Source organism: Bubalus bubalis, chromosome 1 (genome assembly GCF_019923935.1).
Source record: "Bubalus bubalis isolate 160015118507 breed Murrah chromosome 1, NDDB_SH_1, whole genome shotgun sequence".
Classification (NCBI taxonomy): Eukaryota; Metazoa; Chordata; class Mammalia; order Artiodactyla; family Bovidae; genus Bubalus; species Bubalus bubalis.
The window spans coordinates 66822823-66894911 of NC_059157.1; positions in this window are offsets into that span (position 1 = coordinate 66822823).

The window sequence follows — 72089 nt, forward strand, 5'->3', positions numbered from 1 at the left end:
GTTTATTGAGATATAATTCATAAAATTCACCCTTTTAAAGCATGTAGTCTTAAAAATCTTGATGAATGTATATGCTGTGCAACCACTGCTTCCATCGTGATATAGACAATTTCAGTGCTCGCTGTACTCTTTTGTAATCAGTCTTCGTCCTCTACACCCAGCCCAGTAATCAGTACTCTGATTTTATGTCCCTCTAATTTTGCTCCTTCCAGATATTCATAAAAAAGGAAACACACAGCAAAGAAACCTTTTTTGGTCTAACTTCTTTCAGTTAGCATAATGCTTTTGATAGTCACCCATGTTGTATTAATAGTTCATCTAGTTTTAGTACTGAGCAGTGTTTCATTTTATGAAGCCACTATAATTTGTTTATGAATTCACCAGCTAATGGATATTTGGGTTGTTTTTAGTTGGGAGTGCTTATGAATTAAAGAATCCATCGACGTTTATATACAGGTCTTTGTGTGAATATGTTTTGTTACTTTTTAGATAAATATTTGGAAGAGATATTGCCTGATAATAAGGTATGTTCATTATTCAAAACAATGTTTCAAAATTATTCCATTTTGCATTGCCACTAGTGACATGTATGAGTTCCAGATTTCACATCCTCACCGTACTTTGTATTATCAGTTTTAACAACTTTATCTACTGTATTATGTGTATGGTAATATCTTAATTTTTAATTGGCTTTTCCTTAATGAATAATGGTGATGAACATCTTTCCAGGTACTTACCATTTAAACTCTTCCTTGGTGAGTTGTTTATTCAAATCCTTTGCTCATTTTTCATGTGGTTCTCTGTCTTCTTCTTCAGTTAGAGTAGTCTAGATTTCCTAGAGGATATATTCTATACACAAATCCCTTATCAACTATATCTTTATGGCATCATATTTTTAATCAGATATATTCAGTTTGAAAGGGTGTTCTGAAGGATGAGATAAAATATTCCTCATTCTTTTCTCAGATTGACTCTCTAACCTTGCCCCTCTGAGAAAAAATAAGGAGTATTTTGTCCCTCTGCCTTTCTGGAGCTATGGGGAGAACAGTGGATAGAGGCAGTGTTCATGGCCTCAGGTTTTCTTGTGTACTAATGGTGTGATTTCTTCATCTCCTTTTTCTTCTCTGCCACTTTGAGGCAGCATCCAGTCATATGCCCCAAATCTCTCAAGACTTTGTCCCAGGCCACAGTGTCTTTAATTCTGATTTGATAGGCACTATTTTGTACGACTGTATGATTTTAAGATTTTAGCATTTCCTCCCACTATGACGTCTTACATTATTCTCAGCTTAATAAAATTATATTTACTCATGATGGATCCTTGTGTGTGTGTGTTGGGGTGGGGGGGGGAACCTAAGTAAATAGAAAAGAAATCGTTTGTTCTGCTGGAAGTTTATCCTGGAATATTAATTTACATTGGTTATTTTCCTTAGTGTCAGAGAAGTTCATCACTAAAATGACTTAAAATAACGAGAAAGCAGAGTCATTCATGTTTATTTTTCTTTCTCAAAGATACTTTGTAAATTCATTCTGAAAATTTTAGTAACCTTATTTTCTACATTAGTTTTTATTTTTTTCACAGATTTTTTTCTATGTTTGAAACTTATTACCTCTTTCAGGTAAGTAACTTATTAACAAAGATCTGACTAATACTAACATCATAATTTTTCATATAACATATGTATTTTTGCTCATTATCTTTTGGGTTAGGAAAAACTCCACTAGAGAAGTTCATTTTAATATGTCATTGATAATATTTGCAAAGTACTATTACCTAGCATTTCTTATTTATTAGATGGCTTCTCTGGTAGCTCAGGAATCAAGAATCTGCCTGCAATGCAGGGTTTGATCCCCGGGTCAGGAAGATCCCCTGGAGAAGGGAATGGCAACCCAATCCACTATTCTTGCCTGGCGAGTCCCATGGACAGAGGAGCCTGGCAGGTCACAGTTCATGACGTTGAAAAAGAGTCAGACACGACTGAAGTAACTTAGCATGCATATACAGTGTGCTCAAGAATATAAAAGGAAAAGTATTCATCGTATAGAATTTGAATATCATCAATCCTTCAGTGGAAACCTGCTTCCATGAGGGAGCACTACATTCTTTTCACCTTGCTTGATTCATATCACATGAAATAATCCATTTCCCCTTTCTATTATTCATACTATGATTTTTAAGTTCTTTATTCTGTGCCAACAAAATTCATTTCCATGTAATGTCAATATGATTTAATATAGAATGAAAGTAAATAGTTGTTGAAATAGAACTTGTAAAATGCAAAAGGAAGTTATGATCCCCAAAGCCAATAAAGACAAACCAAGAGATGAAAAGTAAGGCTTGCAGAAAATCTCTGGGGTTCAAGTGTTTTATTTTTTAACAGAGTAGAGGAAATTATAAGCAGCTTCTTTGGTTTAGAACACTTGAGTCTTTAAGGACTTGGGTCAAAAATCAGATGAAAGAGGACATAAGAGAAGTAAAGCAGTAGCAGTTTTACTGCTTTATAGCAGTAGTAGTCACCATTTATTGAACATTTACTACATGTTAACCCTCATTCTTTGTGCTTTACACATATTAACTACAGGTGGTTGCTGACTTATGATGGTTCAACTTAGAATATTTCAACTTTATGGTGGTTCAGTAGTGATATGTATTTGGTAGAAATCATATTTTGGATTTTTCTCAGGCTAGTCTATATGGTCAGAGAAGGCAATGGCACCCCACTCCAGTACTCTTGCCTGGAAAGTCCCATGGATGGAGGAGCCTGGTAGGCTGCAGTCCATGGGGTCGCTAAGAGTCGGACACGACTGAGCGACTTCACTTTCACTTTTCACTTTCATGCATTGGAGAAGGAAATGGCAACCCACTCCAGTGTTCTTGCCTGGAGAATCCCAGGGACCGGGGAGCCTGGTGGGCTTCCGTCTATGGGGTCGCACAGAGTCAGACACGACTGAAGCGACTTAGCAGCAGCAGCAGCAGCAGCAGTCTGTATGGTAGAGTATTCTCTTGTGATGCTGGGCGGTGGCAGCGAGCTACAGCTCCCACTCTGCCATGAGATCTCCGAGGATAAACAACCATTACAATCACTTTATGCCAGTGTAACCATTCTGTTTTTCACTTTCAATGCAGTAGTCAGTGAATCATAGTAGGCTTTGTGTTAGGTGATTTTGCCAAACTTTAAGCTAATGTAGGTGTTCTGAGTACAATTAGCAGACTAGGGTGTTTTGTAAGTTAGTTGTGTTGACCTAAAACAAGTAGACTGCCCAGAATTTTTCCTGGCAGCAAAGATGGGTTTACTCAGGATCAGCAGAGAATTGCCACTTGGAATCTTCAGGTATAATGAGCCATGTGCAAGTACCTGCACACTAAGGGAATTAGGAAACTTTTATCAGGTGTTATGGTTTTAGCTGCTTTTTCTCACTCAATGTCAGGAAGGATGTTTCCTGGGCGTACTGTCTCATTTTGGAGGAAAAGTACACAGGTTGGAAACCTATTGAGGTCTTATTCAAGTAAAAATAAAAGTTTTGAGGGAGAATTCTTAGGCAATTTTTATCTAAAAATATGTTTTAAAGTGTCTATCTATGTGTTAGGATCATAGACATTGGAGATCATCTGAAGCATTATGTCATCATCGAAAGTTTGGTGACAAACTCCTAATGGGCCTCATCTGGATATCTTGGGAAAGTTGTCTCTTAATACATCACCTGCTTCAATTCCAGAAAATCTCTACTTTTGGGTTACCAAATGATCCAGTTCAAGTGCCCCAACTAGCAGATCCAGGTGGGGTTCAACTGTTTTCTTTAGATATATCACTTAGATAAATCCAAAGGTCTAATCTTTGGAGTTTGATGGCACAAAGGTTTGTTAACAGTACCCATTATGGGTCTCTCAGTGAGGCCGAAGTGAGTTCATGTGGAGGTGTTTTTCTCAATAGATGAAACCTCTAGGTTATAAGGTGTGATGCTTAAGATCTTCATCTCCCGAGAATGCACTGTGAAAAGATTGCTCTACCAAATCATGATATATTTTTTTCATGATTTATTTTAATAGAATTATTTAATTTATTTTTATTTTAATTAGTGTTCTATTTAATTAGCCCTTTTCAATATAACAGCGTCTCTCCTTTTATCGGTTGTGGGTCAAAGAAGGAGCCAAGTGCATTGGGTGTCCTATGATTAAATCAAAGGATGAGAGTTTATGAATTCCAAAAGGAGTGGATCTGAGATTAAGAAGAACTAACAACATTTTTAGCCAAAGTATTTGGAGGACCTTTACAAATTTGTCAGTTGAGTCCTAATAATGCAATTAGTGTATGCCACAAAACCAGAGAATGGAGCGTGGTAAGCACAATGAAAAAATTGTAAAACCTGCCAAAGCGCACAGACTTGAAGCAACTGGCCAGTAAACTCGGTTCTTCAATTACTTTGAAGTTCTAGAGGAGTTCCCTGGCGATACTCAATATTTTCCAAAAGAACTTTAGCCACAAAAGAGGTAGTACCCTATCTGCAAGGGAAGACTTTAACCCACTATGAATACCTTTTAGGCTATGACCAAAGCATATTTATATCCATTAGATATAAGAATTTGCATGAAATCCATTTGCCAGTCCTTGAATGATCCACTGTGTGCTCAGTCACTCAGTCATGTCTGACTCTTTGCAACCCTATGGACTATAACTTGCCAGGCTCCTCTGTCTGTGGGATTCTCTAGGCAAGAATGCTGGAGTGGATTGCCATTTCCTCCTCCAGGAGATCTTCCTGACCCAGGGATTGAGCCAGCATCTCCTACATCTCCTTCACTGGCAGGCAGATTCTTTACCACTGTGCCACCTGGGAAGCCCTGAGTAATCTATTAGATAGTTTAAAATGCTTTGTGTGCAGTATGAACAGACTTCCTTGGGTTATACTTCAGACAAATCAGACAAGTGTGGTAGTCATTTTCTGCAGCCTTGTTAATGTTTTTTTCACCAATATTCACACATGAAAGCTATCATTTTGCCATTAGTTCAATGAGTTAAAGCATGTTTTGTGGTGTGGAGTTGGAATTTTAGTCTTTGGTAGCATAAGGTTGTTATTTGGTCCAAACCAGAACTTTCTCGTTTTATTAACTCAACAATTGTTGATTTTCCAATCTTGTTTTTCCTTTTCTGTTGAGTTTCTATAGTCAGCTTTTCTAAATTATTATTTGGGGAAATATCCCTCTACACCATGAGTGAGGTTTGGCTGCTGTTGGTCACTTTAAAGGCAGCACTCCTTATGGAAATATCAGCAAGGGGGTTTTCCTTAGCTTCCAAAGAGCCAAGTGTAGAATGCCCTGGAATCTTAATAGATAAACAGCAGGTAAAATATTGCATCTAATAATTTCTGAACATAGAGGCCATCTTTCATTTTATTTCCCCTGGAAGTAAGTAAGGAACATTGCTTTCACAGCATTCTAAAATCATGAGCTACTCTGAAAGTATATCTACTATCAGTATAAATATTGGAAGTTTTGCCCTTGGCTAAAGCACAAGCCTATGTAAGAGTGTATATTTCAGCCTGTAGGGCCAAAGTAGTCATCGCCTTGATAATATTAAAAGGAGGTATGAGCATACCCAGCACAATATCTGCCGTTGTCACTTTTTAACGAAGAACCATTCATGAACCATGAGAAGTCAGTGTTATTCAGGAAAATTTTCTATAGGCCATCATGAGGAGTCAAGAAGTGTTCTATCAGCATTAAGCAGCCACGAGAGACTTTGCTGATGACAGAGGGGAGAAGAGTATCAGGGCTAAGATTATTACAGTGTAAAAGAATTATGTGAAGAACGGTTAATAAAAGGACTTCATAGGAGATGAGGCAGCTGACTGAGAAATGTTGAATGTGGTGAGAATTCAGGAGAGCTTTTACTCAATGAGGTACAAAAGTGGTATAAGGAGATTCCACAGCAATTTTCTCAGTGGTATTACCAAAAAGAGTGCTGTACTAGCTCTATGGCAAGGGGGTAGCCCCACACCACCATATCAAGTTATTGGCTATAACATCCTATGAGTTGATGTTGGTGGTCCCCACGTTTTGGGCTTCCCTGGTGGCTCAGATGGTAAAAAATCTGCCTGCAGTGCTTGCTGGAGATCAGGGCTTAATCCATGGGTCAGGAAGATCCCCCGGAGAAGGGATTGACAACTCACTCCAGTATTCTTGCCTGGAGAATCCCATGGACAGAGGAGCCTGGTGGGCTACAGTCCATGTGGTTGTATGAGTTGGACATGACTCATGTTTTGAGATGAGTAGGCCAATGGCATTCCCTTTCCTTTCATATACAAAAAGGAGAAAGGGAATCTAATAATTGGGATGCCTGAGAGCAAATGGGTTCATTAAACTCTCCTTAAGACCTTGTGGGCGACTTGGGTTTGAACCCTGGGTCGGGAAGATTCCCTGGAGAAAGAAATGGCAACCCACTCCAGTACTCTTGCCTGGAAAATCCCACGGATGGATGAGCCTGGTAGGCTACAGTCCATAGGTTGGCAAAGAGTCGGACACAACTGAATGCCTTCTCTTTACGACCTTGATAACTAGGTTGTCTTTTTTTTCCCCTACAGAATTGGGTCTGAGTTGCTATTTTTTAGTAAAACTTACATACATTTGACTGTAAGAGAGAAATTTGGAAACAAATTTCATCAGTAACCAAGTAGCCTGAGAAAACTTCGAGTTGGAACTTACTTTTGGGTTTGGGGAAACTTAGGACACCATGAAGTCTATCCAAATATAATTAGCCCTTCTAGTATCAGATGGCCTAAATATCAAACCTGGGTTTGGGCAAATTGCCATTTTTCCTTGGTGAGTTTATATTCCTATGAGGCTAAAAGTTTTAGCAATTGGATGCTCTCTTCTCACAAAGAGGCTTGAGAAGGAGAGAAAAGAAGCAAATCATCCACATATGGCAACAGAGTAGAACCTCCAGGGAACTTTAAAGCATCTAGATCAGCCTTTAGGATTTGGGAGAAATACGAGGACTATAAGTAAAACCCTGAGGCATTACTGTTCAAGTAAATTGTTTTTCTTCCCAAAGGAAGACAAAGAAGTATTGGCTGGCTTCATCAACTGGAATACTGAAGAATGCACTGCATAAATCAATTATAGTAAAGAATTTCCTTCCTTTGGGAATGGGTGTTATTGACATGTGAGGGTTAATAACAACAAGGACAAACCTCCATCCTCAGCCCTTAGGTTTTCTTCCTGGTAAAATGGGAATTTTACAGGGGTAATAGTACCCTGTAGTACAAGGGGTAATAGGGCCTTGAGTCCTATAATCTTCTATCATGGGCTTTATGCCTTGAAGGGCTTCTTTACTTACAGAGCATTGATTAATTCTGAGAAGAGGTTTTGAGAAATCTATCTGAATCTTGAGGGGAGGGGAGATGTGAATTTTACTAATACAAGTGGAGATTTTGCTCATAATGGGGGTGATAGTTGATTCAGTAGGGGCAAATGATCAGTATTTCCAGAATGTCAGAGACAGAACAAATAAAAGATGTCAGAGGATCTTTCAATTTACTTGGTGGGTTGCTTTGATGACTACTTCCAATTCTACAATTATTTTCCCATTTTGCAAGAAAGATTTCATCATGATACTTATAAATCTTGGCCTAATAAGTGGCTAATCACTGTTGTTTATGCTATTCAATGTAAAACAGATAATTTCTGTAATTTAACTTCATTTATGGATATCACATACATTTCTCTGTCAAACTCTGTTACAAAGCAACTCAATTTCTCCTTTCTGATTGAAAAACAGACAAACTCCTGCCTATTCTTGAATAACAGAGAGATAATTGAAAAGCACATTCTGAGCTGTATTCTATCTTGTTACCTGGTCTGGTAGTTTGGGCGGGGCCATCTAAAACTGTGTATACTCTAGGAAAGTGTTCCATTTATTCATTATTCTAAAACTGAAAGAAAACATTTTAAAATGATATTTTCAGGGCACAAGAGTTAGCCAAAGAAATAAAAGATATGTTTAGATAAAATTTAGTGTTTCTATATAATTTCTGAGTCCCATCTAGTTTAATGTGGACCAGTGGTCCTCAACTAAAAACAGTGCCTTGACCATGAGGACATGTAGCAATGTCTAGAGACCTGTTTTACTGTCATAACTGAGGGAAGTGCTACTGCATCTAGAGAGTAAAGACCAGGAGTGTTGCTAACACTCCTACAATAAATAGGCTATCCAGTCCAAAATGTCAATAGTGCCAAGGCTAAGAAATCTTGGAGTACATGAACTGCTAATGAGGATAATAATAGGATGTTAACATGATTATACGAGTACATAAACACAAAATTAAGGTAAGTAGATAATTATTAAAATAAGTTTTTAAGCATACCAAATGTTGCATCACAGATTGTTTACCTCTTCAACATTTAAGATTCATTTAGGACACAGAGAGGATGAGTAGTTCTAAGTCATCTACTGTAGTGAGTTGGACAGTGGTCCCCCAAATGATACATCTACCTGGATCATGTTGATGTGACATTATTTAGAAAAAGAATCTTTGTAGATGTAATTAAGTCAAAAAGTCCTAAAATGAGAGCATCTTGAATTAGTTTGTCCCTAAATTCAATGATAGCTGTCCTAATAACACACAGAAGAGGTCAAAAGACAGGGGAGAAATCTGATAAGGGCAGATAACTAGATAAGGGCAGAAACTGAAAGTATACAGCCACAAGTCAAGGAAGGCCAGGAGTCACCAAAAGTTGAAAGAGACAGAGAAGTTTTCTCCTCTAGAGTCTTCTAAAGGAACACAGCCCTGCTGACACCTTGGATTTCAGACTTTGGCCTCCAGAACTGTGAAAGAAAAAAAAAAGAGAGACTACTTCGTGGACACAGGAGGTCTGGGATAGTTGAAAAGATCAGAGTGGACCTATCAGAGCTCATTAGCCCTGCCAATAGAATGGGCCAAAAGACAACTAAGCCAAATCAGTCTCCCTGGGAGCCCTCTACTGGACATTATGTTCAGCCAGACTAAACTGGCCATGAGAGATGAGCTCTATATAGACGCTTGTCCAAAAGCCAAGACCAGAACCAAAATACACTTAAAAGGTCAAGGCCAGCAAGGTGAAGTTTGTTAGAACATTTACCCAATGGACTGTATTTCATCTTGAATGTGAAGAACATAGCATAGTTTGTAGCACATCCAGACAAAAATAAGCCCTATTGCAAGAGAAGTCTTTGAGGATTACCTCTGATCTGTTTTCCTCTTTTTAGAACACCAGAATTATGACTCTAACCATGGAACACCTAAGTCCAGGATTCATTTATTCAGCAAATACTCATTGAGCCTATTGTTCTAGATATCTGTCCATAATGCAGGACTTTATGAAGTGGACAAATGGATTTGCTAATAGTGACTGACTTGAAGATCAATAGTAAGAACTATATTGAGTTGATCAGGCCTCCTTAGACACGAGAAACTTTATAAAAATGTCAAATATGGGCATTGGAGTTTGGCAGTCTATTTCCTGTGGGATGAGAAGTTGGTGATAAATTTTAAGAGCATGGTTAAACAAATAGTATTTTTTTCTATTACCCTTTGCCTCACAAAGTCAGTCTTGAGATTTGTGTATCTTTATTTAAAGATCTTATTATTAATCTAAATTATGCTTCTTACACCCTTATTCCAAATACAGTTTTTAAGCATGTATCTCTGGCTTCAACGTGGCGCTAGTGGTAAAGAACCCGACTGCCAAGGCAGGAGATGTAACAGTCGCATGGCAACCCACTGCAGTATTCTGGAGATCCCATGGACAGAGGAGCCTGGAAGGCTACAGTTCATAGGGTTGCAAAGAGTCAGACACAACTGAAGTGACTTAGCAAGCGTGCACTTGATTTTTACTGAGAATTTTTTTTTCTTCAGTACTTCTTAGGGACTTCTGGTTGGGGCTAAGATGAATACTCTGTGCTACACATACTTTATTTGGCAGCTGTAAGATTAGTATTCTTATCTCTGGAGTGGTACGAAAAGGGTGCTTGAAATCTTCTTTTGTGGGAAAGTTACTCCTTGCTCAGAAAGTGATTACCAAACAGATTCACTGTTGGTTAAAATGTTGGGTGCCATGATACTTCCTGTTAAACAAAATTAACTTTCCCCTTAGCATTAGCTTATCAGGATGATAGTTCAATGATGATTTGGGCAGAAGCAGTACCAGCTTAGTCAGTTCATAGCTCACAGTTTTTGTGTGAGATAAACAAGCATCATTATGTCTTTGGGAGTGACACAAAGGGTTGTGTTTTAGGAAATCTTCACTAACTCGATTGAAATATTGGGAATATATTCCATAATTTTAACTTTTAAAAAACTCATTGGTCCACATATTTAAAAAGTCTAAACAGTCTTTCAGGATAGTTACATATCCTTACAACCTTACCAGCTCTTATAGTGAAGTATCTTAGGTTTGTTGCCCATGGAGTATTTTTCTTTCATTAGCTGAAAGTAGCCCCTTATTGCTGTTGTTTAGTTGGTAAGTCCAGAGAAGGCAATGGCACCCCACTCCAGTACTCTTGCCTGGAAAATCCCATGGACGGGGGAGCCTGGCAGGCTGCAGTCCATGGGGTTGCGAAGAGTCGGACACGACTGAGCGACTTCACTTTCACTTTTCACCTTCATGCATTGGAGAAGGAAATGGCAACCCACTCCAGTGTTCTTGCCTGGAGAATCCCAGGGATGGGGGAGCCTGGTGGGCTGCCATCTCTGGGGTCGCATAGAGTCGGACATGACTGAAGTGACTTAGCAGCAGTTGGTAAGTCATGTCCAACTCTTTGGCGACCCCAGGGACTATAGCCCATCAAGCTCCTCTGTCCATGGGCTTTCCCAGGCAATAATACTGGAATTGGGTGCCATTTCCTCCTCCAGGGGATCTTCCTGACCCTGGAACTGAACTGTGTCTCCTGCATTGGCAGGCAGATTCTTTACCACTGAGCCACCAGGGGGATCAATTATTTATACACCACCATTTTCCTCTTCCTTGTCTTGCCTGCTTTGGACTTAACTTTCTGTTTTTTCATCACTACCTTCAAGGAATGGAAAGAGAATAAAGCTGAAAGACAAAGCAGGTAAATTTACCACTGAATTTTAACTTGAAAGATGTGGAGACAGAATCAAATTTAATAGCTAAAATAGAAAGCTATCTCTGGCTTGATTTACCCATGCTGGCCCTGTCGCTCATTAGTGCTGACACTCAAGTTGATTGTAGTGAAAAATGCCCTAATGTGCAGTTTAGTTTTGAATCACTGCCTCCTGGGGTTAAGGCACCCTGCTGGCAAGCCCTGGGTGCATTTGTAGACAAACTCGGAAAACTGCTTCCCGAATATGCCATGGTAGGAAAGCAACACTGTTGAGTCATTTTGAGAATTCCTTCCAGGTCATTAAAATGTGCTTTGAAAGCATTTGCAAAACAAAAAATAATACATGCAAATCATACTATTTTTGTCAGATATCTCTGACACAAAATCCAGCATGCAGTGCCTCATAAATTTCTTTCTGGTTAAAGAGCCATAGTTCTAATATGAACAAAGATGAATCCAACTCTTTAAGAGAGAAATAATTGGATTTCATTTACAAATGCTAATTAGAAAAGAATAGAGTATTAAGGGGCTTCTCAGGTGACGTTAGTGGTAAAGAACCTGCCACCAATGCAGGAGACTTAGAGTGTGGGTTTGATCCTTGGGTTAGGAAGATCCCCTGGAGGAGGGCATGGCAACCCATTCTAGTACTCTTGCCTGGGGAATTCCATGGGCAGAGGAGCCTGGAAGGTTACAGTCCATGGAATCACAAAGAGTCAGACACGACTGAAGTGACTTAGCATGCATGCACACAGAGTATTAAAATCTTATTCAATATTCTATGTTGTATTGAGGAATCTTTAAAAGAATAGGTTACAAAGAAATCTGAGCTTTGGCATGTACCAGTTTCACTAGTTTGTAAAGAATTATGTACAATATAGCTGCCACATAATGTATCCCATGTAGAGATCCACCATTTCTTCTGCTGCTGCTCATAGATCACAGTGAGACTGAGAAGCAGTGTGCTATCTTCCTAGCCCATGCCCTTAATGAACAAAAATAGCCAGGCCTCAGAGTAAATGAAAGGTTCCATTTAAGAGAATTTTCAAAATGATTGAGATTTATTGCTTTAAGCTAAAACTTTAAAAGACGTTAGCCATTTCACTAGAAATTTTGCAGAAATAAATGATAATCCACAGTGTTTTCTGCAACAATAATTCTAACTGCAGTGGACGTGTAGTAAACATTTTAATAATCAGTGATTAAAGCAGGCTATAGTGTGGCCCTGCCCTGGGAGCACTGAGGTGTGAAGAATAGCATTTCTGACACCCACAGATTGGACTTCCCTGATGGTCCAGTAGCTACGAGTCTCTCTGCTGATGTAGGGGACACAGGTTCAATCCTTGGTTCAGGAACTAAAATCCCACATGCCTTGAGGCAGCTAAGCCTGAATATTGCAACTATTGAAGCCTGAGTGCTCTAGAGCCCGTGCTCTGCCATAAGAGAAGCCATGACAATGAGAGCTCATGCACCACAACTAGGAAGGCCTGCACGCTGAAATGAAGAACAAGCAAAACCAAAAATAAACATAAGTTAATTAATTAAATACCCACAGAAAGTGAAAGTGGCTCAGTCAAGTCTGACTCTTTGCAACCCCGTGGACTATACACTCCATGGAATTTTCCCGGCCAGAATACTGGAGTGGGTAGCCTTTCCCTTCTCCAGGGGATCTTCCCAACCCAGGGATTGAACCTAGGAGGGTTCTTTACCAGCTGAGCCACAAAGGAAGCCCAAGAAGACTGGGTGGGTAGCTTATACCTTCTCCAGTGGATCTTCCTGACCCAGGAATTGAACCGGGGTCTCCTGCATTGCAGGCAGATTCTTTACCAACTGAGCTATCAGGGAAGTCCTAAATACCCACACAGGCACTATCAATTCGACTTTAGTCATTTGCATCACAAAAACTTGTGTGTGTGCTCAGTAGCTCAGTTGTATCTTACTCTCTCTTGCAATCCCATGGACTATAGCCCACCAGGTACCTCTGCCCATGGAATTTTCCAGGCAAGAATACTGGAGTGGGGTGCCATTTCCTCTTCCAAGGTATCTTTCCGACCTAGGGATCAAACCTGCATCTCTTTCATCGCCTGCATTTGCAGGCATATTCTTTACCACTAGTGCCACCTGGGAAGTCACTCCACAAACACTTATTGAGCATTTATTATACTAGATATTATGTGAATTACTAGAACCACAAGACTGAAAAGATATTAACCCTGACCTCTAAAAGTTTACAGTCTAGTGGGAGATAGTGACATGTAAAGACATGGCTTATAATTACAATTTCGTCGATTCTTCTAAGAGGTACAAAAAAATGAAGCTTTCCTGGGAAACTCATGGAATAATTGTCTACATTTTATTTTATTAAACAATCTGTATTGTTTCTTCTCATTTTAGACATACAGCTGAAAAGTTTACAAAGTATGAGAAAGTATAAAGAAGAAAATAAAACCTCTTGTAAGCTCATTATTCAGCCATAAGCACCCATGACTTGTGGCTATCTTTTCTTCTGAATTGTTATGGAGATTGTTTATATCATGGGTGTGTTTTTTTTTCCCTTCCAGGTTATCATGATGCAGCCTACCTCTAATCTACCTATCTGTCCTGCCCACCTTGTAAATTCCTGCTTTTTATCTCTGTTGGTTGGGAAATCAGAAAACCAAACTTGTTCAGATGGTGTCTAAAAGAAGAGTAAATTACAGTGAGTGCAGGTCTAAGGGCCTCTTCTCAGAGAAACAGAGCATGAGTTTCAGCACATGGTTTCTATTTTGGATCCTCAGAGACCTTTTTTCCCCTTGCTTCCTGGGTTTCAGCTGTGTTCCTGGTACTTGAGGTTATTGGATAGATGACCTCTCCATAAGCGAGCTGCTTTTTTCTAAATGTAGTTCCTGACTTTTAGAAACTAATGAGAATTTGGCAATGCCTGGCTATCAATAGCTTGTCACCATTAAGCGGGGAGCAAAAATGGCCTCAATTTTAAACCTCTCCTTCAGCCCAGGAAGAGCCTGACAATCTAGGCACAAAAGACAAGGGGCAATTTAAACATGATGCTAATTATGGTGTTTACCTTTATCTAGGGTTGCCAGATAAAATGTAGGGGACCCAGTTAAATTTGAATTTAAGTAAACAATTGGTAGTATTTTAGTATAAATATGTCCCATGCAATAATTGGGATTCACTTATACTAATATTGTGTTTGTGTATATGTGTGTGTGTGTGTATATATATATATATAATTTATCTAAAATTCAAATCTAACTGGATGTCTTGTACTTTTATTTGCTACATCTATAGCAACTATACCTCAATCCTCTCCAGGTGCCCAGTTATCACAATTAGACCTTTCTCCTTCTTTCTCTTTCTAAGGCTAGCCAGAAAGGCTCAGTTGAATTCAGTTGACTTCACTTTCTACTTGTTTATATTTCAAATGGTTTAAGATTTGGCTTAAATAAAAAAAAAAGATTTGGCTTAAATATATTTGTTTATGGAACAATATCTTTTAAATAAGAGAAATGCTTTAGCATAAATGCAGAGCCCTATCCTAAACAGTTAAATTGAGGTCACAGTTCATGTGTGTGTGTGTGTGTGTGTGTGTGTGTGTGTGTGTGTGTGTAGGCAAGCAAACATTGAGATTTTAAAAGAAAAATTATTTTCCATTTTAACCTCATAATCTAAATCATAAAGATTTGAACAGAAAAAGCTTTGGACATTTCCAATGAAAGTTGAGTTCAAAATTATGGAGGAAATTACCTTTAAAAAAAAGCTGTGTTTTTTCCAATGACTTTTTAGTGATTCTAAAATCATAGTTAAAGGAATGGATCTATTAATTCCTTTAAAGTTACTGCTAGCAATAAGCCAAGCGCATCGACATGACTGATCTACTTTTCTTCCTGATGATGATGGTGACGATGGTGCTTTTTAGAAAATACTTTCTTTTAGAAATAGAGAATAAGAGATATGTTCTTATTTAATGTTTAAAACTCTGAATTATTCTTCTATAGTAAGGCCAAAAAAGCATGGGTTCTAGAGTTCATCCTGGATTAGAATGACTGGAGAAATCACTTAAATGCTTTGAACTCCAATCTCAGTATCTAAACAAGGGGGTAGCAATACTGAGGATTTAAAAAGATGAGATGGGGTAATGTCCATGAAAGAATCTGGCCTTAAACAGTGTGCATAAGTGCATGCGTGCCTGCTGTGTCGTGTCTGACTCTTTGTAACCGTTTGGACTATAGCCCACCAGGATCCTCTGTCTGTGGAATGTCCCAGGCAAAAACACAGAAGTGGGTTGCCATTTCCTACTCCAGGTATCTTTGCAACCCAGGGATTGAACCTGAGTTTCTTGTGTCTCCTGCATTGTCATGCAGATTCTTTACCACTGGGTACCCAGTAGGTATCTTTCAATTCTTTTAGGGATATAATTTCTGTTATTACTAAACTATTTGGCTATCAGAGGGGCATAAGTTTCCAAAGTTGGTCCCTACTTCTGGTGATAAATCTTGGACAGCATCATTCAAATCCTCCTCCCCTCTTTTCCCTTTCTTCTATGTGTGAAGTTATTTAGAAGTCCTTATTAAACATCCCTTTTGGATCTTGACAAATGCCAAAGCTGTATATAGAGAATGGTTTTCTTTTTGCTTCTAATCTATTACATTACCCGACAGCTTATAGGACAGAGGTGATGTATCCAGGGCACTGTTATTTTGTATAACTTCTTATTTCTTCCAAAAAGTCTGTATCTACTTATTTTTTCCCCATTCTTGATGAAGGAAAAATATTACTGCCTCTTATCACCCAGAAAAGAATTCAGCCAACTCTACAAAGGTTTAATATAAGGCTTTGAACTGAACTGAACTTGTCTGTATTAAATATTAAATGAATAGATCTATAGTCTTCCTGGCTCTTCCAGCATCCGTTTTTACAATGCACTGCAGAAAACACAGGGGCATGTTTTTCAGTGAATAGCAGCATCTGTCATTTAAGTTCTCACCAGTGTTTCTCTTTTATTTGTTAGTCTCAGACAATGAAACCTGCACATGAAGTATCTTGTGCATTTTGCTTCATATTACTTTTAAAATAGTAGCACTCTGGCATTGTATATTATATTAGTGATCATTTTATAAGGAACTACTGACTGAAACCATCCACCTTAGCCAGCCACCATGACAACCACTTGCCTGAGTTGTCTCACAGTAGAAGGTCCCAATAAGGAATATGGTGCTGCAGTCAACAGCTAACCAGAAGAATTCAGGCAGGGCCAAAAGATGGAGGGGCCAAGCAACTTCCCAGACTCCTTCTTGCTAGAATCCATCTTGGCTAAAAGATGTGCTTGTCACCAGGAAGGGCCCTAAGCTGAAATGGAAATGATTGGCCAGAGACAACCCAGAAACCAACCTCATTATTATAAACACTGAGGTTGTGAGCCACATGGCAGAGCAGTTTTCTGGGGTTCCCTGACTCTGCCACATTCCACCCAGGCGCCCCTTCCCAATAAAGTCTCTTGTATTGTCATCACATGTGTCTCCTCAGACAATTCATTTCTGAGTGTTAGACAAGAGCCCACTCTCAGGCCCTGGAAGGAGTCCTCCTTCCTGTAACAATTTCATCCACATTTGTGACCACTCCTCTGCATAGAAACTGGAAGAAGAAAGATCCATCCACCAAGAGAGTTCAGCCACTTCTGATTGGGGTGGGGGCAGAAGGGAGTGATCCCAAAGAAAGAGGAGAAATATGGTCTAATCCAGCACTATGGAGCCAGCAACAGGGCCCAGGGGAGGGCGGGGAGGGGGTTAATGGCTGTGGGTATAGTTTGCCAACTAATTATGGGAAGTGGACCAAACAATTCTAATTCATATGTTAATTAGGTGATCCATCAAAGTAAAAATTTGGAACTCAAGCAGCCTTGTTCTAGGACCCCAGGTTGAGTATACCTGACAAGAAACATTTTAACCTTCATTTTGCAGTGAAAGGGTTTTGTCTTTGAATCACATTCTAAGCATATCAATTCTCCCAATAGAAGAAAAATCTTACATTTTAGGCAATGCTGGTTGCAATTTCACTGACATTGGGATGCAAGATAGCCCATGTATCACTGGTGGGAAAGATGCTCCTGGAAGCAGAGTCTCAGCCTGGAAGTGGTCTTGGTGTTCAGTCCTGGAATTTTGGCATTCTGGCTCTCTAGCTCTTTGGGGGTGAATAAGAGTGCTGGAGAGCTGAGTGCCCTAACTCTTGAGGTGCAAGCAAAATTGCTATAGAAGCCTTAGCTAAGTCTAATATAGAATGGACATCCTTTATACTACTCAGTGACCCTCCACTTTCAGTCATAGAGGCATAGGTCCAATTTTACCAACATCACATGGGGAGATTTTCCTGGTGGCCATGACAGCAGTCGTCATGGAAACGGTATTTTAACCTTAAAGTATTTCTTCCATGGATCCAAGATCTAAAGATCAGAAAGTCCTGACTTTCTAGCCATGGCAGCAAGCAGCAAATACTAACAAGTGTCCCTGGAGATGTTAGAAATATTTGAGAAGGTAAACACTACAAAGCACCTGACTTCTTGGAGTTAGGTAGAAGGATGGTTTGGGAAAATAAACGCAGAATTTAATATCAATGAGAATATCTCTGTAAATGGATGGAGTCCACAGTACTTGTGTAACATTTGAATATATTAATATATTCCCACATGTTTGTTTATTGATGTCTTAAAGACATAATATACATAAGATAGACATGGCCTCTAGGTTCCCTTGATGAAATTTTTAGTCTAACTCTTATGTACTCCGAGGAAACTTAACTGTTTTGAAAGGATATTTACATTAATTTAAGGCACTGCAATCCAAGGACTTAAATAGAAACCTTGCAAATCTGTGTAATAGCTAAACATTGATACGACATTTAGTGTGTAAAAATGCTAATGGTTGCTATCGTCTTCCAAAGATGATAGTAAGGAGGTGGTTTTCATTGATACTCTTGTCTATAAAATGGTCCTTCTCCTCCAAGTGAGCTGCTCAGCCTCTAAATTCTATCTCATAACTTTAGCATCCAGGAATGAAAGCTATACCTGGCCAGCCAGCCTGATAACTAAATCCACCTCAGCCATCAGATGAATAGCAGATAGTGCAATCAAATTATCCTCCCATCCAAAAGGCTGATGTTAGATATTTCCAATTCAAGAAAGATAGGTCAAATACTTTTCTAACTCCAGACTCTCATAAATAAAAAATCACTATTCCATTTTATGATAAATATGTTTGCTTAGAGTACTACCTACAATTTGAAATATAGCTTGGTCATTTGGATCCTCCATAATGGTATTATGTACACGTCAACACCTGCCATGACAGGAATTCATAATCAGTCAAATAAAATAAATGTTTATTAGCACTTATGACATGTGAGATTCTATAGGCAGCAAGAATTTATTCATCCTTTCAAAGGGAGAAGCAGAATTAATATATGATAAGGTTCAGATCTTCAAACATTTTATAATCTTGTTAGGAAAAAATTAAAATACATGAAAGAAGGGTAAAAGGCAACAATAAAGAGTAAATATAAAAAAGCATATAATAAAATACTGCAGTATGGCAGGTGCTAAGAAGAAATCAGGTAAAACTTAAAGCAGCAATAGTTCAAGGATACTGCACAGCCTAGATGGCTGGGCCTTGCGAAAACACTAAGTATTTCATAGGTACAAATAAGCTTAGGAAATTGTAGTTGGGGTAAATAAGGTGTAGGTAGTGGTATGAACTTGCTGTGTTTCTGAAGCAGTGAGTAGACTGATCAACCTAGAATGGAAGATAAGGTAAGATCAGTAGGAAGAGTGGGTGTTTTAGGGAGGACTTGAAAGCTAAGCAGATGCTTATTTTATCAAAGTACAGTTGATTTACAATGTTGTATTAATTTATGTTTCATTGCAAAGTGACTCAGTCATACATAGACACACATATACATTCTTTTTCATGAAGGTTTATAGTAGAATATTGAAAATAATTACCCATTCTATACAGTAGGACCTTGTTGTTTATCCATCCTGTACATGATAGTTTGTATCTGCTAATTCCAAACTCCCGATCCTTCCCTCCCCACCTCCTTCCCTTTTGCAAACACAAATCTGTTCTCTGTGTCTGAGTCTGTTTCTGTTTAGTAGTTCATTTGTGTCATATTTTAGCTTCTACATATAAGTGATACCATATAATATTTGTCTTTGAATTACTTCACTTAGTTTGATAGTCTCTAGGTCCATCCATGTTGCCACAAATGACATTATTTCATTTTTATGGCTAATATTCCATCCTATGTATGTACCACACCTTCTTTATCCATTCATGTGTTGATGGGCATTTATGTTGTCTCCATGTCTTGATTATTAACAATAGTGCTAAGTAGCCACATTTTAACATGGATAGTGGGTAATAAGCCACAGCAGATTCTGATGCAGAGGAAACATTTGCTATCATTAGTGGTTGGAGAAAAATTAATTTGATAACTGTGTGAGGGTTTGAGGTGAGTAGGACAAGTCAGGACAAATAGCATGCACAGCCACTGGTCAACACTGAGTCATTTTTTCCATATGTAAAATGTTAGGATTATCTGTAAGCGACTTCTTGGCATGGATGGATCAAAGTGCAAGTTAGGAAAGAGTAATTAAATGAACAATTCAGGGGTTGAGCAAGACTAGGGAGAATGATGAGTTTGGGAAATGTGAGTTAGAAAGAGAAGACAGAATATGGAATGTCTGTATTTGGAAGGTCCTGGGTAACACATGCTTTATGTTGAGGGAACTATCTTGGAAATCCTGTTAATAAGCCATAATTGGAAGGCATTAAAAATTATTAGCGGAGCCCTGCCTCTGAATGACCTATACCACCCTGGTGAAATAAATACATTCATGGAGCAATGTTTGGAGAAAAGAGGAATATTGAGGTCAATGTAAAACCAAGTATCCAAAACAGGTCATTATCTGAGATCATTCTAGATCAAAATGTGAAAAATGTACCATGTTCAAATTAGTATGCAAAATAAAGCATCAGTATGGAGTGAATTTATGTGATTATACCATGAATAATTCATTAGCATAAGCAATACAATTAGCTTCTTATAATATAATGATACAACTATTGCATTCATGTACAGTAAGCCTGACCCAAACTGTCATAATAGCGAGAAGTTTGAAAGCAGAACAAAGCCCTAAATGTCTCAAATCCAAAGGACAGAATGAAATTTGCTGTTAATGGGACAAAAATGTGGTAAGTAGTCAGGACAAGTTCTTGTCTAAAATTGGTAAAGAGTGGTATAATTTATTTATTTATTTTTAATATGTATTTACTTTTAATTGATTGATAGTTGCTTTACAATATTGGTTTGATTTCTGTCATATATCAATATGAATTAACCATACGTGTGCATATGTCCCCTCCCTCTTGAATCTCCCTCCCTCCTCCACACATTCCTACTCCTCTAGGCTATGATTTTTATATGAACACTTTATGAGACATCAGACAAAAATTACTTCTGTCAGTATGAAAGGTAATTGATGTGTTTGATGAATATATCTCAACATAGTTTATAAAATATTATGTGTAAAGCACCTGGTTAACAGTTGAACAGCTAGCTATTCTGAATAATTTGCATTTTCTTTATTTTTGTATTATGTTTTTTTTTTCCACTGAAGCATAGTTGATTTACAATGTGTCGATCTCTGCTGTACAGAAAAGTGACTCATTTATACACACACACACACACACACACACACGCACAGGCACATATACATTCTTTTTTATATATTCTTTTCCATTATGGCTTGTCACAAGATATTGAATATAGTTTCCTGTGTTACACTTTAGTACCTTGCTGTTTATCCATTTGAAATGTAATAGTTTGTATCTACCAACCCCAAACTTCCAGTCCATCCCTCCCCATCCCCCTGCCCTTGGCAATCACAAGCCTGTTCTCTATGTTTATGAGTCTGTTTCCATTTTGTGGATAGTTCATTTGCTCCATATTCTAGATTCCACACATAAGCAATATGATATGGTATTTGGAGAAGGCAATGGCACCCCACTCCAGTACTCTTGCCTGGAAAATCCCATGGACGGAGGAGCCTGGTAGGCTGCAGTCCAGGGGGTCGCTAAGAGTCGGATACTTCACTTTCACTTTTCACTTTCATACATTGGAAAAGGAAATGGCAACCCACTCCAGTGTTCTTGCCTGGAGAATCCCAGGGACAGAGGAGCCTGGTGGGCTGTGGGGTCTGTGGGGTTGCACAGAGTCGGACACGACTGAAATGACTTAGCAGTAGCAGCAGCAGCATATGGTATTTATCTTTCTCCTTTTGGCTTACTTCACTTAGTATGATAATCTCTAGTTGCATTCAAGTTGCTGCAAATGGCATTATTACATTCTTTTTTTATGGCTGAGTAGTATCTCGTTGTATTTGGATAGCATATCTTCTCTATCCATTCGTGTGTCAATGGACATTTATGTTGTTTCCATGTTTTGGTATTGTGGATACTGCTGCTATGAACACGGGGTGCAAGTATATTTTTGAATTAAAGTTTTGTCCTGGTATATTCCCAGGGTTGGGGTTGCTGGATCATATACTAATTCTAATTTTAGTTTTCTGAGAAACCTCCATACTGTTTTTCATAGTAGCTATATTAACTTACATTCCTACCAACAGTGTGGAAGGGTTCTCTTTTCTCTACATCCTGTTTAGCACTTGTTATTTGTAGACTTTTTATGATAGACATTCTGACAGGTATGAGGTGGTAACTCATTGTAGTTTTGATTTGTGTATCTCTAATGATTAGTGATATTGAGCATCTTTTCATGTGTCTCTTGGCCATCTGTATGTCTTCTTTGAAGAAATGTCTATTTAGGTCTTCTGCCCCTTTTTCCATTGGGTTGTTTTTTGTTGTTGAGTTGTATGAGCTATTTATATATTTTGGAAATTAAGCCCTTGTCTGTTAAATCATTTGAAAGTATTTTCTGTATATTGTCTTTTTTTATGGTTTCCTTTGCTGTTGAAAAACTTGAATTTTAACTATAGAAGTCTTTCTCAAACTTTCAAAAGGCAGAAACCTGATGATTGAACAGACATAGGATAATCAGTGCCTGAACTGGATCAATAAGTAACTGGCATCAGCAGTTTGCTTCAACAGAACCATTACTTTGAAGAATAGAGGTTCAATTCACTTTAAAGTCCTATTTTAGTTGTTTTCATAATGAAATTATATCTCTCCTGGACTTTTACTGTGTTGGTTTAGTCTGAGCTTGCCTATTATAGATACCCCATGTGGGCTTCCTTGGAACTTAATTTTTCTGCTCTTCTTTTAGAGTTCCCATGGTTTCATGCATAGGAATCCAGCAGAGTGAAATATCTGAACACAGCTTCAGGTTACTTCTAGTTGGTTTTGCTTCAACACTAATTAATGGACAACAGTAAAACATATAAATTGAGGATGGTGAAGCAAAATACTCATTTCGACAAGGTAAACACCAAAAATAATGATATGTTTTTGTTGTTTTCAGTGTCATCCATATCAGAGAAACTTTTTTGATGGTAGGGACCTGGAAAGTAGCAATGTTGCAGTGAGTTTTGAAGGACAACTTTTACATAAAGTCATACATCTCAAGCAATATTCAAGTTTACATTGAATTTCCCACAGTAGCAGTTTTAGTTACTCTTATTTCAAAGCTGGGCTTCCCAGGTGGTGCAGTGGTAAAGAATCCACCTTCCAATGCAGGGGATGAAAGAGATGCAGATTTGATCCCTTGGTTGGGAAGATTCCCTGGAGAGGGAAATGACAACCCATTCCACTATTATTGCCTGGAAAATTTCATGGACAGAGGAGAGCTACAGTTCATGGGGTCTCAAAAGAGTTGGACATGACTGAGCATGAGCACTTCTATCAGAGTCTGTCTAGCATCTATTTTGAAGCTAAAACAACCAGGGATACATCGGTATCCATTTGTAGTACATTCTATAATTGAATCCTGGAGTGAATCGAACCCTGGAGAAGGAAATGGCAACACACTCCAGTATTCTTGCCTGGGAAATCCCATGGACAGAGGAGCTTGGCGGGCTACAATCCTTGGGGTTGTCAAGAGCCTGGCATGACTTAGCAACTGAACAACAACAACAACATGTGGTAGTGAAATATTATCTTGGTTAATTCAGGCTGTTATAACAAACCTACCACCAACTGGATGGCTTAAACCACAGACATTTCTAACAGTTCTGGAGGCTGGGAAGTCCAAGATCAAGTTGCCATCAGATTCAGTGTCTGGCGAGGACTAGCTTCCTGGTTCAAAGAAAGTGGTCTTCTGTGTCTTCACCTGACAGAGAAAGTGAGCTAGCTCTGGTCTCTCTCTCTCTTTTTTTTAAGGGCTTCAACCCCATTCATGAGGGCTCTTTCCTCATGACCTAATTCTCTCCCAAAGGCCCCACCTTTAAATTTCATTACATCAATATTAAGGGCTAGAATTTTAACATGTGAATGCAGAGGAGACACAAGCATTCAGTCCATAACAGCATCAACTGAGTCAGAACTATATGATAGCTTCCATGATATAATTTTTGTAAACATAATCCCCTTTAATTTCCACAAAAATTCTACAAAAAGACATTCATTTCTTAAAATAGAGTAAAGCAAATATAAAATCTATTTATTGAAAAACATTTTAATTGCTGAAGAAAATATGTCAGTTCAGTTCAGTTCAGTCACTCAGTCGTGTCCGACTCTCTGCGACCCCATGAATCACAGCACGCCAGGCCTCCCTGTCCATCACCAACTCCCGGAGTTCACTCAGACTCAGGTCCATCGAGTCAGTGATGCCATCCAGCCATCTCATCCTCTGTTGTCCCATTCTCCTCCTGCCCCCAATCCCTCCCAGCATCAGAGTCTTTTCTAATGAGTCAACTCTTCGCATAAGGTGGCCAAAGTACTGGAGTTTCAGCTTTAGCATCATTCCTTCCAAAGAACACCCAGGGCTGATCTCCTTTAGAATGGACTGGTTGGATCTCCTTGCAGTCCAAGGGACTCTCAAGAGTCTTCTCCAACACCACAGTTCAAAAGCATCGATTCTTCGGTGCTCAGCTTTCTTCACAGTCCAACTCTCACATCCATACATGACCACTGGAAAAACCATAGCCTTGACTGCTGCTGCTAAGTCACTTCAGTTGTGTCCGACTCTGTGTGAGCCCATGGACTGCAGCCTACCAGTCTTCTCTGTCCAAGGGATTCTCCAGGCAAGAACACTGGAGTGGGTTGCCACTTCCTTCTCCAATTCATGAAAGTGGAAAGTGAAAGTGAAGTCTCTCAGTCGTGTCCGACTCTTAGCGACCGCATGGACTGCAGCCTACCAGGCTCCTCAATCCATGGGATTTTCCAGGCAACAGTACTGGAGTGGGGTGCCATTGCCTTCTCCTAGATGGACCTTTGTTGGCAAAGTAATGTCTCTGCTTTTGAATATACTATCTAGGTTGGTCATAACTTTCCTTCCAAGGAGTAAGTGTCTTTTAATTTCATGGCTGCAGTCACCATCTGCAGTGATTTTGGAGCCCCCCAAAAATAAAGTCTGACACTATTTCCACTGTTTCCCCATATATTTCCCATGAAGTGATGGGACCAGATGCCATGATCTTCACGTCCAAATGCACTCTCACTCACTCATGTTGCTAAGCTGGCAAGATAAGCTAAACTGCACTGGAGTATGAATCCACAGCAAAGAGTGCTGGCTGACCTACAGGTGATTTTCAGAACCATCTAAACTTGTTGATATTATTAGACTACATGTGATTATATGAGACAAAACCTAAGGCTCTCAAAGATGGAGAACTGGTCAGAACTTCATATAAATCTAGAACTTGAATTGTCATTAGAATTGCAAGAGGACCCAATTAACCAAGACAATAATTAAAAAGAAGTTTAAAAAATTAATGTTTGTATATTGCTGCTGCTAAGTCGCTTCAGTCGTGTCCAACTCTGTGCGACCCCACAGATGGCAGCCCACCAGGCTCCCCCGTCCCTGGGATTCTCCAGGCAAGAACACTGGAGTGGGTTGCCATTTCCTTCTCCAATGCATGAAAGTGAAAAGTGAAAGTGAAGTCACTCAGTCGTGTCCCACTCTAAGCGACCCCATGGACTGCAGCCTACCAGGCTCCTACATCCATGGGATTCTCTAGGCAAGAGTACTGGAGTGGCTTACCATGTATGCTGCTGCTAAGTCGCTTCAGTCGTGTCCTACTCTGTGTGACCCCATGGACGGCAGCCCACCAGGCTCCCTCCCTGGGATTCTCCAGGCAAGAACACTGGAGTGGGTTGCCATTTCCTTCTCCAATGCATGAAAGTGAAAAGTGAAAGTGAAGACGCTCAGTCGTGTCTGACTCTTAGTGACCCCATGGATTACAGCCAACCAGGCTCCTCCGTCCATGGCATTTTCCAGGCAAGAGTACTAGAGTGGGGTGCCATTGCCTTCTCATACCAAAACTTACTACAAAGCTACATCAAAACAAAGTGGTAGTGGAACAAGGACAGACACATGATCCAATGGATAGAACTGTCAGAAATAAACCCATATAGCAATTATTTTTCAATATAAGTGCCAGAATCATTAAATGAGGAGAAAATAGTCTGTTCAACAATTGTATTGGTACAACTGGCTATTCACATAAAAAAAGATGAGCTTGAATCTATAGCCAATACCTTATGTATGTGCTTAGTCACTCAGTCATGTCTGACTCTTCGTGACCCTATGGACAGTGGGGATTCTCCAGGAAAGAATACTGGAGTGGGTCGTCATGCCCTCTTCCAGGGATCTTCCTGACCCAGGGATGGAACCTGGGTCTCCCACATTGCAGGCAGATTCTTTACCAGCTGAACCACTAGGGAAGCCATACCTCAACAGAAATTAACTTAAAATTGATCAGCAGTCTGAAGATGAGAACTAAAACTATAAAATCCTTAGAACACATGCAGGTACATCTTCATCTTAGATTTAGCTAGATTCTTAGATATGACACTGACAGCACAAGCAACAAAGAAAAAAACAGGCAAATGGACTTCATCAAAATTAAAAACTTGCATGCACCAAAGCACACTATTAAGAAAGTGAAAAAAGCAGACTACAGAATGGGAGACAATATTTGCAAATTGTATATGTGATAAGGATCTAGTATCCAGAATATGTAAGGGTCTTTCACAATGCAACAACAACAATAAAAATAACAAATATTTAAAGGGAAAGTTTGGTGCTATTATATTTACGGCTTACTGCTTGCTACAAACTCATTTTGCATCCATCTCCTCTCTGCTTTGTGCCTTAGGAGGTTTACCTCTGCAGCAGCTCTATTTGCTGGCAAATTACTGATTTATTTTGGCCCATAGGATGCGTTGGCAAAAGATCAACAGATTGGAGGAGAGAAAAGCCAGGGTATTTCTTCCCTGCTCCTCCCCTGCTTTAGCATCTTGGGCGGTTTCTCCGAAACTACAGCTCTGATTGGGAGTCCTTCTTCCATGGTTACAGTTCTCACTGGGTTCTGGCAACCTCTATTTCTTCTCCTGGTCCCTTCAGCCTAAGTAGTAGTAATGTTGCCATCCCTGGGAGACTCACTAGCTCTTATTTGTTCCCGAAACCCTGTCTACAACTTTGTAACGAGTCCTATCATTAACATCTCTTCATTTAGGCCCTACGCAGAATGAATTCTCTATCTTCCCAGGACGTGGGACTCAACTAGCCTTCCTTAAAGATTGTTTTCAATTTAAAGGTCAGATAATACCATTGATACCAAAATATATAATACCATAATTACAATAATATCATAATACCAAAAAAATGGGACTTACATGCTGTTCCACTTCTGTATTTGGCTTAAAAATTATGTGCATAGACATCTATTTCATTTAGACGGGAAAGATGAAAACAGATGGGGGAAATTCTAGGAGTGAAGGGGCCTTTGCAGACTCGTGTAAAGACATTGTCCCTGATACCTTCAGAAAATCTTCACTTGCCAAAGAGCCTCTCCCAAGGGAACCGTACAGAAAAAACACCCCTTTTTCTTCTTATGAATAAATTGAACATCATTACCCAAGCATTGTCCATTCCTCTAATGGAAAGGTTACAAGAGGAGGTCGTTCATTTTCTTTATGACTCATTTTCTTCACTTTTTCACCTTTGGATTGAGAAAAAGTAGAATTTTTTAGTATTTTAGTTTAAAGTAGGTCATTCCCTTCTCACTTTGTTAGTGAAGTCTTACTTCCTTAAATTGGGTGTATTCAGGGTGTTTCTCTAAGTGATAGAGCTGAGTTTCAAAATCAATGTTATTCTCAGTGTTGGAAATGCATGGTGGAAATCTGTTGGGATTGCTTGGTAAATGAGAATTAGGTCATGAAAGTCACAAACTGTAGGTTGGAAAGAGGATGAGGAATTGCCTCTACCAGAAAAGTCATACCAGTGGACGGTGGGCAAATGCAATCAGGTTCAGATGCTGTGAAATAGCGCTTAAGAAAGGAGATCTAAAGAGAGGAACAGAAGGACAAGGAGGGGAATTCTCCATGGTGGAAGGTCTCATTGCTATTTGGGAGATTCTTTTTTCCACACAATAGAAGAAGTCTAAGAGAAAAATGAGAATGGCTCTGAAACTTCTATGTTCATCGAGAATCTGAAAATAAACTTATATTATTTATATGATATATAGAGATTATATTCTTAAATTCCCCAATGTTGCCTTAGTTATGCCCTAAACCATCAGTATGTGACACAAAGTGGGCTCAAGCCAGGAGAGGGCAGTGAGTCAGGGAGGGAGGAAATTGTTTTTCACTGAGATAAAGGCTTTGTACCCTCAGTCCCCAGGGTGGTGGTGACCCTCGGAGGAAGTAAAATTTAACAGCAGGCAGTGTTGCTGGGACCTCCAGGGTAGTGTTCTAACCCTCTTGTTAAACACCCCGAATATTGGAAAACATGACTTCATGATTGTACTCTTAATACCCAGAACTGCCTTTGCCTTCTAACAGGTAAACAATAAATGTTAACTGAGTGCTAAAACATTCCCATGCCAGACTCCTCTTGTTCTTTCATCCCCTAGACTTATCTTAGAATTGATGGAGGAAAGGAGCCTGGACCTTGCTTGACCCTCCCACGTCGCCTGGGCCACGCCAGCCACTCTGCCCCAGTGTTTGGTTGCTAAGTTTTAGCTAAAAGGATAGATAAGGAGGAGTATGGGGCAAATTGTTCAGCCAGAGTTTGGCCTGAGGAAAGACTTCAAAACTTGCCCCTGCAATGCTTTATACAGTTTTAAGCTCTATCGGAAGCTTTGCATAAAGCGAAATCTGGGGCCGGTTCTCTCTAGGTAGGGCTACCAGCCAGAGGTACCTGAAAACAGGCGCTTGCCTTGCGCGCGCGTGCACTCTCTCTCTCCCACAGAACGATAATCCAGGGACAACAAAGGGAAATACTCAGGAATGAATGTCAAGTCAAACAAATTGTAGCTCTCTCTGCTGCCTTCTCTGACCTTGTTTTGGGGTAAGTCACACCTGCAGGAGGGACGTTCAGAATAAGCATGTTTGTCATTTGAGGCTTCTGTCTGCTCCGAAAGGAACTCTAAATCTTTCTTATGGAGGCACTGACATTTAGTTTGGCACATTTTCAGATACTAGAAAAAGAACCATGACTTGGCAAAAAAAAAAAAAAGTCAAGTCAATATAGAGCGGAAGAGTCGACTATTTCAAGGCATTTAGAGAAAAATTGGCACATAAGTATGCAAATACACAAATTTTCAGGTATTGGGATCTATTATTTTTTTTTTTTTCTATCAACAAGTACCATGTACATGAAGTAAGATAAGTGTGACTTTTCCAAGCCTTCTAAAATCAAGGAGATTTCTTTTTCTTTGCAGTATTCAGGGGGTTTGGTTTGTTTGCTTATTTTTTTGTTATGTTTTTGTTTCCAAGTTCAAGAGCATCATATAAAGATAAACTTTGCATCTGAAGATGAGGGGATGTTTTATCAGAGAAGCTATAGTATCCATTTTAGAGTAGGTATTAATCTTAAATTTGACTCATGTTCTTCTGATGAGCTTCCCTGTTCCAAGTTTCAATTAAATCCCTATGGAGCACCAGACCTGTTTGTTGATTTAGGGGGAGTGTTACACTCTTATGTTTATGCTTACAACTTAAAACGAAAGTGATCCAGAAAGACTGAGGGGGTATAAAACATTTTCCAAAATAGCTATGCAGTTTGGTATGTGTTGATATTCTGCAGAATATTTAGCTTTCTTTTTTCCCAGAGGGTCATCTAATTCTACATTCTCACTTTTTTCTTTGCTGCTGGCCAGCTTCTACATCCTTTTACTTCTATGGTTCTGACATTTTAAGGCATTATTTGATCCCTCAAGTCTTTGATTATTATTTTATTTTCCCTAGACTAGTTTCTCTATCATTCTTTCATTAAAGTCTGGCCCATGAACGAAATTAGAAGGGGAAAGTTCATTTTTCTAGTTCCAGCAATGGAATACTTTTACGTTTGTTACTGCATAAGTATCAGCTGGGCTTTCCAGGTGACACAAGTGGGCAATCCACTTGCCAATCCAGGAGGCACAAGAGATGCCTCCCTGAGTCAGGAAGATTCCCTGGAGTAGAAAATGGCAACTCACTCCAGTATTCTTGCCTAGAAAATTCTGTGCACAGAGGAGTCTGGCAGGCTATGCAAGTTCCTGGGGCTGCAAAGAGTCACACAAAATTGAGCACAAACAAAAAATACCAGTTATTTGAAAGCAGATTTAAAAAAAAAAAAAAAAAAAAGCCCTGGGTCAGAAACATTAATATGTCATGCCCAAATCATATGGAGTCTCTTGAACTCTAAGGGGAAAAAAAGACAACCTGCTTTTAGACCTTCTGCTTTCCTTATTAACTTCGACCTTAGCTATTTCTCAATCCACTGCTTACATATCCATTTCATACACTGGAGGTGTAGAAAATTTCATAAGAAAAGCTACCAGCATAAAAATGACTTTTTAAAGAAAGTTCAGCAACCTCTGTATAGATCGAATATGACATGTTCGAGTCACTGACTTCATTTATTAAATGCACTTCCCTGATGTGTTAAATAACTCCTTCTCCTAAGTGCAGAGGGTTTGTGTGGCTCTCCTCACCCCTCCCTTCTCATCTCCACGATTTACGACGTTCTCCTGACAGGCCTCATACATCTAGGGTCCATTAGGTGGGAAGGTAGTTTTACCTCTGGGTGAGTCCTGAAGTAATCCTGGGGTGAGTGTTATTGTTTGGCAGTCTCCCTGGGAGTTTATAAAGGAACAAACAAACAAAAAAACAAAGAATTATCTGGAATAGAGATTCAAGGCAAGAGTTTTCTCTTGCTTTTGAAATTGTCTTTACAATTTTCTATGAGAACATTTTATTATTTTTATTTTATACATACACAATGTTCTCCTTTTTAAGAATGTGTAGAATTGGAACAAAGATGATTAAGAAGGAGGCACAAATGTTTCAGAAAGATCCGTGGAGAGAAAGTGGAGGTGCCCAAGTCACAAACTGGGGCCACTTGTTGGAGCCGTGAGGATGGAAAAGTACATCTTGCATTTAAAACATGGTTTTGTGCCTGTGAATCAGTAAAGGATGTTTATAGATGAAGAATGTTCCAATGTTGTCTGGAAACAGCTGATAATTCTGGATCAGTATCAGGTGTTTTTTGTGTGTGTGTGTGTGTGTGTGTGTGTGTGTGTAAAACAGATCCACATATTCATAGAAAACTAGTACAGATCAACCATAAGTTAAGCAGCTGAATAATTCAGGGTACCTGTTTCCTTTGAATTTCTTTCTAGTAGAGTTTGACATCAGAGAGTACTTGGGAGCCCTATTCCTGTCTGCTACCATTGTTACTCCTAGGGCTGGTATTTAAAATGGAAATCACTGTTTTAAAAAAGGGATTGATACTTAGATAAGGATTTATCCTGCAAGTGTTTTGCACAAATTCCTGTAAAATGGAGTTTCAAATGTGTCACTCTTTTTCTTTTCTTTGAAGGGATTTTATTACTAGATAAAGAACTTTGAACTATAAAGCTCAGTAAGATATGAAATCATTCATATCTCCCAGTCCTGTAACAGGCTGAATCTTCTGAGTACCTTTTAGTTAAAAGAATAATAATAGTTCTTAAAAATATGAAAAGACTGGTTACTGATGGCTACCTGTCCTCAGGCCTCGTTCTAACAGTGTCACTGTGAAAGAGCTCCGATGAAATCTAAATTTGGTGTTAGAAGTCCACGGCTGTATTAATCTTTTGAAATAAAAATGTCATGGTTATGACTCTTTGGAACTGCTGCACTTAACTTCCAAACTGTTGCTTTTTAAAAAGGCTAATTCAGGGTTGGGTACATTAATGGCAATGTCCTATAAAACTGCCAGCTTAAAAAAAAAATGTCAGCAGAGACATTTTTTCTGGCCGATGTCAGCACAAAAGGGTGCCTCAGTTGTTTTCATCTCCAAACAGCTGCATGCTTTCATTGACATTTGGTGACCTTTCTTTGTGCACCAGGCTTAACCTCTTAGGTTATTTCCTGGCCTCCCTTCTGTGACCTTTGACCGAGGCCGACCTTTAGCTGGAGAATGTGACATTTTGTTCTCCTCTAGCTGACATGTGATGCTCTCATTATTCAAAGGTATGTGAAAATAATGACCCCAGGTGACCTTTGAGTTTCCTTTCATTTATTGGTTGTTTTTGGTGCTTGTTTGGCATGTACTGGCCTAGGTGAAGGGGGGTTGAGTAGGGACTGGGCTAAGATAAGATGGCCAGTATCTCTCTTCAGTCTGTTTCTAATCCTTTTACTGTTGATGACTAAGCCTTAGTATTTTCTGTTCATTGGTTTGGAGATGATTTTGGCCTTTGAGCACTAGTTCTTTTTGAAACTTATGAAATTTGGTACAGTGAGTGAAGCTACTTGTTTCTTTCTTCTTCCAACTAATGACATTTATGTAGATAATAATAGCAATGCTTTTATACTTAGAAAATGAATACTTCATATACAAAGGTAACATGAGAACCTGAAAAATTTATCATTTCTTCTTTATATATAAATGGTCTAGTCGGATCTTTGAAAGGGTTCCATTTCTACATAAAAAGTTTTATATATTTCACTATATACTTTAATAAACCATGATTATTCTTATAGGTTTACTGTTATATTAATTTAATATGTATATTTATTAGCATATGAATATGAACATTGGGTATGGAGTGTGGAGAAGGAAAATGAATTTGAGCATTGATGAAATAACAGTCATAAGTTGTTTAAATTAGATTTGGAATTTCAGACTTGAGTTTATATATACTATTTTTTTTATCTCAAATATGCTACTAAATAATTTATGACATCTGATATCCACTTTTCAACAAGACAAAGTTATTTCCACTTTAAAAAAATACAAAGTAAGGAATCATCATCCATTTTATTTAATGTGTGTCTGCTTGTATTTTGCTCAAAGTCTCACCTCATATAATTACATCTAGAATGGATTTAGCACCGTACAGAACTACAGATGAGAGTCTGGGTTGCTTGCCAAAATTTGGCACGGTCATTAACTCTGAGCTTTCATAACTTTCCAAGACAAGCTGTTGAGATGCTGATAATAAGTGACTAGAGGGTTATTATAAGTACAGTAACAACTACATTGTCTTCAGCAAAAACACAGAACCCTCTGACTGTACATTCAGATAAAGAAAAGCCCATCATTCCCAAGCTATCATACCCTCCTAATTTCATCTCCAAACACTTGAAGAAAAAAATTATTATACTATCTTATACTATACTTTAGGAGAAGGAAATGGCAACCCACTCCAGTATTCTTACCTAGAGAATCCTGTGGACAGAGGAACCTGGTGGGCTGCTGTCCATAGGGTTGCACAGAGTCAGACACAACTGAAGCGACTTAGCATGTATGCATGCATACTATACTTTTGAGTATACAAAATTATTAGACCTTTAATATCATGAGATTTTTTTTCTTCTTGTGACTCAATTCATTGTTTGAGGCTGAATTTAAGAAACACAAACACAGAATATTACTTTCCTCCAAAGGACCTACCTTAGAGCCATCCTTCTCGTTCCTGAATTAATGAGAGTAATTTTAAAAAGGATACAAGAGAGGTAGATGCTTTGAAGAACATGGTTGTTTCAAAACTAAACGTACTTGCTCATCATCTACCCTGATACAGACTGGTATCTTCTTAGAGGAAGCATGCTTTCAATTCTTTGTAAAACTGTACCATAGGGGTTCTGTGTTCAAATATGTGAGTGACTACCTTAAACAGAGACCTCTACAGGCACAGAGATAAAATCTAAATCAGACATGATTATGGTTATGATCTTCAAGGAAGATGCAACCTGGTAGAAGAGAAAAAGCAGTATAGCATGCCAAACTTTTAACTGCTGTAAGAAAGTTCAACAACAAAAATAAGCTTAAAAACAAACAAACAAAAAACTTTCAACTTAAGTCAATGTATTTTAAGCTCTATTTAAAGCATTAAAAATTTTCATTCACAGGTAAATTTTTTCCTTGTCTATAAAATTCACTTATCATGCGGCTGACCTTTTCCTAATTATTGCATATTGCTTTATCATCCACTAACCATCTAAGCAAGCTCTACAAATAATTAGATTTAGGTCCATCATCTCCTATGGGGTGAAAATTGAACCTAATACCAAAGCCAGAACTTCTACATCTCAAACAACAACAACACATGTTCAAGCTGTCTACAGAGTCAACTGGAGAGGTAACAATTAAAGTGTGAGATGAAGTTCACTGAATTAATGTGACCAAGAGATGGAAAGGAGAAGAAATGTAGGGTACCTCCAGCATGGCTACAGGTTTACTCATGAGTTTCAGCCCTAACCATATTTATTCAACATGACTATTTACTTAGGAATTTTTTTTTTTTCTTCTGTCTCTTACTGCCAACTTACACAATCTTTTACCTTTTTTAAACCAATGATATGTTCCATAGATTTAGAAGGAAGCCTCAAAGTTACTTTAGAGAATGTATATTGTGGTTTGCACTGTACAAATATGATTCTCATATATGTTTTCTATTTTGTTTATATATATATAGTTTATATCTATTTTTTTTCTTTATATATAAAGGTTTGCTATTTTGTTTCTATTAAAATACATTTAACCCCTCAAAGGACCAAGTTAAAAAACATTTCATGGGTTCTGTATTGAACTAAAGCTCTGATTAATACATGGAAGTGTATACAGAGTAGATCTGCTGCCAGGGTAAAAATACTCAATGAAAGGAAGCTTCTGCAGGAAAAAAAAAAAAGCAAAGAAGTGAACAATATGTTGATGATTACATACATTACATTGAAGGGATATCTTTATTCTTTCACTTTGTAGGGTTTTCTAAAGAAATGATTAAATTTACTTTAAAGATGTTTTGGGTTTCCTGATTCGGAAATACTTGGTGCATTCATCTCCTTTATTCATTTGTTATTTATTTTTGGAAACCTGTTTTTGCACTTAGCTCATTCTGTTCTCTGTAAAGATTCTAACTTGTCAGGCATTTAATCACCATTAAAGACAAATGTTTTCACTTGTTCAAAAAAGTTTTCACCTAATAATGAAATATGACTTGCCATACAAGTCTCACCCTTCATGGACAAAGTGGTTTAAAGTGATAACGGGTGACCAAGTTATAAATATTTAAAAATTGTGTCTGGCAGGAGACATAAGTTTCTTTCTCCAAACCCCAGTAACCCAAACCTGAAGAGAGCCAAGGTCTGTTTCCTGCTTTGTGATACTGCCTTATTGTTATTTAGATGACTTTAACCACAAAGGCCCCAAGCTCCCATGTGGTAGATTCATAAGAAGCCATAAATCTACCTCCTTGACCAAGTACAGTTTTTCAGCATCTGTTCTGTTAGGTATCAGAAATATGCACACATGTAGTGTAGTAGAAGAACTACTCTGGTTTGGGTGACCCTTGTTGTTGTTGTTTAGGCTCTAAATCATGTCTGACTCTTTTTGAACCCCATGGACTATAGCCTGCCAGGCTCCTCTGTTCATGGGATTTCCTAGGCAAGAATACTGGAATGGGTTGCCACTTCTGTCTTCAGGGGATTTTCCTGACCCAGGGATTGAACCTGCATCTCCTGCATTGGCAGGCGGATTCTTTACCACTGAGTCACCAGGGAAGCCCTACAGTAACCCTAACCAGGTTAATGTTGGGATCTTTTGGTACCTAAACTCTCAAATTTGGTTCTAATTTGTATATTATCAGGAGTAATATAAATTCTAAAAGTCAACACTCCAAATGAGGAAATGGAGACCCTACAACAGCAAAAAGAAGTAACACATTTTTAGTTTTACAATGAAAAAAAAAATCTAATATCCTATGAGTTGTCTGACTATATGTGATAAAACCATTTTCCTATAGTTCTTTATGCAATTACCACTTTGTCTCTTTTACTCCTTGCAGTTGAAATATATTATAATTCTTGCTAATTTCATTGAAATTCCTTGCTGTTTCTTGAGAAGCAGTCTAGACACCATAAATATTTATGTATCGTTATTGATTTAAAAGAATATGCTTCTTTTCTCCCTTGTAATAACAATTTATTTTAAATTTTAAGTATAAGATACTTAAAAATAATAATGATTCCTTTATTTTGATCCCATTAATTCCAACATAAATGATCACTTAACTTTGAGCTGGGAGAAGTGATTTTGTAGTGGAAGCTTGAGAGAATCAAATTGGTTGAATTTTTAAACCATGCCTGTCAAGCAGCAGTCTCAGGAACTACCAAAATCACTGTATTTTGCCAGTGGATCTCTTTTATTTTAAAACTAATAGTAATGTATTTTGAATATCAGATTTTTATTCTTTCACATCCTGATTTCTTACAGTGATCATATATTCCCTTAAGTGAAGAAAGTACTTTATTATTTCTGAAATTAACAATAAAATCTTTTTAATAGTATAGTGGTGATTTTTACTCTCAGAGATCAATAAATTCTTCTGTGGGACATAATATCTCATATTTGTTCTTGAATGAAGTGGAAATATTCTCTATATACATTAAATCTGCAAAGGAATTTATCTCAGCAAGATAATAGTTAATTTATAGTGTGAAGTTCAAAAGGGCAGAAAAAAGATAACAACTCAATTTAGGTAAAGATGTAGCACATATATGCTGGAGGAAAATAAATGTCAAATAGAAAACTGTATCTGAAATTTGGATCACATTTAGATGTGCAAAAAAATGTTAAGAGCATTTGGGGGGCAATTGTGCTCCAATTAGATTTCTTTCACTTTCATCAACCAGCCTTGGTTTGAAAGTTAATCATATGATTTATGGGGCTCCTTAAGGAGTGAAAAGGAGGAAGCAAATAATAAGAAGAAGGAACTGACAGTGTAACATTTATGAGGAGCCCATCAATTACAAAGTTTGGTCTTGGGGTAGAGTGGAGGTAAGTCAAAAGAAAGTTATTAAAACTCAGAATTTTTTACGTTTTGTTCTTTATCGTATGTAACATCACTCACTGGAGTTTATTTTTGAAGAGCAGATAAAATAGATAATGAATTCCAAATTTTAGGAAATCCTTAATGAAACTGTAAGCCTAAACTAGAGATTTCTTAAGGTTTAGAATTGCTTCCCAGGGGTTGCCTGTGCATAGGTTGGGAGTGGACATGCTGCTGCTGCTGCTAAGTCGCTTCAGTCGGGTCCAACTCTGTGCGACCCCATAGACGGCAGCCTACCAGGCTCCTCCGTCTCTCGGATTCTCCAGGCAAGAACTCTGGAGTGGGTTGCCATTTCCTTCTCCAATGCATGAGAGTGAAAAGTGAAAGTGAAATCACTCAGTCGCATCTGACTCTTTGCGACCCCATGAACTACAGCCTATCAGGCTCCTCTGTCCATGGGATTTTCCAGGCAAGAGTACTGGAGTGGGTTGCCATTGCCTTCTTCTAGGAGTGGACATAAAAGGGCACAAATTTATTACTGGCTGGGACAAATATCTATATCTTTATAGGGATATGGTTATGAGAAACTCAAAGAGTCTGGCTGTATCAAATTGCCCTTGGGCTTATTTTGGGGAAGAGAACAATAATTAAGTGAGTAACATGGAGAAATAAAAATGCATTTCAAAGATGAACCAAGAAAAGAAGTAGACTTTGATATTTGCTTCTTTCAAAACCCAAAGGACAACAAATAATGTGAAGAAGAATATAAATTGGAGACTTGGGGACAGATCTAATGAATTCTTTATTTTCCCCAAAGGTTCTATGTGCTGCATTGAACTGGTACCTGTTTTATAAGACTGATAGGCGATAGTTGACTCTGTAAAAACTGAAAAACACACAGCTGACTTAAATGTCCACAGATTCTAGGAAAATTTCAGATTGCCATGGTGGCTTTTGTTTCCTCTTATCAGTATAATGACTAACAAAGGCCATATACATTGTTATTGTTTTGACAGACACGTAAGATACTAGAAACGTTTTATTGTGAACTCTTTTACGATTTTCTTTGAATTTTCTTGTTCTCCTCACACTGCGGGTGACCCATTAGAGGTCATAATTAGGAAAATTACAAGAAAGGAGACTCAGCTGAATATTTTAATTTTAGTGACACTATCACCATCTTCGGTGACTTCCAATGTACTTGTTTATGCAATAATATCTTTTGATATTCTAGTAGTGTTGGTCTTAAAAAATATTTCCATCATCATGGTGCATAAGATGACATTAGGGACAGAAATAGTTATGAAAAAACCACTAGGAGTTATGAAGTAAATATGTATATAAGATCTTTTCATAATGCAGATTACATAAATTTGAATTAAGTGACTTTTAAGAACATTGATTATTGATCTGATAAACTATTATATCCATTAGGGCCTTTTGTGTAAATAACAATTTTTAAAATGTATGCTGCTTTATAATAAAAATTCTTATGAAGTGTACTTATGGTCTCTTGCATGCTGAATAGCCACTTTTCAACATTAAATCTTGGCCAAAACTACATTTTAAAATTAAGAACCATTTAAGTTATAGAACTACCAAAAAAAAAAAAAAAAATCCTCCTAGAATTACTCAGCGTGTATTTTAACATTTATGTTACTTTAAAATGACCAAGTCATATTGTTTTAAATCCCCATAAGGGTCTTCCTTAGTGGCTCAGCAGTAAAGAACCTTCCTGCTAATGTAGGAGATGTGGGGGGTTGATCCCTGGGTCAGGAAGATACACTGGAGAAGGTAATGGCAACCCACTCCAGTATCCTTGCCTGGGAAACCCCATGGACAGAGGAGCCTGGCATGCTGCAGTCCACGGGGTCACAAAGAGTCGGACATGACTGAGAGACTAAACAACAACAACCATGACTTACATATTTTCTAAGTGACAAGCCATTCTATGCTCTATTGATTATAGTATAGACTCTGCCATAAAAGAAAATTATACTTTTGATTGTGGTGTTAATCCTTATTATGGAACATTTATAGGTGTCAAGGGGCTTCCCAAGTGGCGCTAGTGGTAAAGAATCCACCTGCCAAAGCAGGAGATCTAAGAGATGTGGATTCTGTCCCTGGGTGGGGAAGATACTCTGGAGGAGGGCACGCCTCCCACCCAATATTTTGCCTGGAGAATCCCATAGACAGAGGAGCCATAGATGTATAGTCCATAGATCTATAGGTTGCAAAGAGTCAGACACAAGTGAAGTGACTTAGCTCACATGTAGGTGTTAAGGAAACTTATGTAGAGATAAGCTACATTCATAAAAACACACCATGGAAATATGTCATCATTCTGAAAGAAACATGTTCAGTCTGTGCTGGAGATGAAGACTGAGCCTGATGCTTCACAACTCTTTGTGACATTTCATGCTGGTGTGTTGATAAACTAGAGAATGCGTGTCCATTTGTTAAACTTTCCATAAGTCATATTGATGAGTTAATTAATGACCCATTCTTATTTCCCTGGTAAGTTCCTTGAGGACAAGAGAACAGCTACAATTTACTTATTTTCACACACTAGCAATGTCCTGCTCCATAAATGTCTGGGGAATGAATGAATGAAAGATTAACGCCTATGTCTAAAGAGGAAGGAAACTTCTTTTCTACGTAAAGGGGAGGACTACAGGTTTCAGAAAGAAAATATATCTTTGCATAGACTTTTTTAGAATCATACAATTTTTAGAGCTGAAAAATTTTACTGCTGGTTACAGAAATTTTATCTACATGAATTCACTCAATTTTTATACATTTCAATTTGGAGATTACTTTTTAAAAATTGGATTTCCTCCTTCCCCCTCAATTTGAGACTTTTCATCTTTCAGGGATGAGGAACCAGCTCTCTGTTTTTATTGTTTACCTAATTTGGCACCAAGTCCATAGGCAATTTTCACAGATTCACCTTACCTGGGAGTTGAAAAGGGAACTGTTTCTCTAAACTGTTTGACTCACTTGGTTTGAGTTCGGTGTTAATGAGGCCAGAGCAATGCATTTTCTCTCTGTAGCTGCACTCTGGCCTCTTAACTTCTTTCATTGCTCTCACTGAGAGGTCAGGAGAGAGTAGCAGAACCCAGCACCCTTGAAAAAACAAGTCACTACCTAGGCCCTACTCTCAGCTGGTCATTAGCATCACTTTTTTTACAGGAAGGACAGCATGATGATAATTCCTTGAATGGACTGTATAGTATATTGTTTAACAACAGTCAGACACTTATTTTAGAATTTCCTTTAGTCCTAGTAGCGACTAAAATATTAACCAAAACTGCCTGGGTTTCCGGAGAAGGCAATGGCACCCCACTCCAGTACTTTTGCCTAGAAAATCCCATGGATGGAGGAGCCTGGTAGGCTGCAGTCCATGGGGTCGCTAGAGTTGGTCACGACTGAGAGACTTCACTTTCACTTTTCACTTTCATGCATTGGAGAAGGAAATGGCAACCCACTCCAGTGTTCTTGCCTGGAGAATCCCAGGGATGGCAGAGCCTGGTGGGCTGCCATCTATGGGGTCGCACAGAGTCGGACATGACTGAAGTGACTTAGCAGCAGCAGCAGCAGCCTGGGTTTCAACCACTCTGAATGAAATCCAACTGTAAATTCTGATTGGGCTTCCTTTGTGGCTCAGACAGTAAAGATTCCGCCTGCAATGCAGGAGACCTAGGTTCGATCCCTGAGTCAGGAAGAGCCCCTGGATAAGGAAATGACAAACCACTCCAGTGTTCTTGCCTGGAGAATTCCATGGACAGAGGAGCCTGGCAGGCCACAGTCCATGGGGTCACAAAGAGTTGGATACAACCGAAGCGACTTAGAACGCATGCGCACAATCAGAATTCTGATCTGTGAGTTAGGCCTCCTGCCCATTCTACTTCCTATTCAATAAAATGTAAAAGAATGAATGATATGTTAGGAGTTGAGAATCATTAGCACAAAAAAGAAAATCCTGAATCACCACTAATGCATTACTCTGGGGTAACTTTAGGACACCAATAGCCCAAGTTTAAACATGTTTTTGATATCATGTGAACTCTGAAAGATGCTTGCATCTTTTTGGAGCCAAGATAAATAGCCTGTATTATGTAAATGTTTACACTGGTATGAGATTCTTTCGAGAACTTAAGCCGGCCCAGGGCCCCCAGCTGGCATGGGCACAGGGGTGGGAAGCATGACTGAGGTAAGCTTGCTCACTGCTGATTCTTTCTCAGGTCACTGAGCTCCGTAATTACTGAAGAATCAACATTTAGTGCCAATAGTCTGAACCTCTCTTGAGACTCCTGGGCCATGTGCTATTTTAGTGCCAGTTCTCTTTGCCACCTGCTTTACATTCGACATGCTGCTTCGTTGCCATTGTTCTTGCTTTTGTTGTCATTGTTATCTTTCTTTGAGCATCTTTTTTTCTTTTGTTCTAAATATTTATGTCCTAAAAATAATTTTAAACTTTGTAAGTATCTGATGTATATCAGATGTTCCATAGAAAATGGGACTGACAATCCTGGGAGAAACATCATTTATTCAAAACCTGAAAAACAGGAATTATCTTCATAAAATAAATCCAATAGGAAAACACAAAGCATTCCTGCACAAGAGTCCAAAGTAATTTCTAAGCCTAGTGAACTTCAATTAGACAAAGAGTGGGACGAACAGAGAAAGTAGCACCAACAAATGCACACTGGTGCTGCTGCTGCTGCTGCTGCTGCTGCTAAATCGCTTCAGTCATGTCCGACTCTGTGTGACCCCATAGACGGCAGCCCACCAGGCTCCCCCGACCCTGGGATTCTCTAGGCAAGAGTGGGTTGCCATTTCCTTCTCCACTACCTTGTAAAATAGATAGCTGGTAAGAAGTTGCTATATAACACAGGGAGCCCAGCCTGGTGCTTTGTGATGACCTAGAGGGGTGGGAGGGGGGGAAGGGAGGGAGGCTTAAGAAGGAGGTGATATATGTGTAGTTTTATGGCTGATTTGTGTTGCTGGAAGGCAATGGCACCCCACTCCAGCACTCTTGCCTGGCAAATCCCATGGACGGAGGAGCCTGGAAGGCTGCAGTTCATGGGGTCGCGAAAGCGACTTCACTTTCACTTTTCACTTTCATGCACTGGAGAAGGAAATGGCAACCCACTCCAGTGTTCTTCCCTGGAGAATCCCAGGGACGGGGGAGCCTGGTGGCCTGCTGTCTATGGGGTCGCGCAGAGTCGAATACAACTGAAGAGACTTAGCAGCAGCAGCATGGCAGAAAACAACCAACATTGTAGAGCAATTTTTCTCCAATTAAAAAAATAAATAAGATAAACACATTCTAGCCAATGTTATATCCATGAAACTACATGTGTGGAGGATTTGGGAAGTGGTCTTTACCCTGAAGGTAAGTCTAGTTTTCACCCAGAAGAGGCTGATGGTACAGCTAGATCAGAATTTACAGCTGGATTCCATCCAGAGTGGTTGAAACTCAAACAGTTTTGGTTCTTTAATATTTTAATTATTACTAGGTCTAGAGGAAGTTCTAAAATAAGTGCTTGACTGTTGTTAAATAAGAATGTACTGTACACTCCACTGGCTCTTCTTAAAATTTCACAGCCACGCTGGGAAATAAGCAAGCAGGATTCATTATCCCCACCTGAGCAATGAAGAAATAAGATTTAGGGAGGTTGGAGAGTGCTTGTTTTGTGTTTTTCCCACACTAGTAAACCATTATTCCTCACAGTCTATGCATGCATAGCAATGAGCTCAATCCCCTGCCACCACAGCTCTATTCTGTTTACGAGTGAACACAAATAAATGATTCTTTCAGGCTGCAGGCACCATTTTGTACATTAAAGAGACATACTCTGTCTCTGCTGGCAGAGTCCCTTGTTTAGTTGCTCAGCCATGTTCAACTCTTTGTGACCTCATAGACTGTAGCCCGCCAGGCTCCTCTGTCCATGGGATTCTCCAGGCAAGAATACTGCAGTGGGTTGCCATTTCCTTCTCCAGGGAATCTTCCCAACCCAGGCATCGATCCTGTGTCTCCTGCATTGACAGGTGGATTCTTTACTGCTGAGTCATCTGGAAAGAGTCCCTGTGCTTTCTGTTAGCTGCTCAGTCATGTCTGACTCTTTGCGACCCTGTGGACTGTAGCCCACCAGGCTCCTCTGTCTAACAACTCTCAAATGCTTGGGTGAGAAAAGGTCAGAGGAAGAGCTTGGAGGAGGAACTGAGTTCTAGTTTCACCATGTGAAGATGGGTCACCTCACTTCTTGGTGTTCCTTCTCCTGCTCCACTATGATCCTTAACTCCTATGTCTCAGGCATACTTGATCCTTTCTAAAACTCTTTTGGGGAAGGGTATAAAGCTGTTTTGCTAGGAAATTAATAGATTGCACCAACTTAAGGGTTGCATGCATGCATGAGTGCTAAATGGCTTCAGTCCTGTCCAACTCTTTGCAACCCCATGGACTGTAGCCCACCAGGTTCCTCTGTCCATGCGATTCTCCAGGTAAGAATACTGGAGTGGGTTGCCATGCCCTCCTCCAGCAGATCTTCCCAACCCAGGGATCGAACCCAAGTGCCTTGCATCTCCTGCACTGGCAGGCTAGTTCTTTACCACTAGCCCCACCTGGGAAGCCTAACTTAAGGGTTATTTCTTAGATATATTTGCTTTAAAATGAATGTCTGAAAGGTGAAATTTCAGTAGGCATTCATTCTTGTGTGGTAAAGAAGAGTACATGTTATGGGGTGATGTGGGGGAGTGGTAGTCACCCAGAGGTACCACTCTGATTCTCTTTCAAGAAAGGACATGTGCCCAGCTGCAGGGCAGATGATGAGCAGGGAAACTCCAGTTGGCAGCCCTGTCAGAGTCAAGCTCAGCTGCAGAGTGTGGGCTGTCTGCTCAAGGGCCCACCCTCACCAGATTACCTTTGTTCAGTGGTGAGCAAAGGTGTGGAAGCCTAAAGACCCAGTCACTTGGGCTACAAAGGGGAAAGGATACCTGCAGCTTTGTTGGCCTCTGGCATCACAGATCAGCTTTCTTCCACTAACAAATAATGGGAGTCTGGACCGTGCTGAGGGAGGGGGTTCTTGAAGAGGGAAGGTGCTGTAGAGAAGGATAAGACACCAGGTAATCTATTTTCAAAAACTTCATTTGATGCCGAGATATGAGGAAATGCATGCTAAATGGACCCCAGGAAGAAACAGATAAAGAACAAATATAGGCAGATATTGGGGTTCCCAGGTAGCACTAGTGGTAAAGAACTTGCCTGCCAATGCAGAAGACATAAGAGACGAGGGTTTGATCCCTGGGTCGGGAAGATCCCCTTTGAAGGGCACAGCAACCCACTCCAGCATTCTTGCCTACAGAAGCCCATGGACAGAGGAGCCTGGCTGACTACAGTACATAGAGTTACGAAGAGTTAGATATGACTGAAGTGACTTAGCATGCACTCACACATAGGCAGATGTCGGTGTTTTTTAAGGAAACTACCTAAACGTAGAGATCCCAAGAGACCATGATGTAATGGCTGGGATTCATCTGGAAGGCCTTCAGGAAATGTAAGGCTTTGAATAGTCTGGCTGGCCTTCTGTGAACCCCAGGTTTCTGTTTAGGACTGTCTCTGAGAAGGTGCTTGGTTCCTATCAAGCGGCATAATAGGTTTATGGTCACAAACTTGGCTTCCCAGATTGCTCCCAGATTTCAGTTTTCCTCCAGATTCTTACAGGAGGTTTTGCAGGCTATGTTTGGCTTCTCATCACCAGACACACTTCTGTCACACTAAAAACATGTATGATATTTTAGGACAGAGTGAATAACCAGACTGTTTGATTTCTTAGGTTTTACAAAGGACATAACACTATCTTTTCTTAAGAGCCAGAGAACATAGAATAGTGCAGGAAATATGCTCAGTGCCAGGAGGTGTTCCCCAAACAGTCCATGGAAAGGTCAGAGCTCAGTGTCAGAGGTCAGAAGAGAAGTCACGTGACTTTTTTAATGCATGCAGGATGGAATATCATTCCAAAGAAACCCTGGCAATCAGAACAAGAGGGCTTTACTACTTTGGCAATTATTAGTATTGAAGGAGGAGCCACTCTTGGTGATTGAACTAGTATCATCCAAAAATGGAACTTTTGAGCTTGCTCCAGGTTTTGATAAATTGATTCTTACTGAAGAGGACTAAAATCTCCAAGTAAGCATTCAGTGTCTTAACACATTATCTTCTCATCTAGAGGCAGCTTGAACCAGTGTCTTAAGAAGGGCTGGAGGCCAGGAATTCTGAGGCTGGAAATAGTCTGGCAAAAAAAGCATGGGTGATGGGTCATGATATAAACTTGAATCTCACTTTACCACCTCACTGGCTCTGAACCTGACGCCTTTTAAATTACCTCTATATATGGAATTTAGAAAGATGGTAACGATAACCCTGTAAGCGAGACAGCAAAAGAGACACAGATGTATAGAACAGTCTTTTGGACTCTGTGGGAGAGGGAGAGGGTGGGATGATTAGGGAGAATGGCATTGAAATGTGTATAATATCATATATGAAACGAATCGCCAGTCCAGGTTCGATGCATGATACTAGATGCTTGGGGCTGGTGCACTGGGACGACCCAGAGGGATGGTACGGGGAGGGAGGTGGGAGGGGGGTTCAGGATGGGGAACACGTATTATACCTTTGGTGGATTCATGTTGATGTATGGCAAAACCAATACAATATTGTAAAGTAATTAACCACCAATTAAAATAAATAAATTTATATTTAAAAAAATTACCTCTCTGAGCCTTAGTTATTTAATCTGTAGGAGAAGGGGAATTCCACTTGCCTTGCAGAGTCACTGTGAACTTTACATCATGTGTGCTACAGACCAAGACATATTAGGCATACAAAAGACTTTTCTTACTGCTTGTTGATGACCTAGCTCAAGTTCATTCCCCACAGGAGACAGTTTTCTGGATCTGACAGATGCTTCTTGTGAGAAATTAATAATTAAATGGTGATAACTTTTTCATCATTATGATATACCAGAAAAATACTGACTGAAGTAACGTGACATTTATAGTCTTATTTTGAGCGGGTAGATTCATAAAGATAGCATGCTTTCTTGCCAAAATTAGAATGGACTTTTTGGCCAAACCAATATGTTTTAAATGAAATGACCAAACTTGAGTAACATTTTCTTTATAATTTAGCACACCAGTGATGACATCTGTTGCAGTATATGCTCAGCATTCAACCTCTCCAGTATTTCCTGGTCCATCTAAGACCAGCATTAACAGAGTTTTGCACACCATAGATGTCAGTAAATATTTGTTGAGTTCTATGTGAAATGTCCATATATTATTATTTCCCCCACTTTAAAGACAGAGGAGCATATCCTCTGATAGGGTAATTGTTCACCCAAACAAGGTAGTCAATAAGTCATGGTGCAGAGAAGACTAGAATAGTGGTCTCCTGACATATTCTGGGCAATTTCTGCCAGTTATCCCCCAAAATGAAAAAATTTTTTTTTCTTCTTTCTTAAATTTTACAAGTTATCTTTCTTTTGAGAGTATCTTTAGTCAAACCAAAATTAAGTGATTGTTAATAAAAACCCACATAGGAATAAACAATAAACGAAAAAGCAGATAAATTGGATTGTATCAAAATGGAAAAAGTTTTGTGCCAAATATGGTACCATGAAGAAAATGAAAAGACAAGACATTGATTTACAAATCATATATCTGATAAGGAACTGGTATTTAGAGTACATGAAGAATTCTCACAAATCATTAACAGGATAGATAATTCAATGTAAAAATATGTTTTAAAAATCCTATTTAAAAAGGATTTAAATAGCCATGCAAAGGAGCTGTGCAAATTGCTGAGAAGCACATGAGAAATGCTCCACATCATTATCCACTAGGGAAACACAAATGAAAACCATATTGAGACACTAGTCAAATAACAGAAAGAAGAAGAAAGGGAGGGAGAGAGATGGGGAGTGAGGAAAGAAAGGAGGAAGGAAGGCAGGGAGGGAGGAGGTGAGGAAAATAAAAGAAGAAAAAATAGTGAGTGTTGGAGCTTCCCTGGTGGTCTCATCATTAAGAATCTACCTTGCAATATAGAGAATACCGGTTCAATCCCTGGTCCAGGAAGATCCCAGGAAGAAGTTCTTTAAAAAATTAAACACAGAGATACAATGTTTAACTTTTCTATAACATAGCAGTTTTATTTCTGGATATATATCCAAGAGAAATGAAAAGATATAGCCACACAAAAAACATGTGCATGAATGTTCACAGCAGCATTATTAATAGAAGCCCCAAAGTGGGAATTACCAAGTATTCCTTTACTGGTGAAAATATGGTATGTTCATATGTTGCAGGAAGAGGGACCCCTTCTAGGGTCCATGAGAGGGCTCTTGTCTAACACTTTAATGAAGTGTCTGAGGAGACACGCATGCTGACAAAGCAAGAGACTTTATTGGGAGGGGGGTACCCAGGTAGAGAGCAGGCAGGTAAGGTAACTCAGGAGAACTGCTGTGCCACATGGCTCACAGTTTCAGGTTTTATGGTGATAGGATTAGTTTCTTGACCAATCATTCTGACTCAAGGTATTTCCTGGTAGCGAGCACATCGCTTAGTTGAATTCCAGTGAGAAGAATTTTGGAAGGACATATGGAGTGGCATCTCTTGTCTCTTTTTAACTTTTTCCAAATTATTCTGATTGGTGGTGGCTTGTTAGTTCTGAGTTCCTTACTAGGATCTCTTGCAGTAAAATAAGCTCATGCCAACAGTTTCTGTGGTGCCTGACCAGCATGGGTGGTTTCAGGCAGTGTTTCCTCTAGCACATACAGTAGAATATTTCTCAGCAATGAAAAGGAATAAATTACTAATACATGCAGAGTCAGACACGACTGAGACTGAGTGATTAATGCACACACACACACAACCGGAATAAACCTTGAAAACATACTAAGTAAAAGCAGGCAATCACCAGAGGTCACATATTGTATGATTCTGTTACTGAGTCCAAGCATGGCTGGTCAATGAATTGAGAGATGAGTTGTCGGGGCAAGGAATAGCAACTTAATTTGGAAATCCAGCAGACCAATAAGATGGTGGACTGGTGTCCCAGGAGTCATCTTAGCCAGGTTTGGATGCTGTTTTCTTTTATAGAACAAAGATGGGGAACTAAGGGGTAAAGCGAAAACAGGTGATAAGTTTTCAAAAATATTTCCTGATTCCAGCCAGATTCCTGAGGGGATGTGTTGATTTCTTCTTTCCTGCGGCCATTCACAGGTGGCCCTGGTCAGGATGTTTCCCAAGAGCTTAACAAAGGTATTTTAGCTTAAAGCTCTTGCATGGGAGGCAGGGTTCCTTCCCTTTCCAAAGATGGACCATTATGTATACTTGAAGCTATAGTTGAGATCCTTTTAGTGACTAACTTGTAGCAAAAGCAATAGAATACAAGGGTTAAAGTAAAAGAAATAAATCCAATATGGAATCAGATTTGTTCTTCCTTATTACAATTCTCAAGATTCCCTGGTGGCTCAGTCAGTAAAGAATTCTGAAGTGTAGGCGACCACTTGCAATGCAGGAGACCTGGGTTCATTTGATCCCTGGGTCAGAAGGATGCCTTAGAGTAGGAAATGGCAACCCACTCCAGTATTCTTACCTAGGAAATCCCATGGACAGAGGAGCCTGGCAGGCTACAATCCATGGAGTTGAAAAGACTTGGACACGACTTAGAGACTGAAACTGCTACCACCATTACAATTCTATTTACGTGAAAATCCAGAATATGCAACTGTATAGGGCCAGAGTGTAGACTGGGGTGCCTAGGACATGGCTATGGATCACACTCAGGAGATACAGGGATGGGCTGAGGATGGGCGGCTGCTAAAGAGTGACTCCAAGCTGGCAAAGGAAATGGGCGGGGATGGGAGGGTGGGGAGGGCACAAGGGAACTGTTTTAAACTTAGATTGTGATGATGGCTACTCAACTTTCTGTATATATTAAAACCATTCTATTTGGTGAATTTTATGACATGTGAATTACATTTCAGGGAGTTGGTGATGGACAGGGAAGCCTGGCATGCTGCAGTCCATGGGGTGGCAAAGAGTCAGACAGGACTGAGCGACTGAACTGAAAGATATGTTTACAAAACCAAACCCATACAGGGGCCCATGCATCTTTGTCAAAAGATGGTGGAAACTCCAAAGCTCATTGCACTCTTGAGATCCTTCTGGAACATTATTGATATTTTAAGAAATGTATGTATGCATGAATTCAAAACATCCTGATGTATAAATCAAGATTCTTTTTTGATTTAAGTGAAACAACATTGAGGAAACTAAAAATTAAGTTTGTTCAAATGATATGATACCATCGTAGAGTTACTTGACGTTCTCCATTTATCATGTTAAATTTTTATAACATCTGAATTACTCATTGGGTATGTAAAGTTGTGGTACTGTTTTGCTGGACAATATTTAAATATTAAGGCATCACACTCAACATTATAGCAGAGATGATTATCCTATTCTTTTAGCCAATAGTAATAGATATACCTCCATTAATGTAATAAGATCATTTCATAACCATTTTAATGCACCAGCTAGACATAGAAAACAACTTTGATTTCTTGTCCATTTAGGCCTTAGCTGGAAACTTGTTTTTGTTTGTCACTTGGATAATACCTTGAGAATTTCATAATAAATCTCACTCAGTCACTTTTAGTTGCAATATAATCTCATTTTATCAACTCGAACATCTAGTGCAGGGTCAGATGGAAAGTTCTAGACTCATGCCCACTTAGTGCTTCTTCCTTCTCACAGCTGAATATTGCTGAATATAGCTGAACACCTATAGCAGGAAAGGGTTGAGCAGATACATCCCCTTCTTCAGCTGACTTACAAGCTATGGTTTCTGATCCCCCTAGATCAGGCTGCAGAGTATGGATCAGGGACCTGGAGGGGAAATTTGAAATCACTCAGCCAAGAGGGCATGAAGGGACTGACATTCTACTTACATTCTTCTCACCAGCCCATGTGCCCAGGCATGAACTGTATCCAATGGGAAGAAGAAACACCCTTCACGTCAGCAGATGACCATTACCTGTTCACCATCCTTTCAGCTGTGGGTGGGGCTGTATCTCCTTTAAGACAGTACCATTCACTATTCTTTTTAAACTAGGAAATTTGCAACATCATAAAGATAAAATGCCTGTATACCATCACTCACCTTAAATGATTACCAAATCTTGAGGGCTGTCTTTGCATTTTACATGAAGGCATTTTTCAATAGGCTACCAGAAGCCTTGAAAACACGGTGTGCAAGCTTGCTTCAGTGACTCTCTCACACTGTGCTTCCCAGCTACATAATTCCTCTCCACAATCCTCACCACTAGTCTAAATCACACGAGCCCTGACTGCCCTGGTGTACTCATCCCTCCATCCTTTAGAAACCTAAAGCCTTGGGTACTGGTTGACTGGAAACCTTTCTAATGAGAAGCTACGTTCTTCCCATCTTCCCTCTTTCTTCTTCTTCCCTCCCTTCCACCCCATCCTTTCCTCCCTCATTTCCTCTCTTTCTCCCTGCTCTCCTGCTCTTTATTTCTCTTTGTTTCTCACCTCACTTTTCTTTCCATCTAATACATGCACTTAGTTTAAAAAGGCAAGTGATATCATTCTTTTAACTAAAACAATTTCTAGACTTCTTTTTCCATTTTATAAATTTTCTGTTTACATCCTTCTAAAAAAGTCCATGGGGTCACAAAGAGTCGGACACAACTGAGCAACTGAACTGAACTGAAAAAAGCCCTAGGATTTAGTAGTCTTATATCAATGCCACCCTGCATACTTCCCTTCCCCCAATCTTTCCATAATACCTGCATGATACATTTTAAAATCAGTAGTGAATGTCTGCATTGTCATGTGTAAATATCATTTTTGTTCACTTAGAGACTTGTAGTTATAAATGTATATATAGTTACCCATCCTTACTTGTGCAAATTTTAGTTTTTCATGGATTTAACAATTACCACATTTATTTGAGCATAATGATTACATATGACTATATATAATTATTTGGACATATATAATAATTACATAATGACTCTGTTGTTAATGTATCATAATCTGTTTGCTTGAGCTCTAAACTATGAATGCAGCTGAGCATAGTAATTTTACAGTTTTCTTGGTAAAAGCCTCCTAGAACCCTCTGTTTTCCCATTCTGATCTGTATTTGTCACTCCGTTACTCTTGGCACAGTTATATTCCTGGGACTTACCTTTAATTACAGCTCGGGAATTCCCTTAGCTTCTCTCTCATCCCATTTCCTGAATAATTTGTCTTCCTTGATTTTTCTCAAATTACTAGACTATCATTCCATTTCAGGGTAAGGATCAGAGTACGCTAAGGAAAACCAGGTTTATGGATCGCAAATGTCTTCTCTCAGACTAGTGTATTCTGCTGAAACTGGTCCTCTGTTCTCCTGCCAAGTAGGATGTAAGTCTGGCTGCTGTGATCTGGGATCTCTGAGAGAAGGTAGGAGAAAGTGTGGCCCAGGCATGTCACCATTTAGAATACAGACGATTACTTAATGCCTTCATTTTTAGTGCTGGCCTTCCTTCTGCAGACAGCATGTCTGGTGTCCACCAGGCCAGAGCTTCACACTGATGAGACTCTTGATGATAACTTCATTTCTCCTGGAATCCGGAGAGACAACTGATCAACTGTGTAAATGAGGAAAGGCATCAGTGGATCCAGCAATTCCTGTGTGTTTTCAATCGGTCCATCTGGGGTTAGCCTCCTTCCCTCCTCCTCTTTCTGTGTTGCCTGATGCCTCTAGTTCCTGAATCTTTAGGGTTCTGTGATTGCCCTTGGCTTCTCTCCATCAGGCATGTAAATTTCCAGAAAGGTCAAATTGCCTTGAGTTACCCCTTCCCATGACTCATCTGCTTTTTTATCTGCTCTTCTCTTGGATCTTGTCATTCGGGGGCTTTTGGGAGATAAGTGTATGTGTTCAAGCTGCCACATTTAATTGAAGTCTATTTTGTTGTTTCTTTCTGGCCATTTGGCCTTTGGTCAAAATATTTTCTCTTCTTTTCACTCTATTCTTCCCATCTCCAATGACACCAAAGCAGTTAGCAGTGGTCTGCTACTGGGCTAGGAAGTGAACGGGAAAGTCATGGCAGGACTGGTTTCCAAGATGACGAGTGAGGGGGAGACTGAGGAAGGTGGCCTCACTTCAGGGACATCTAACCGCATCTAACCATGTGGGCATGGATCACATTCAAGGGTTACAGGCCTGGGCTGGGGATGGGCGGCTGCTGGTTTCCAGTTGCTCCAGCCTCCCTGGAGAGGAAAAGGCAGGCCTCGTAAGGATTGTCTGGACTGGGTACAGGAGTGTACCAGAAACTCTAAGAAAATCCAGAGGCTGCCATTGTCCCTAGCCCCCAGTTTCACCACCATTGGGCACGTAGTCAAGACATCTAGAAAAACCAAAGATGATTGATCTCTGCTGTATTCATGTCACAGCTCCACAGTTTGCTGGCTGTGGGCCCCACCCCCCAGATAGCTTGCATAACCATCTGAGCTTGTTTTTTCGACTGTAAAAGAGGATCATTAAGCATATCTTTCTCCCAGGGTTGTTTTAAAGATTGAATCTGTTCATATACATAAAAGGCTTAAAATAGTTTCAAGTACTTAGTAATGACTCAATTAGAAAAAAATGGCAAGTGGGGGAGGTGCTTCATGTCTGACACACAGTAGGTACTTTTTTGATCATGTGAATAAGATATATCTAGAGACAATCACATGGGACTATCTCTGTCTCCGAATTTTATGATCAATTTCTGTGCTTGGCAACAGAACTTTCAAATAACTCTTTTCATGATTGCTTTTGGTTGGAATAATTAGCCACATAGCACTGCAACTGAAAAGACATGCACTTTCAAGTCTTTTCCAATCATACCACCAGATAGACAAATCATGACTGATTAACCAAGAGCTACGCTTTGTTTGGTCCAGTAACAAGACTGCCCCAGGCACGTCGGCCCAGTCTTCCAGGCCTCGAAATGATCAGCAAGGAACCAAATGGCTGGTAATTTCTAATTTATAAACACTGCTTGACGTAGGCAGTTGGGCATTCTGCCACACTGCAATGGCCTGAAATGGCCCGACCACTTTCCAGTGCACTAAAAGCAATTTCAAGGGGCTTAATGACTCTTTCCCCTTCTCTCTGCTGGGGTCCACAGACACCCTTGGATGGAGCCGCCTTCGAGTGGCCTCAGGACAAAGGATTCAGGTTACAGCTTCATGGGGTTTCCAGCTGAACAATGAGTATATTGTGAAGGTCCCATCTGTCAAAGTAATCAAAGTATAAAGAGGGAAATAATACAATTAAATCTTTAAGATGTGTACATTTTTCTTTGGTTTTTCAAAACTGATCTCCATTTGGCAAGAATTTTTTTTGGCAAAGAAGTCAGAAATTGGCATTCTTTGATACACAGTGAGACCTTGCCTAAAATGAGTCTCTGGGTACAAAAATGAAAACAAAAAGAAGCAACTAGTACTATTGGGGAGGAGGAGAGGGAATCCTGTTTATAAAGTAAGTGTTCCAATAAGACAGGTAACTAACTAGCTGAAGTTAAGCACAATTTTCATTGTTTAAAAGAAGAAACACTTTCCTCTTGCTGATAGCATGGGAAGATTATACATGGGAAAAGGAAAGAACTAAGATCATTTCTGATGGTAAAAGAATGCTCTCTAGTTGCCGTGACCCCTTGGAGTATCAACCCTGGAACTGGCTCTGCAGTTCCATTCTGTTCTCTGGGGTTCATGCAGGGTCTGAATGCTCTCTCACTTTCAGTTCACTTGGCAGCTACAGTCACGTCCCAGATCCCTGCTATCAGAGCCCGGTTGGGATGCTCTTCTACCTGTCAAATGCCTTCTCTCTGGTTGCCCGAAAGACATTTCTCATCTCCTGTCATCATCCATTTATGTGGCTGCTATGCAGCAGTCCCACTTCAGGGCAGCCATCGTTCTTCTGTGACCCGAGCCTAGGTTGAACACTCAGATGACCCATCCTTGGACCCTGCTTCAGTCTCATGCTGAGGTCACATGATACTGGCTGTGATTTCTCCACACCTGGTTTTTTGGTAAATTGGCAGAAATCATTAAGAACTTTGCCTCCTCTTTTACCTTCTCCAATTCCTTAGATCAAGCCAAATTAGACACATCATCCAGGTACTATGGCCTCTTCCTGCTTCTCTTGTGCATGGATTATTGGATATTCGGGGCACCTACAACCTTGTCTGGGTCTGGAAGGACACTGGATGAAAGGCAGACACCCAGACATCCCTTAGCAATGCTGAATGCCATTAGACTGGTGTCCTTCCTCCAGCAAGGTGCCTTCAAGCAAGGACTCATCATCATTTGTCTAGACAAGATCCTGATCTGTTTAATGAATCTAGTCTTACAAGAACCTTGGGTCTAAGCAAGAGCACTATCCCAGGACCAGCCTTAAAAAATGTGTGCTCAAGAACCCTAATGGAGTTTCTAGGCCATGTTTTGTCTGGCCAACATGATAATATGATATAGGACCACATAGTGGTGGAATGTCCCTGAAGATGATTAGATATATGCAGTAATTTATGAGGTCCACTGCTGATTACCAATGACTTATTTTCCTTTTTTTTTTTTTTTTAAATTTATGGTAGAAATGACCTCTCTGAGAAAGCAAACAGTTTGCCTGGTTCTAGACACACCTGTAATGTGCTGACATTTCAAATCTGGGTTAACATTCCCTATGGTCCTGGTTTACTCTATCCTGCATAAGTAGACACCAAGGATTCTGACTTTGAAGAAGGTAGGAAATTCCTTCCCACAACTGATGTCTTAAGGAAGCAACATTGACCAAAGTTAATCACCTAATCCTAGAGCAAAGCTTTCCATGATCAAGACCTCCTTTGGTCACCAAGACTGAAACATCTTGGAAGATTTAAAACAGATCTAGAAACTCAGGTTTCAAGGGATCAAGTCAGTGCTTTGATTAACTTGATCCATCACTTCTCCATCAGATAAATTAGAAGCATCTAACTCAGAAAATATCAGGTCTATCAAGGTAGACTATTTAGGACAATGGCATTATTCCAATTCCAGAAATTTTCTGTCCCTACAACTTCTAGCTATACTGAATGAAAATGACTCAGTACAAAGCAACTTATCATTAAGCTCTTTAAATGAAACTTATCAGCTCACTCTGCATGGTTCAGAGATCGTAGAATCCTACTACGACTATCAGACTCATCTCAGATATTTTTATATCTCAGATATCTTATCACCCTCAGGCTTCCCTGGTGGCTCAGATGGTAAAGTGTCTGCCTGAAGTGCAGGAGACCCGGGTTTGATCCCTGGGTTGGGAAGATCCCTTGGAGAAGGAAATGGCAGCCCACTCCAGTACTCTTGCCTGGAAAAGTCCATGGACTGAGGAGCCTGGTAGGCTACAGTCCATGGGGTTGCAAAGAGTTGGACACGACTGAGCGACTTCACATTCACTTTCACTTTCACTTCAGGCTTTCCTACTTGACCTGCTACACTCAGCTCTTTAATTGTCCAGTACTTTCAGTTTCCAAAACATGGTTTTAAGGGCTCTTCCTATTTTAGCACTTCATTGGAACCTCTTTAATGTTTTTTTAACCTCAAGCTCTTGCTAAACTCTTGGGGTTTCAGCAGGTATATTTCTCTGCAAGTTTTAGCTATACAAGGCACCAACTTTTACTCCCACACCACAATCATGGCCAGATTATCTCCTTTAAGCTCCTGTTTTATTGTTAGAATAGGATGATTATACATTGACTGCCTAAAGAGACATTGCAGTATAAATATCTTAATTTTTTAAACTTTGTATCCTACCAATACCCCTCATTCCCAACTCAAGCACACAGTGCTGTAAGCCAAACTCACTTAATATTTTTGGAGCCTTCATTCAGATATCCCATTACAGCTCTTGTCTCTACATTCACAATCATGTCCTCATTTATCAACCCTGAATTAAGCAAGCCATTGATACATACATACAAACACACTCACACAAAAAAATCACTATGTCTTTTATCTAATTTCTGCTTTCAACTGTATCTTGATGATATGATTCTTGGTCACCATTTATCCCTAGGTTCAGTTAATGAAGTAATTTCTGCCATTTTCTTCCTATTGACTATCCAGTCATCATTTTACAGCACTGAATTCTGAAACTATCCTAGAAGTTAACACTGAAAATGAAGTGTTTGCCAGACTTCCCTGTCCTTCATTATCTCCCAGGGCTTGCTCAAACTCATGTCCATTGAGTAGATGATACCATCCAACCATCTCATCCTCTGTCATCCCCTTCTCCTTCTGCCCTCAATCTTTCCCAGCATCAGGGTCTTTTCCAATGAGTTGGCTCTTCACATCAGGTGGCCAGAGTATTGGAGCTTCAGCATCAGCATCAGTCTTTCCAATGAATATTCAGTATCAACACCAGTAAGTATGTTTAATTCAAGGAGGTATGACTGACATGATAAGAAATTCCTCAGAAAAAATATATGAGAGAATACCAAAGAGACATTCTGCCTCTAATATTATGTAAGAACAAGACATTAAATACACTTAAATATTTAAGTGTAACAGAACATTAAACTCAGCTTTGTCTGAAGCACCAAAAGCTGACAGTAAATATGCCCAAGTGAGGTGAGGGGACAGACCTCCCCCTCACCTGGCAAAGAACATGCTAAGAGTGTGAAACTGATTCTGCCAGCTGAGGGACTTGTCATAGCCAGGAAAAGAGAATGGTTGAAGAAGAAGGGGTAATCAGAGTGCTCTGCTCCACCTTCTCAAGCCAAGTCTGAGTTTTGAGTGGACAGCTTGATTTGTATTCTGGGAACTGGAGACAGCATAGGAATGAGGAATGAGGACAGATACAACCTTAAGAAATTTCAAGGCAACAGAACGAACTGAAGTTACCAACTGTGTGGCAGAGCAAAGGGAGTGCTGGGAGGGAACTGGGACTTCCCTCAACAGGCTGCATTTCCCCATGGGGCACATGCAGCTGGCCTTGATCCATTCTGAAAGAATCTTACCCAAGAGGGCTGCTTAAAGACAGCAGGACCCTAAAAAAGAGAATCCATGTGTGATGAAGTGCTGGGGTTCCAGAGACTAAGGGAGGAATAGGAAGGAATGGGAGGAATGACAACTGAATGAAGTACCCAAGAATCTATTAATAATCAGTGAATACGCTCCACCATACGTGGGGGCCCTCTGTATGTTTTGAGGACACATGCAATTGATTGACCGGAACGATGGGGACTTTGGGAAAATGTCACTGGAGCTTTATATTAGGACCACACTTTGAAGGCCCTGACTGCCTACCTAAATTCTACAGTACAAACCAATAAGTGGAATTTGGCATTGTTATTGGAATAAGAAAGGTCAGAATGTTAGATAACTGGGAAACATATTTCTCCTTTGGAGAAGGAAACGGCAACCCACTCCAATGTTCTTGGTGGAGAATTCCATGGATAGAGGAGCCTGGTGGGCTACATGCAGTCCATGGGGTCACAAAGATACAGACACGATTGAGCAGCTAACATACACATATTCCTTCTTTGGCACACTTATTTCCCTGTTAGGTGCCCGATTTTCACAAAATCAAACTGAACAAATTTCTATCAAGGTCTACTCTTTCATATTTTTTCCTTTATCCTTATACTCAGCTTTCTCCCTTCTAAACATTTTGTTTTTTCATAAGCAGCAAAGTCATATCTAATCTTGTCCTCAGTGTTCCATGCTAGTATCACTTTGTCTCCTAAAATCATAGCTACTTTGTGCTCCTAGTATCAATTTTATCAACCATTCTTTATTCCATCTCTCATCCAGCCAACCCAAACTTTCTATCTGATGTTCTCCTCATTTTCTTAGAACTGCATCTCCTTATATCATCAAACCACTTTACTTGAGCCTTTGCAAACTCAAAACTCAATTCTGTGATGCCTCTAAGACTTTGCAGAATCATAGAGATTCTCCTAAAGGAAAAATTCCAAATTAAAATTATTGAAATTTATATCCATCCCTCCAGATTTCACTGTGACCCACCTCACTCCCAACTTCTATTTTATTCTTTCTTAGCCTGGGATCTTCTTTGAACGAGGGGTGTATTTTTAAGATGTGTAATATACCCAAGCAAATGTTTGCTAATGATAACAGTTATTAATTAGATTAAATGTTTTTGGCAACTTTCTAGCCCTGAAAGTGTTTCCTTAAAATAACCATTGATAATTCTAATCGATAACCATGAAAAGAATGAACAACTTCTACATCTGTAAAACTCTATTTTTCAAAACCCATTACTATGGTCCCTTGAGACTACTTTGCATACTTTCATTTGTTTACCTGATGCTAAATCTTGGAACTGCTCTTGTGGGACACATACAAGAAAAGTGTCTTTGGTCTCTGAAGTCTTTCCTGGTTCATCAAAATTCATTAGAAAAGAAAAGAGACTATTTTGGCAAATATCCATAGTATTACACTGCATTGTTTGCATTTTATTAAAATAACTCATATTTAAAATACTCATATTTTATAGGTACTGTTTGTTTTCTTTATTTTACATAATGGCATTACTTAAGTGTGTTTTTAAAATAAAACTGTAGAGAAGGGCTTTATTTTTGTTTTTGTAATAGTTCAGGATATATGTATGTTTGTATGTACGCTATGTATTTTAAGAATTCCTTTAGGTTTATTCAACTTCTTTCATTTTTTTTTGTTTGTGTAACTTAAAAATCAATAATCATTTTCTTGCTTCATGTTAAATAGTTCAGATAAGATGCAAAAGCAAGAAATTGCACCTGATACTTGAAAGTTGCTATTCCTGACAGCACTTCATCTTTTTTCATGCCCATGTTGGCTTTTCTCCCAGCCCATCCATTGCTTAATGTAAGTGTTATAAATTGCTCTAAAGTGCCATAAAGCATAATAAACATAAATCAATATTTCTTGGTTAAAAACTTAGAAATGCTGATCCAGCCCAGGTGGGTTACAGATGTCCTGAACCCATCATGTCCCTTGGTTATTTTATCTTACCGAAAGCCACTTCTGGACTCAACCGTGCCTTTTTTTGCTTGTTTGTTTGTTTATTTGTTTTCTTCTCTGACCTTAGTCCCATGGACACTTTCAGTGACACATCAGGACAGACTGTGGGGAAGATATCATCCAGGAGCCTTAGAAAAGACCCATTATTTTTCCTTCTGGCCTCTGATCCCAGCAACTTTGGAAGAGTGGGGCGACAGTTTCAGACAAAGTTAGACCACAGGCTGGCAACATGTCAAGCTTGTCTAAGGCAAATTCCAGTTTGTATGGGGAAAAAAAAATTCCGTTTCTTCTGAGATTCAGTGAATTAAGCAAAACCCCACTTCTTTCCTTCTGGCTCGTAAATGTAGCATCTGATCTAAATGGAACACCTGCAGGCTGCTTAATGACAAAACGGACCCATTTGAATTTCTGCTATCTTTGGGATTTTTTAATATGATTATATGCTGTACACCCTTGGATATAAAACCACATCCCTCTCCTGGAAATGACAGCTTGCCCCCACAGCCAACTGATGCTATTTATGTGGCATTGTTGTTATTTATTCTCATCTCAAAGGGAATGATTGAATGGCTTTGTGGTTTCTCCCAAGAAACTGTGGAGGTATATCGTATGAAATCTGCAAGCTCAGGTGATCATCTTTCTTGAGGAGATTTTCACAGGCAGCTCTTTGGAAATTGCATGAAAAGGTTGGTAGGACATTAGACAAAGTGGTTTTATTAGACTTATTGACTCAAAGCTCACTTTTCATACTAATTGTGACCCAGTGCACTTAGAGGGCAGACTGTCTTCCCCCCCAGACCTCATCCCCCTCCAGCCAAAAGCAATATTCTTTCCGCCCACCCCCAGCATATCTAAAACAGGTATGCGTATCAGGGGAATGTGGATAGAATTAGACAGACCTTATACTTGCTCCTGTCTGAAAAACTGCAATTAGTCTTTCATTCCTTTGTATTCTGAAAACTATTTGATCAATAGAAAAAGAAATATAAATGACCTCTAAAGATATAAAAAGATGCCAAACTGTTCTTATAAAGGTAATGTAAATTTAAAAAAATATATATACTCAGATACTATTTTCTTACTAATGAGATTAGCAAAACCAAAATTTAACACATATTTTTGGTGACTCTGAACAAACAGGAATCCTCATAGCTTTGTTTGTGGGTACCATCCTGGCAGAGAAGAATTAGGTGGCTCAGTAGTAAAGAATCTGCCTGCCAATGCAGAGGATGTAGGTTCGATCCCTGGGTCAGAAAGATCCTCTGGAGAAGGAGATGGCAAGTCACTCCTGTATTCTTGCCTGGGAAATCCCATGGACAGAGGAGCCTGGTGGGCTACAATCCATGGGGTCTTAAAACAGTTGGACATGACTTAGGCACTAAACAACAACAATGATCAAACTTATAAGTGCAGTTATCCTTTGGTTTTAGCAATCCCAACCTTGGGAACTGATCCTATAGTAAAAATTGCACATATGAATGAAAAATATATAAAGTTATATATTGAAAAACTCTAAATACCACAAGTTCGAAACAACTTAATTTCTATCAAGAAGGAACTGGTTGAATTAACTATGGCATATTAACATGATAGAATATCACACAGGAGTATAAAAGAATGGGGCAGCTCATTATATGCTGGCATGTCAATATCACTAGTTTGTATCTTTAAATGGATAAATGACACAGAACAGTGCATATATAGTAATATACATGTATGTGGGAAGAGGGAATAAGAACACTTTATTCTTGCTTGGCATTTGTGGAGATACACTGATAGAATGCACGCATGTGTCTGTTTGTTCTGTCACTCAGTTGTGTCCAAGTCTTTGTGACCCCATGGGCTAAAGCCTGCCAGGCTCCTCTGTCCATGGAATTCTCCAGGCAAGAATACTGGAGAGAGTTGCCATTCTCTTCTCCAGGGGATCTTCCCAACCCAGAGATTGAACCTGCATCTTTCTCATTGCAGGTGGATTCTTTACCACTGAGCCACCAGAGAAGCCCATACTGATAGGATACTTAAGAAATTAATAACAGTGGTTACCTGTGGAAAAGAACAAGATGGATGAGATCAGGGAAAGGAGTAAGAATTATCAGTGTTTACTGCTTTTGTATTTGAACCATGTAAATGAGTAACCTACTAATTTTTAAAATTAAAAGCAATATAATCTACCTTCAATGTACAAGGGTTACAGTTTCTGTGTGTGTGTGTGTGTGTGTGTGTATGTGTGTGTGTTAGTCACTCAGTCGTGTCTGACTCTTTGTGACCCATGGACTGTAGCTCGCCAGGCTCTGCTGTCCATGGGATTCTCCACTTTCTCTACACTATAGCTAACATTTGTTTTCCATTGTTTTGGTTGTAGCCATGGTAGTGGGTGTGAAATTGTATTTCATTGTGATTCAACTTGTTCAAATTTTTTTAATTAATGAGAAAACTGTGTCATAAGTGTCTTTTATTAAACTATTATACCTATGTAAAATACTACCTCAATTCTGTTATTTAATCAAAAAGTCCACTGACAGCTTGCAGACCTGTTTGTTGAGGGCCTAGAACTAGGCAGATCCTATCTAGACCTGCCTGCTGCTGCTAAGTCGCTTCAGTTGTGTCCAACTCTGTGCGACCCCATAGACGGCAGCCCACCAGGCTCCCCCGTCCCTGGGATTCTCCAGGCAAGAACCCTGAAATGGGTTGCCGTTTCCTTCTCCAGTGCATGAAAGTGAAAAAATAAAGTGAAGTCGCTCAGTCGTGTCTGACTCCTAGCAACCCCATGGACTGCAACCCACCAGGCAGACCCTGTACATGAAAGCTGCTTGCAGCATGTTATTAATATTAAATGTCTACCGAAAGCTAATGGCTTCATGCCATGATTCTTTCCGCATAGTCCTGTGACATAGATATTTCAATCTCCCTTTTACAGGTGAGGAAGCTGAGGGTCTTCTAGAATAAAGAACATAGCCAAAGTTAGACCTCTAGTAAATGAAAATGCCAGGATTCAAACCAATGTCTGCTTGATCTCCAGTCCTGTGCACTTTTCACTATAACAAAGCTTTAGAGGGAGGAAAACCACTCGGAAGAGACAGAAGACAATTAGGTGACATTTTTACCTACTTCCAAATTTGCATGAGTTGGCTTTGTCATTTAAATGTTTTTCTTGTCCAAGATCTGTTCCATGAAGCCCACGTCTCCCTTTCTTTCTGATTTTGATACCATAGCATGTGCTCTAACTTGTACCATTTTCTCTGAAATCTTGGACCCATAAGACACTTTGCCAAAGACCAGAGGCCTTCTTGTTAGCTTGGTGCCTGAAGGTCTCTTCTTTCTTTGGAATATGTAAATTCTCCAGACTTTAGACCATAGTTTCAAATACACTTCCAGCCAAATGGCAGTTCTTCTACAGAAAGAAATGAGGTACAAGGTAGAAGAGATAGACTGAACTCCAAACTAGTCTGAACTGGTTCCTGGCAGGAGACAAGTAAGTATACCCAATGGCCAACTCACACCATCCACGTACTGACAGGTGAAATGTCAGCCCCTTCCATGGATATCACATCCTGCTTTGGGCACAGTGTCTTCCTCTGTGAACAGCTGCTGCCAAATGGTGCTTGGAGATTGGTTACCTTATCTCAACCCAAAGTGAGTCCACTATAGAGCCAACCAACACCTTGTTACCAGGTCCACGTATGGATGAGGTCATTAACAAGACCAGGGTAACTATTACCACGCAGAGAAAATGTCAAATCCTGGGAAATTCATGAACTAGCCAATGAAGCTATGCTCTTTGTCCATAGAAACTCAAGGCAAATTTTACCACTTCAACATGAAGAAGTTTTTAATGAAATATATTACAATAAAAGCATTTCACCTGGAGGGAAGTGTGTCAAAACAAAATGTTACTTTAAGGTGAATCTGCATCCTTTGAATAGTAATGTAAAAATAATCTTTAAAAAAAAGTTTTGACCCAATTTATAAGAAAATCTTTTGTATTATATGAAAACTACTCATTTGGGGAAAAAAATACAATTCTGACTCTTTTGAATAGGTTGTTGATTCAGGGAAATCTACAAAGGAAAGGTCAAAAGAGAGTGAGATCTGAAGCCTCTTGGAAAGATCTGGAAAATATACACCACCCTGCTTCTTCTCTCATGCTGCTTATATCATTGGGACCATCCACACCAGAATACTACAAGACCCTATTGTTACCTTTTACCCCACCCCCCAGGTTTAATTATTTTTAAATAGTTTAAAAAAATAAAATTAAAACCTGAATTTATTTTTTTTGTAAACTCTAAGTAAAGGTAAAATCCCATTAACTCTCCCCAATCTCATTCCACACAGGCGTTTTCTATAATCAAATTAGTGTGTACCACTAAGACCATCTTGGGTCTTTTATATTTACATCAACATAAGTACATTGTGGCCCAGCTCCTTGATTAATAAACAGATATTCAACACATATTTTTGAGCACTTGCTACTCAGAAGACTATGTTTTAGGCGCAGGGGATGTAAAAAGATTAGGTTATTATATGTTGAGCATCTAATTTATGCCAGGACTTTTGAGAAGGAATCTACCTTTAATTTTGTACTTGATCAACACAGTAATCTTGAAGAGATGTGCTACTCTTTGTTCTACAGACGAGAAAGCTAAAGTTCAGAGAAGTTAAATGATTTGCCCAAGGTCACAGATGACAGATAATAGAGCTGAAATTCAAACAGAAGCATGGCTGTGGAGAGCCACAGCTTAATGACATAACATGACAATGTACTGAAATAATAGTATTGCCCCAGTGTTCATAACACTTTTCCTAGGGCTTTACATATTTTGACTCATTTAATGTTAACAGCAACAGAGATATGTAGTGTTAACAGCCCCCAGTTTACAGATGAGGATACTAAGGATCAGTGAGATATTAAGGATCAGTAAATTAATAAATTTACCCTAGATTATGCTGGTAATAATAGCCAGAACTTGGACTGAAATCCAGACAGTTCGATTGCATTGCTTCATCTCTTTACTCCTACATTACACTGTTCTCAATATCATGTGCACTGATGGACACATGCTCAGTTGTGCAGTCCTGTCTGACTCTTTTGCAACCCCATATGCTTTAACCAGAGAGGGTACTCTGTCTATGGACGTTTCCAGGCAAGAATACTGGAGTGGGTAGCCTATCCCTTCTCCAGGGGATCATCCTGACCCAGGAATCAAACCAGGGTCTCCTTCATTGCAGGCAGATTCTTTACCAGGTGAGCTACCGGGGAAGCCCGAACCAATGCATGTTCATGTTTAAAACCTATGCAACTCTTAAATATATTTGGTTAGAGGTTTTAACAATGGCAAATGCATCCTTATAAATAAAATGATCAAATTCTAGGAATCATATATATGGTATGATCCTAATTATATCAAATAGATAACAGAAATATTTAGTAAGAAATTCATTTTTTGAAGTCCACTCACTTTCTTTTAAAGTTGTATAAAAAACATGAATAGAGCCAAAAGTAGATGAAACATTTTCACATTCATTTACATCACAATCTAGTTCTTCATATTAACTTTACTCTTTAAACAACAGGAAATGGGTGCAATTTAAGAACTGAGAAAGAGACTGCCTTCTCAGGGCACGCCTTTGATCCTCCTGTGATGGGTGTTTTTTTTTTTCCTAGCTATTTACAAAAGATCACCAAGTCTCTGTGTTCTCTTAACTCACCTGAGATTTGGTGGGAGTGTGGGGCTGGAGAAGACTCTTATGAGCCCCTTGGACAGCAAAGAGATCAAACCAGTCAATTCTAAAGGAAATCCACTCTGAATATTCATTGGAGGGCCTTTTGCTGAAGCTCCAATACTTTGGTCACCTAATGTGAAGAGTTGACTCATTGGAAAAGACCCTGATGCTGGGAAATACTGAATAAAAAAGGAGAAGGAGGCATCAAAGGATGAGATAGTTTGATAGTATCACTGACTCAATGGATACGAATTTTCACAAACTCCAGGAGATAGTAAAAAGAAGGAAGCCTGGTGCAGCAGTCCACGAGGTTGCAAAGAGTTGAACGTGATTTAGCAGCTGAACAACAGCAACAAGACCAAAAACAGAAGTGACCAGACAGTCAGCAGATTCCACACCCTGCATTCAGTCTCCTGGATGAGATTGATTACGCCAGGCTCTGGGGCATGGTTGCCAGGAGGCAAATGTTTTTGGAGGAGGAGAGTTGGAAACAGGAGAATTGGACAGAAGTATAGGGAGCTTCTTCCATCAGTGGGGTTTTTTTTCCCCAGGTTCCTCAGCTAATGGAGATCAGTCCCCATATCCATGGTGATACCCAGCCTACCAGTAATATGAGTTGGAGGGATAGTGCAAGCAAGTGGTGAAGGATTGGGGGAAAGAAGAAGGTAGGGGGTTAAGTAGTAAAAACCATGCACTGGGAGGCCATGTCAAGGATCCCTATAACTGACTTTAAAAGGTTAAATAACTATAGTGACCAATATGGAATGAAGAAAGAAAGTCCTTCTCCAGAATGTTCTTGAGACTTCAAAAGATCACGTAACACTTTTTGGAGAGACATCTTTTCACCCAACTTCCATTCAGTGTAGGGGCTAATAATGATTAAGCTTTTCCTTCATCACTGCTGGTAAGGTCTTAGATTAAATTTGATTTGAAGATTAAAAGGAACATGGCATTCCAGGTAGGGAAAAGACACAGGAAAACCTCAACAGTTGTTCTCTTTAGGTCGTAGAATAGTGGGTGATTTTTATTCTTTATCGCATTCTATATTTTCAAGTTTTCTATGATTGTCACTTGTTCTGTACAAAATCATAAAACCAATTACTTTTTTTAAACTCTTATTAGCTATGTCATTTCACCGTCCATCTGGCTTAGTCATGCTTTATTTTCATCTAGACATTTTTACACTGCAAATGTTTGTTACAAGTAGGACAGCTATGATTTTTTTTCTAGAATCCAGTCCTAGAATTTGCATTTAGATATATGTAAATGAAAGCAATTTAGGCCAACATTATTCTATATCCTACTTGAAAAGAATTTTTGAAGTGTTAAGGAAAACTAGAAGGATTTAATCAGTTTGTTCCTTGCCAAACTCTAAGTCCAGGATCAGGCCCATAAATGGTGACAGGGGCCCAGCCAGCAACACCTCAACTAATACTCCTGAGTGGTCATTTTGGCAACTAATTTCAATTTTGAAAAAAAGAAAGTGGGCCAAGTATACAGGCCTAGTAGAAAACCCCCATAGGCTGCTTGCATAATCAGAGGAGCTAGTTTGCAACTTCTCCTTGAGTCAATCGCTGGCTTAACAGTTATGGTTATTCACTTCAACTAGATATGAACTGATACCAAAAATAAATGGGCTGTGTCAAGCTACTTTATCACAGATTCAAGCAATTCTATTATAATCCCATATAGAAATGAAGGCTTTTTAAAGACCACCGGGAGACAAATCTGTCTTTCTCCAGACCCCCAAGCACAAACTGGATCAGATCTTAGGCTTCAGATCAGCACCAGTTTATTGTCAGGCTTCCCAGAGACTCCCTATGTTGGTCTCACATATCTGAGAAGGTCTGAAAAATCTCAGTTGCTCAGTATCAAACCTTTCTTCCATGCCCCCCAGTCTCTCCTGTAATTGCCTTCTGGCTTATGGAAGAACTTTTATCACCAAGAGCACTGTTTCCCCTGAGCTACACCAGTATGTTTTTGAGTTTTGTCCCATTGTAAACTAGCTAAATGGGCTTTCCTGGTGGTTCAAATGGTGAAGAATCTGCTTGCAGTGTGGGACACCCAGGTTCAATCCCTGGGTCAGGAAGATCCCCTGGAGAAGGGAATGGCAACCCACTCCAGTATTCTTGCCAGAGAACCCCATGGACAGAGGAACCTGGCAGGTCGCAGAGTTGGACACAGCTGAGCAACTACCGCTACTACTATTACTACTAAACTAGCTGAATAAATGCAGATTAGATCCTAACACTCAGCCTTGCAGGATTTCCTTGAATCTGCTTGCCTGCCTCCAAGGTGTGCTTGACAACTGCTTGCCGTTCATGGCTGTGGACCTGAACCATCCCTATAAAATATCTGTCCCTTGATATCATCTCCTCCCATCCCATCTATCCCAGTAATGGAAGAGTGTCTCCTCTGCCGTCATCAGTCTTTGCTCTCTAACAGATCAGCTTTGTGCCTTGTCGTTCTTCACTTCTCATATAATTAAGTTCATTAAACCATTTATTTAATACCTACATCTTGTTGGTGCTATTTCAGATGATACAAAGATGAATCATATTAGATCTTTGTCCTTAAAAAATTCATACATTAGTGGATGTATTCGTTTCCTAGGTTTGCCTTAATAAAATACCACAAACTGGATAGCTTAAATCAACAGAAGTTCATTGTCTCACAGTTCCAGTGGTAAGTTCTGAAAGCAAGGTGTTCACATGGGTGATTCCTTCCTTCTACGGGCCATAGAGACAATCTGTTCTTTGCCTCTCCCCTAGCTTCCAGAAGTCTCAGGTGTTCCTTGACTTGTGGATAGTGTTCTTTCTGTGTCTTCACGTTATCTCCCCTCAGGATCTGTCTGTGTCCAAATTTTCCCTTTTATTAAGGAATCCTATAATATTGGATTGGGGAAGGCAATGGCATCCCACTCCAGTACTCCTGCCTGGAAAATCCCATGGACGGAGGAGCCTGGTGGGCTGCAGTCCATGGGGTTGCTAAGAATCGGACACAACTGCGCGACTTCATTTTCACTTTTCACTTTCATGCATTGGAGAAGGAAATGGCAACCCACTCCAGTGTTCTTGCCTGGAGAATCACAGGGACGGGTGGGCTGCCGTCTCTGGGGTCGCACAGAGTCGGACACGACTGAAGTGACTTAGCAGCAGCAGCAGCATCATATTGGATTAAAAGCCTAATAGTATAAGGGTTAGTCGCTCAGTCATGTCCAACTCTTTGGGACCCTATGGACTGTAGCCCTCCAAGACTCCTCTGTCCATGACATTCTCTAGAAAAGAATACTGGAGTGGATTGTCATTCCCTTCTCCAGAGGATCTTCCCAACCCAAGGATGGAACCCAGATCTTCTGCATTGCAGGCAGATTCTTTACTGTCTGAGCTACAAGAAAGGCCTACCCTCCTCCAGTATGGTGGCTCAGATGGTAAAGAATCTTCCTTCAATGCAGGAGACCTGGCCTTGATCCCTGGGTCAGGGAAGATCCCCTAGAGAAGGGTATGGCAAGTATGGCAACCCACTCCAGTAGTCTTACCTGCAGAATTCCATGGACAAAGGAGCCTGGTGGGTTACAATCCATGGCATTGAAAGAGCCAGACATGACTAAGCATCTAGCACTTTCACTTTCACTCCTCCAATATGATCTCCTCTTAACTTAGCTTCCCTTATAGCTCAGCTGGTAAAGAATCCTCCTGCAATGTGGGAGACCTGGGCTCGATCCCTAGGTTGGGAAGATCCCCTGGAGAAGGGAAAGTCTACCCACTCCAATATTCTGGCCTGGAGAATTCCATGGACTGTATAGTCCGTGGGTTGCAAAGAGCCAGACATGACTGAGTGACTTTCACTTTCACTTTAACTTAGCTAATTGCATCAGTCACAACCCTATTTCCAAATAACACATTCTAAGGTGATGCAGTGGGGGTGGTTAGGATTTCAACATATGAATTTTGTGGGGAGACAGTTCAGTCTGTATCAGTGGGCAAAATGTATGCACAGGGAATTACTTCAAATAAAATATGAGAAGCTAAATATTAACAGTAAGTGCTAAGGGTGAGTAAAGCACAGAGGAGTGTTGCATTACAACTGAGATGAGCTGGAAGGGTTGGCTCATGTCACAATGAAGCTGTCCCTTGAATAGTACGTCAAGGATTCTCCTGGTGGTGCTGCCACAGAGCAGAGAAGAATGTTCCGTTGCACCTGAGCATGTAAAAGCCTCCCTCATCTGTGGGCAGCAGGCCAGAGTGACTGGGGTCCATAGGGCACACCTTTGACCCATTTCTGAATCCACCATAGAGAAAAGGGTCTCCCACAGTATGCACTGTACATCTCATATCTGGGTGTCAGAGTCTTCTGTGCTTATCAGATTTATTAGATAAAATTGCTGGAGGGCGGAAGTACCAAAAAGTATGAGTAATTAAAACACTGAGCAGCAATATTATTAAAGGTATATTAAAATCAATGACATCCATTTGAAAAGATATATTTCACACCCTGTCCTCCACAGTGGGAGATATGGCTGAACAGAAACAGGTCAAGCAGGGAGTATTGTTAATGAAGGTCCTTGTGGAAAAGGCTGCCGGAGACAAAATGAGTTAAAATCTTTATTGTGTCTTGACAGCCCACATGAATCTATGATGATGATAAATGTTCTCATTTCGAACTTTTTTCTTTTCCTGAGACATTTTACATGCTATCTCCAATTTGCTTTGAATTTCTCCTAAGACATATGTTCTCAGAAGAAAGTCTCTGCTTGCTTTTCATTAAGTAAGATCTTATCAGGGTGTTTGCATGTGACATCACGTTGGAACTATTAATCTTATGACAGGATATTAAAGATGGGGGGAGGGGAATTCCTTCACAGGTTGAGGGCCATTACATTTGAGAAACAGCCCTTGAACCCTGACAACAAGCACCAGCCCAGGAACTGCAATTGAAATGATTAATAAATGCTTTCCCAAAGCTAATACTCTAGGCAAGAAGGTTGCTCCTTAGAAGGATGTGCAGGGGACAATGGAAGCTAATATGACTTATGCACCACTGGGCTGGACCCTGCTATTTCTGGGTCATGAACCTGGAGGATCCTGGCAGGCCACCAAAGGATGGTTGTTAATTCTCAGTGGCATTAAGGCTTCTCTGGTACTGAGACACGACCAGTTGCAACAACACAGATTTAGTGTGAAAGGAAAGATGATAATTCCCTGCTGTTGCTATAATGATTCTATAAAGTACACAAACATATCCACACATGTGTTTGCACACAAACACACACAGATACATATGCAGATAACACTTTAATGGACCAGCATGAAATTGGCTTAAGATGAGACTTTAGTGGTAAGTTGCCTGGCAAATCCCATGGACGGAGGAGCCTGGTAGGCTGCAGTCCATGGGGTCGCTAGGAGTCGGACATGACTGAGCGACTTCCCTTTCACTCTTCACTTTCATGCATTGGAGAAGGAAATGGCAACCCACTCCAGTGTTCTTTCCTGGAGAATCCCAGGGACGGGGGAGCCTGGTGGGCTGCCGTCTCTGGGGTTGCACAGAGTCAGACACGACTGAAGCGACTTAGCAGCAGCAGCAGCAGCAGCAGCAAGGTCTAGACTTGCTGGGCCATGGGACTGTGATAAGGACTTTGAGCAGTGGGAAGTCTTTGATGAAATTTAAACCAGAAAATATACAATCATATTTGTATTTTCCAAAAGTTATTTTGACTGCAGGGTGGATACAGATTTAAACAAGGCAAGAGATAGAGCTATGGTGGAACACAGTGGAATCCCTTGACTTGGCAGACCTATGAAGATGAGAAAAGTATACAAACCACAATGAGTGATATTTTGGATGTTAAAGGATTTGATGGTGGCTTCAATCATGGGGATGAAAAAGCAGATGGTTAGAGACTTCCAGCCTTTTAGACACACGAGCAAATGGATGATAATGAATTTACAGAGGCAAAAATAAATGGAGACAAAGATTATAAAGATTATAATACTATTTAAGTAGGAATAAACTATTTAAGTAAGAATGTTTAGTTGAGTATGTCTATCCTTTAATATAGCTTGCATGCATGCTCAGTTGTATCCAACTCTTTGTGACCCCATGGACTTTAGCCCACCAAGCTCCTCTGTCCATGGAATTTTCCAGGCAAGGATACTGGAGTGGATTGCCATTTCCTTCTCCCGGAGATCTTCGCAACTCAGGGATTGAACCTGCATCTCCGGCATTCTTGCACTGGCAGAAGATTCTTTCCCCTGCTCCACCCAAGAGCTATCTCTTAATGCAACCTGGCATCTAATCTACTCAATGCTGTCCAGCTATCTCTCCTTTGTTTTGATAAATCAGTCTTCAAAGTGTTTTTTTTTTAATTGCAAACATTTTTATAATTGGAGAGAATGAGAAATCTTAGAATTGTGTTAATTTTTAATCTAAATGTATATAAAATAACCCAAGAAATGCCCGTTTCTCCCTTTTTTATCCAGGAAAATTGTTGTCATTTGAAAGAGCAGCTTTTATACAGGGGTCAAGGCTCTACCAGAGCAGCAAAAAATGTAGCAAGGTCAAGTCAATATTTGTTAAGTTCTAAGATAAATAAGGTTTATTGTTTGCAGGGAATTATATGCTAGTGGTTAAAAACCCACCTGCCAATGCAGGAGACGTAAGAGACACAGATTTGATCCCTGGGTTGGAAAGATTCCCTGTAGGAGGGTATAGCAATCCACTCCAGTATTCTTGCCTGGAGAATCCCATGGACAGAGGAGCCTGGTGGCCTACAGTTCACAGGGCTGCAAAGAGTCGGACATGACTGAAGTGACTTAGCATGTACATATATATCTTTGCCATATGTTGACCAGTTTTTTCTACTCTTCTCCAGACTATATCCATTTGGCGTTCCTGTTTAGGGGAACACAGAGGGTGACCACACAGTACAGTTCTGCCAATATGTCAGGACAAGGGCTGAATCCAGACCACTCACTGAGGGAGAAATATGTGTGTTCCATGTTCCGTGTTTCCTCCGACTAGTTTGAGCCAGGTCTCAGAATTTTCCTGAATATTATTCTGAATCATTCCATGAAATAAAGGTGAAGTGTTGTACCTCCGTTTCCCTAAAAGTGAGAATGGGTTGCTAGAGAAAATGCCCATGTCAGTCATAAAGCATTTCCAAAGAGAGGATATATTGAATGGAAGTGATAATTCTTGTCTAGTTTAACAAGCTCTCATGGCAGCCCCTGGGGGTGGTAGAATTCATACGCCTGCCAGGACAGCCCCGGAATATGGCATCCACTTGGCATGGAAGGCTGTCCTGGGAATGAGAATAGAGCAGTTGTCAGTTCCCCTTTTCTTGCCTGAATAGTTTGTCTGCTGTGCCTGGGAGGTTTACATCTCATGGGGTACAAGAGGGTATAAACCAGGTCAGAAATTTCTGACTTAATCCTATTTCAGAAAAAGGATGACTGTTGAGTGTGGGCTGAGGAGAGTGGAATAAAGTGTAAAATACAGTAACCTAAAGCTAAAGACTGGTGATGGGTTTGTACTCTTCTAGCTGCCATGGGTTAAGGGGACTGCTAGACTGTTAGCAAGATTCCAGAGGGACATGGCAGGCTGAAGTAGTACAAGCCATCCTTCAGCCTCAAGAAACAAAAATGGCTGCAAGAACACTAAGTTTATTGCAATACTCATTCTTTAAGATT